Consider the following 60,948-nt stretch of genomic DNA (forward strand, 5'->3'; position numbering starts at 1 on the left):
ATTTCTGAAAACTGTCCATTTACACAGAAAGAGCAGAAGATGTGGTGGACAGACAAAGTTGAAGTGTGTGTGGTTGTCTGGCCCTCTGGCCCAGTTTACATGGCTCGTTTTTTTTCCAGTCTAACTGAAAACATTAGAGGCATCTACATTCATGGACTCCATAAAAAGTGATCCACGTTCAATCCTTGTATAGACGGACCCACCAATTCCAGTGAACATGCAAGCTGGGGAGCTGCGCAGAGTACAGAGTCATCGCAAAACAATTTGGCATCCACCAAAGCACGGTCGAGAAATTCGTGTATCTGTTTTGCAAGAGCATGGTGGACAGACCTATTACGCAGCTCATCAGAGCGCCAACTCAGGCTACCATTCTTCCTTTATCCTGTGCAGGCAATCCCACAAGTGGGCCTGAATATTTCACTCACTCATTAATTCATCCAGGCATTCATTCACTAAGAGTGCTGGAAAACAAATAAATTACTTGCAGTGGCTTCTGTTGTGCAAGCAATGACTATCATATCACTGTCACTGGCTATTTATAGTTTATGGAAGTAATGAAAGGAAGCAGTGAAACGTGCTCTTTTCAATGTTATTAATTTTCAATAGCTGTAATGTGGGAGTTTATAGCAGTTGTTTCCAGTTTCTGGAGCATCAGCTGTGAAATCCCAGGGACTGTGAACTATGCAAGAGTCCAACAACACTCAGAACTGTACTGCATTGCTCACCTGCTTCCAGAGGTAAGGAATGAATGCGTAGTGCACCATGACAGTGTTCACAACAAACAATTAAAGAAAGTTTCACTCATGTTATTTCTGTTGCTCTTTGAAGGAGTGAACATCCCTCCCCTGAATGTCAGTGATCTTGCAAAGCCCTTACTTAGCTAGCTTATTAAGGGATACTCAAACTCCCTTAAAATATATCCAGAAGAGGAGTCATTTAGTGTGTATCTGAGCTCAGCCGGGGTCGGTGTTGAGATGGCCTTTGGGATGCTGAAGGCGAGTTGGAGGGTTCTTTAGAAGAAGAGTGACTTTCACTTTACCTTTGCACCTAAGACGACGTGCTGTGCCTTCTACAACTCCTGCCTAAAGGAGAACGTCAGCAACAGAACCTGATTGGAGGAGGCTGCTGCTGCTGCAGAGCTTACCACTGAACACCGTCAGCCCAACCAGCCAGAGAATGATGGGGGCCATGGCTGCTGTGCAGATATATGGCCCCTCATGTGGGCACGAGATTGTTCACTGCTCTATGTTGTGTTTTTTGATAGATGCGTCACCAAAACCACCAATGCATTGTTTTTTGTGACCACAGTACAAACCATGTACAGGCATTCATGTTAGAACCTGTGAATTGTGCCGAACAGTGGTGTCATTTCATTGCTGAACACAAAACCAAGAAGAGCTAAATTTGTCGAGTCGAGAAATGATATTTACAACATGGAATTTATAGAAGTACGTTCTCTAGTGAAGGGATATTTACTACAAGCAATTAAAACACTGACAGTGTTGTGATTTGATGTTCTTTGATTATTCTACTATTAATTGTACTTTACCACCAACACCAATGGCTCTCAAATGGAGGCATCTGAACATATGCCAGGGAGTAGATGAAATTTAAAATAAAATGTTTCATAACTAGCAATAACTCAAAAATATTTTCTAAAATATATTGAATAATACTTCAGTATAATATGGACGTAAGTTCATCAATTGAATTTCATACCAGGTCAGTGTTTTCATTGCACTCAGTTTTCTCCATACCATGATGGTTTCAGCCTACTGGGCTTATTCTGTATGTTTATAATCAAGTTTGGGACTCCAAATGGTTCTGCCATCAGAGTGCAAGTTTTACATGCTGTCCAAAACTGTTTTGGTACTTTAAACATGACCCCAGCCTGATATTGTGACATTCCAATATGTAAAACCAACAAACTTTTGTTTTTATTGTTTTTTTTTTTTTTTTTTTTAGCACATTGCACACAACACAAAACAATTGTACAAAGCCAAATGTAGGTGGATGTAGAGGGAAGAGGGTGCTCAGACCAGCAAAGAGTTGACCAGCAATGAGTGATGCTCATCTGAGCGGGACAACAGCTCCATAATGCAGTCAAGTAAGCGATTGTCCTCAGCCTCACGCTGAGACTCCTGCATTGTGTGGTGGGTCTCTCTTTGCTCCACAGACCAAATCCACATTGCCTTTGCATAGACAGATGAGGTCTGGTGTGGCCTTGATCCTCAGGGAATGGGAGTATAACATTAGTAACAATGAATGCATTCTGCTGCTTGTAGTTATACAAGCGCAGGTTAAGCTCCACCTCTTGTATGAATTATCTTACACTGTGAACCTCCACCAGTGACGCCATCACCACTAGAAATGAAGAAAACCCCCGCCATATAGACTGAGTTGTTCAGTGCCATGTTCTCTCCACAGAGAGCAATATATTCAATATATAGCAATATATTCAACAGATATCATTCTACTGTTGTGATCAATATGATGTGGATGTATGTAAAAAGCAGAGTATAACCACCATCCTTATTGCTTAGTGAACGCTGCATGAATGAAGCACAGGTAGGATGTTTGTCATTCAAAGTTGTATCACTCACACACATTAACGAGTACAATACCACCCTTTATGCTACGACTCTCTTGTTTCTGTGCTTTGGCTTTGTCATGACATGTTTTCAGCGCCTGCCAACAGGTCCTAACTTGCTCCGTACTTCTCTCCACTCCGGCTGCCACTAGTGCATTGTGGGCCTGTCTGAAGAGCTCACCGATGTGACATTTCCTGCCATCTAGTCTTTCCATAATTTTCAGGGCCTTGAGAATGTCTTACAGTTCATAGACTCCAGTTTGTTCACCATGCTACTTCTTCTTTCGATTAGTCCACTTCCTGTTTCCATCCCATGTCACTCCGAATAAAGTGGCTTCTTTGGCACTGTATGTATTTCATGCGAAATTAAATAGATGTTCAGCTTAAAAAACAAAGATGTAAAAGCAACATTTGAAACATTGTGAAACTCACAACAAATCTAGGCTTGCATAAGAGAAAACTGGAAATAAAACAGCAATCCGATCTCCAGGGGGTTAAGGGGCTTGTCTCTTTGCCCCGGAAACATTTTTTTATACCCACAGGCATCAGCGAAATCAATATTGTTTACTTGCTCTTATTGAACGCCTGCTTGTCACCCACAAAATCGTGTAGCGATGTTGGCATCGTAACCCTGATGCCCTCTTTTTTTTATACTGAATGACGGAAATGATTTTACTTCAGTGGCAATGTGTGTGTGTGTGTGTTTTTGGCCGTTTCAGAAGTGGGGGAAAAAAAAGAAAAAACGAGACAGGCAAATCTGGTGGTCGGGCTCTGGGATGTTACAATATATATTAGTGAATAAAGATAGATAAACAAAGAAAGCTAAAAAGAGAAGAACATGCATGGTACATGTATAATGGAGTCTTTAATATTATAGCCTCAGGTATCAAGATGAATATGTAAAGTAGTACTTAAATAGTAAACTTGATTAAAAACAATTATGTGCGCAAAGTGCTGCGACAGTCAGCACTGAGTCACTATGACTGATTTTCAACAAGTGAAATGTCGTAATAACTTTAATTGTCAAAACAGCATGTCTAACATTGCAACGTCTCCCACCTGTAATCCACCCGCCTCCCCACCCCAACACAAGCACACCATTTATATCTGTGATTGAAGAACAGATTGCGCCTTCCATGACAGCAAGACACTGTAACCCTGAAAGAGTGATCTCACTCCGGTGGGAGTGTTTTGTGTCCCGGGAGAGGAACAACATGCCAGTTTGCTAAAAATGTCTATTCATCCTTCACTTACACCCCTCCAGACACCGAGAGTGCATGTAGGGAAATTATACTCTCAGGTCTTGCCTGCTCTGTCACACCAGTGAACGGGTTGCTCTGGCTTAGCTGCTGCTGATAAATAGCCTTGATAGCTCCAAAGAATCAGCTGTTAAGAAGGACGCAGGCTGAAGACAGCTCCAGGAGGGTTAACCTGAGGTGGGTAGTGATTTTGGTTTTTATCACATAACTTCTCTTCTCTTACAAAGTATCCTCAACATAAATCAACCTCCTGCAGCTGCACAGAGTATATAAAAGTAGAGTCAGGGCCGGCGTGCACCGACTAGTTAATGGCTATTACTTGTCTGATATGGCGTTGGAGCCATTGGTGGCTCCCTGATAGCACTCCAGATCCTGAGCTGATCCACTGATCCACACATTTGCAGTCATTGGGTGAAGCAGAGTGATAACCGGTGTGGCGGGAGCTCAGAGGGATCATCATGTGTGTGAGAGCATGCTGTATGTGTGTACACTCGTATGAGGGTGTGAGTTTATCAGCATGTGTAACCAGCCTCTGCCTCCTCCACGCCATCTGGTTAGCGCAGTAGTGTCGCTTCCAGCTCCCTGTAGGCCGTTTTAGCAAGTCCAGCCATGGCTCTGAATTAATATTGCCCAGAGTGCACACTGGGTGTTTGCTCATTGTGGCTCAGTGCAGAACTCGTTTACACATGAAGAGTTTATAGACATAGAAAGAGATCACATTAAACTCGACAGTAGTAGGTAAGTTTGAATAATCTTATTTATAGAAAAGATGGCATAGTTGTTAAAAAAATATAAAAATATAGTACAAAAAAAAACTTTAGCTGAACGAATAAATGAATTCGCACACGGTGTTTTACTTCATTACTAACACTGTTGACACACTAACAAAAATGCTGTATTCTGGGTTCCATACAACTCAGCGTATGTTGGTTTGTTGCATTGGAATTTTTGCAAGCTGAAAACTAAATGTGTGAAGGAATGAAATCACCTGCAGATTTGTTTGTAAAAGGTTTTTTTCAGTCTGACTTGAGCTGACTGACGCTCCGTTTTTCTACATTTTGATCAAAGTGTTGTATGAAACTGAGAATCTCACCAAATCTTGTCAAATGTGTTCAGCAACGAGGAGCTGAGAAAGTTTGGCGAAGTTGTGAATGAAGACAAGTCAGCGTGCAGATTGTTGTGATTCTGAATCGATCTGTTTGTTTGTCTCAGTAACCCAAGGATCATGGGAGGATTCCTGTTAGTGGGAAAATGTGCCTCGTGACGCCACACTGATAAATAAATAATATCCTACTCAGGAAACTGCCATTTGTGAAAAAATAAGGACACTTTTTTTTATAATTTATTTGTTTTGATCAAGCAGATTGTTCTTTGTTTAAAGTATTTCAGTGTTTTATATTTTGAACTAATATTTTTGACCTCAGTGCTGTATGTATTTGTGTAACATTTCTAACCTCAATTTGTATTGTTTACTACACTGATTCAATTAAGTTCCATTTACTTCTTCTCAGATTTTTTTTCTCAGCAAATCAATAAGAAACTGAAAGGTTTCCAGTTGTAATAGGAATATTAGCAATGTGTGGTTTGGCTGCCATCAGGTGGACAAAAGTAGGAGTGACACACAATGTTGATATTCAGACATGAGATAAGTGTTTGTGTGTTACATTGTACAGGAACTGGTTTTAAAAGTTGCACAGTTAAAGTCGCTTGTTTGTCTCGATGAATAAAAGCAGTTATACATTCTGAATGAGGAGCAGCACTGCGATGGCGAATAATTTAAAAATATTTTCACTGGAAAGAAATGAAAATGGCAAGAAAAAAAATTTGCAGAGGCACGTGGTTCACTAGAAATCCCCCAACAGCGTGTTGTTACCATATATGGTTAATATGAGGCATTCCTGAAGGTAATCCTGAGGGTGCACAAGCATGGTGATTAAGAAGAATAAGTGGGATTTATCAACGACCTTTTGTACACATCTTTGATAAATACGGACATTATTGTCTGTAAATTACCAATTCTAAATTTCATTTGCAAGACAGAATTTAGAACCTTTTCTATGCACGGTTGATAAGTGACTCCCCTGATCAGGACTCAGGATAATAAAGAACTCTATGGTGGAATAAAATCAGCCATATTTATCAGAGAACCGCACCACCCAAAGTGAGATGGATGCCATCTTTCCTCATCACACCAGGTTTTCTCAGTTCTGAAGTTCACGTTTTGGAGCATGAGGCTCCTGATAACCAGCGTTTTTCTCAGTGGGTGTGTCACCTGGTGGGGAAAAAGAAACATGAAGTACAGTTCCTTCACACAGTCACCCAGCCAGCCTGGTGTCCCGGCTACTCAGGGGCCTCATTTATAAATGTTGCTTACGCACAAAATGGGGCCTTTAAACGTGCTCACCGCTACGCCCGGGCTTACGGCCATTTTGGACACAAGAGAACCTGGCTGCACAGATGGTGAGGTGGAAAATTGAAGCCAGATTCATCTCATACATTTAATTTAATCACACATCAGATTTTCAAGGCTCTGAAGGTTTCAGCTTTGATATCAGACAACAGCACGTCTAATTTTTTAATAGCATCTTTGATGAAGCTGCATTTTCATCACACTTTACTCATCATGATGGTACGTTTGCGTCTGCAGCACAGTGTTGATCAGGACACTTCAGGTGCGCTGCGCGCTCTGAACGCACTGCTATGGAGAGCCGCAGTGACAGGACGCAACCTGCCGGTGTCGTGCCAAAGAAGTTTCCCCGATCAAGAGTATTTCCTTACTGCAGAGAGTCATTTTTTACATATCAGCTTTCCATCTAAATAAATGCTTCCATTATATTGTGGACATAACATGTTGTCCAAATTATATTGACAGTGCAGCCTGAAAATGTCTTCTCTTTCTCTTTATTTTAAAAAAGTGTCATGTTGCACAGCGATCACCCTGCTACCCTTATGAGTATTGCACTGCAATGGAAAATATCATACAGTATTGTACGCAATATATTCCCATATATAGGATATATTATTATATTTTCCAGTATATTGCAATATACAGACATCAGCAATTATTTGTTTGTGCTGCAATATATAGCAATACAATTCAAGTAATATATTAGAAAAAGTATATTTCTGAATCCCTTCGAATGGGTAATTATCCCTGTTGCATGATCAGAAATAAATGCAGAATAAGCCACATTAGTACCAGAATATAGGTAGAAATGTCACAGGTATATCTCAGTCTTTGTCTTTTCTGCCAAGATTGAGTGTAAAATTCCATTGATCAGCAGGCAAAATGTTCAAGAAATACTGTGCACTGATCATTTACATCAGTAAGTGGGCATATCAAGGGTGAGATTTCAGGTGAATCACCTGCCCAACTTTCCAAACTTTAATTTATCAAGGGAAAAGTGCGTATAGGTGTGCATGCACACTTTTTTTATGTCCGACGTTTCTTGGGGGCACGTCGTTTTTTGCTTTCGGGCCCACTGACAGTTTTAGTATATATCAAACATTTTATAAATGAGACGCCGGGACATGTTGGAGAACCGCAAACAGAAACACCTGCATCGAGACTCAGTGAGCCTCGCCTCCGAAGCTCCGCATCTGCTGCACTTAATACAGATTTAATTTTCACTGATGGAAGTTGAGGAGTAAGGAAACATCAAGCACACAGAGAAAGAGGGAGGAGGAGGAGGAGAGGGCAGAGGAGCCATCTCCAGTGCTTATGCTAAGCTAAAATACCAAATTAAGTCAAACGGTGAAAAAGACGTGAAGCTGGTGCTTGTGCGGAACAAGCCGTCATCGAGCTGCAGTCCACTTTTAGCTGCAAAGATTCCAGTAAATAAGGTAGCAGTGAGAAGAGCAGCTGCAAAAGCCACATGCTGCTATCATTTGAAACAGGAAGTGTGATTACCACTTCACACACACACACACACACACACACACACACACACTGCTTTTCATGCTGTTTGTTCCACTTTTCAGTGTTGTGCGGTAACAGCTGAGGTTAGCTGCTGAACCTTTACTTGTCATCCTGGTCGCTTCTGCAGACATAAGGCCTTTGAAATGCAACGAATACCCCGCCTTCATTTTGCAAAAATTAACGGACCCATTCACACTAAATGCTGAATTAACATATGATACTGTTGTAGGCCAGTCGAACATTACTTGTACTTCCTGTGTCATTGAGCCTGATCTATTGATGGTTTGTAAATATAAAAACAGGCACAAAAAATAGAATGCACAGAGGAAGCTGATCTACCAACAGGATGCACTAAAGATGTTGAGCCCTGGTCCTGGAGGGTCAGGGCCAGTCCTGCATGTTTTCACTGTTCCCCTGAATGACATTACATGAATGAGTGTAATAAAACACTGATTAAAACGGAATAGTCCTGAATTACTGTGAATATTAACAAAAATCATCATTGTGAATTGAATTTTCTGAAATATTAAATAAATAATGACAACAAACAGGATAAGATTTTTAAATTCCCTTAAAACATTTCTTCATTTCTGGAAGCGATGCATAAAAATGTATACTGCAGGAAGTTCATTTGTCAAAACTTAAGCTTTAATTCATAATGATTAAAATGAGAAAGTACATTGTTAAAAATTTATTTTCACACAGTCGTAATTCAAATAAAAAGAGAGAAATGAAATGTATGACAAATAAAGTATGTCTACTTTAAAAAAATACTCAGAACAGCAGAAGAAACCCAAATTACTACTTGATGATGGAATTTTGAGTTACTTACATCTTGCTAACTATACTGTAACTATATCAATCGTCATCAGTAAGAAAGAAAAAGAAAAAAACAAATCACATCACCATGATTGAGCAGATTGACAACATCAGTTATATTTCAGTGGTGAAAACGCACATCAGTGTAGAGCTTCTCTTTCTGAATCGAGTGTGTGTTTCCTCTTTCTGCTGTGGCGACGTTTCTCCTGCTGAAGGTCGGTGCAGCGTAGGCCAATGGAGCTTCATCTGTCTGAGAACAAATGAGAATTAGTGCAAATGTTTCAACTGTGTTGTTATTGCTGATAATAAAATAACTGAAATTTTCCTGTGATGGACTAGTGACCTGCCAATGGTGTGTTCCGCCCTCGCCCACGGTGAGCTGGGATTGGCTCCAGTGTCCCACGGCCCTGCACAGGATAAAGCAGCATAAAAGATAGATGGATAATTGACATCAACAACTTTTACAATCATTTCATTGTGAGACTTTACCTGACGATCACTGCTGTCCGGTGCAGCGCCTGTTTTCAAAGGAGACGTTTCACAAAAACAAAGTTGTTTTTTAATAAATTTCAAATTGCACTCAGAACTAGATATGCTGCTGTTTCTGAAAGCTGTATTACCACAGTTGCAGTCCTTCTTCTTGTTGGTCACAATGAGATAGACTGTAACAGCCACACTCACAGCCAAAGCAACACAGACAATACAAAGAGCTATTTCTGTCTGATTCCAACCTGAGAAAATAAAACATTTAATGGTTCTGATTATTTGCTTGTTGAAGTGAGCCAATTTTACCAGTAAAATATTCTGATCTTACCTTTAATGTCTACTTTTGCTCCATTTCCAAACATGACCTCTCCACATGCAGCCACAGCACAGTAATAAGTACCAGCATCAGAGACACTGACATTCTTAGAGAAGTTATAGAAACATTTCTGTGAAGAGTTTCCACACTCTGCATCGCCTTCATGAGTATAAATGAAACTGGGGTGAGATTGATGTGATCCTGCTCTGAACCAGTGAACTCTGTAATCTTCTGAACATGTTTTCTCCTCAGAGTCAGAGAGGACCGAACACTGCAGAGACACCGACTCTCCTGGATGGACCGCAGCAGACGGAGGAGCTTGAATGATGCCAGAGATGGAAGATCGGGGTCCTGGGAGGTAAAAATCCAGATGAAGGAAGAAATGTAATCAAATTAAAGAAGAAATGAAAACGAAAGAATTCGTTTCAGAAAAAGAAAGAGTTATTCAAGGAAAAGTAAATAAAGACGTAAGCAATTACACATAAATATGGTATATTTTCAAAACAAGCAATCAAGTGACAATGTGAACCAAAAGTAAATTGATTTATCATGAATTAAAAAAAAAAATACTTACACAAGAATCAGAAAAGTGAGTCATTACAATAAAATAAGCACAAAAAAGTGACAAAGGTAAGTTAATAACAGAGAAAGTATATATATAATACTTAATCATGTTAATATATAATAGTAATATATTGAACATGAGTGAAATTAGATACAAATATATGAACATAAGGGCTTAACTAAACACATTAAGCACATTTGAATAGAAACTCACTTTACCTCGAATTTCTAGGAAAACTACTCTCACAAAGCTCATGTTAAGGGTTTGAGTTCGGATGCAGTAGTAAAGTCCAGTGTCGTTGATCTGAGTCTGATGAATGTGCAGAATAAAAGTTCCAGGTCCTTGTTTGGCTGTAAAATGAGGAGTCTGAATATCTTTACTGAAATTAAAGTTATATGTTCCTCCCAAGAATTCAGGCTCCTGACCAGAGATGATTCTGATCCAAAATAATACTTCTATGCGCCCAACTGTACGAGGACACGTCAAAGTCACATCTTCTTGAGCAGCAACAGACTTATTCTCAAAGTTCTGATAATCTATGCAGCCTGAAAGAAACAAGCAAAATATTTTGTGAAATACAAAAACAGCAATATTCCTTCATCACTTCATGCATTTGCTCTGAAACGGAATTTTGTAGAAATACTCACGTCCCACTGCGATCGTCAAGAGAAAACCAAATAAGGCAAACATTCTCAGAGACATTAACTGGGACAATGAGAGTGTGTCTTATTGGTGGTCTTATGAACTGGAAGTGTGAAACTTCGTAACAATCTGATTGGTTTGTCGTCACACTGAAGAACGTGATGACAAGCACACACTGGAAATACTTTGTGGAACAAACGATCTTACCACATGAAACAACACTGACAGCAGTCTGTACCGTTTTATGTATGCAAAATTCACGAACTTCAACCACAGAGACATGGAATTGAGTAAAACAGATCAGGGGCCTACTGCATAAAACCAAGATCAGGGATTAAGCTGCGATATCTTGGTAATCCTGGATGAACTAATCCATGATCTGGTTGCACAAAAATTGAATCGGGCAAAGTGAGATACGTTTTGACATAAGTTACCACGGAGAGTTATACTGTGGAGCTGGCTTGCTCCAGAACAGGATAAGTTCCTGGATTTATTCAGTCTCATGCTTTTTTTCAGTCAGAACTTAAGTCTCACAAATGGAAACCAGTATTTATTCTGCTGCTCACTACACATTATGACATTCAACTAGGGTAAGGGGCTTGGAACTGCATGATGGCCTCTCACAACTACAGAAGTACAAATGAGTGTGTGTGGGGTAAAGGACGGGCTGCGGGCGCTGGGGGGGCAAGGGGGGCTCCTAAAAACACTCAACTCTCACCAGTGCTGCTGCCACAGGCCAGAGGTCTGGGAGTAGTTTGTGGATTCCCCTTCCTTCCTCTTCCCTCCATTTGGTTTGAAGGATTTTTTTTCATGTGTTTTTCAGTGTTTCATTAAATTCATAGCATTGCCAGAGTACCAAACTGCGGCAGTGCGACCACGAGTGACATGAGTGAGAGAAGCATACACAACCATCTGAGGCGTTGTGAATGTGTAGCATTAAAATGGAAACTTAAGAATCGATCTCATCACACGAGTATTGATCAATACCAATTCCAACATCGATATATCAATATATTAGATCAATTCGTACATCACTGACGCACACATTGATGCAAGAATGTTGTTTTCCTGGGTGCTTTTTTTTTTGACAGTGTTCCCTCGAGGTTGCAAAATGGAATCAGGATGCATTGGAATGTCCAGTCACTGAGGCCAAGTCTACAACCCTTCAAAAACCTCAACTCTCTCAGCACACAGCATGTATATATATATATGGCCCAAATATTATAAAATGTTTTAATACTTTAATACTCAATAAAGAACTGACCTGAACTGAAAATTGTCCTTACTAAGGATTAAGGCCTTACTTCTTCCTGTGTGTGAAGGAATCAAAAACCCTGCAGCGCTGTTTGTCGAAGGGCCTTTCAAACTGACTGAAGTTGACTGACACTCTGTTTTTCTACATTTTGCTGATGTATGAACAACTGAATAAAACTGAAAATGTCCCTTAAATCTTATGAACTGTGTTCAGTGTGGATAAATGAGCAGCATTTAGTTTGGGCAAAATCCTCCTTCAGCAATGTAGACCTGTGAAAGGTGGTAAAGTTGTGAATGAAGACTGGTGAACTTGTGCAGATTTAGATTGTTGTGACTCATAATCATATTCTGTTATTTCATTTGTACATCTCAGTGATCCAAGGAAACTCATCAAAATCATGAGCTGATTCCATATTACTGGAAAAATGTGCCACATGACACCATCTAAAAGAAACTGAAAGCAGCCAGGTTGCAATATGAAAATTGAAATATGTGGTTTTGCTGCCATCAGGTGGACAATAGGAGGAGCAACACAATGCAGACAGATCGTCTTTGTGTGTCATGTTGCACATTGTAGCACCGTTAAAGCCTCTTTCTTCATGATGAATAAAAACAGTTTCCAGGTACAAAAAAACCCCCCAAAAAATATACAGGATCTTTTCTGCATCGATCCAGTCAAAGTTGGATTTATATCAATGTTTCTTTATTCTTTCTTTCTTCTTTTTTATTTTAAATTGAAGTTCACCTCCGAGTTTTGACATTAGGCTGTTATGAATGTAAGCAGGTTGTGAAAGTGGTTAATGTTCTCCATTTGGGCAGGAAAGTTAAGTTTTTAAATTCTGTCTCACGCAGACTGTGACCAATAATCTAAGTTAAATATTTCCTTTACTCAGGCTTCATAAATATCCATATTTTCACATCTCCATAAAATAACTCTCCATGAAGAAGGTGGTGATTTATGCAAACAGTCACTCCTCCAGTGTATTTAGAGAGGAATTTAAGGTGGAGAGGTTAACACATGCAGACATTTCTCTGTTCAGTTTCTTAAAGTTTATTTCCATTTCACTGCATGTATGAGCTTTGTCAGTGGTGCAGAGTGACACTTTTTGTACAGGCCGGACGTTTCAGACAGAGTGGGAGCAGAGCAGGGAAGATAAAAGTCACCAGAACATGTTTGAGACAAACTGCTACTCTTACATCGAAAAAAAAAAACAAAAAACTCTCACATTACAATAATTCTTCAAACCTCAAAGAAAATAATTTAAGATAATTAAACACAATGGTACAGAGTGACAGCGAATACAGTATATTCAATACTTCATTCTGAATCCATTTTTTTATAACTTTAAAATCAAAAAGATGACAACAAATGTCGTTTGATATATTTTTAAATTTCTTGAAATGTTCTTGATTTAATTGATCGGAGTGTTAACAATGTGCAGCTGCCACAGTTCCATTGTCAAAATCAAGCACACCAAAAAAAAAAAAAAAAAAAAAAAAAAAAAAAAGTAAAACACAGGGCAGTCATCTGTTACATAGGAAAGAAATGTATTTTATATTGTGGAACTACAATAAACTATTGGTACATCAGAAATACCTCATTATGTCCAGAAATTTGAAGGTTTCCCAAACCCCCCCCCCCCCCATTTTTACCCCCGATAGCGATATTGGAAATGAGATGTGAAGAGCAAAAAATAAAAAATAAAATAAAATAACGACAAGGTAAGTTAACAAAAACAATACAATTAAAAATCCCAAAAATATTTAACAGATTGCCAGTATAAATATTATAATTATTATAATGATGATGATAATGACGATGATTGTTATTCTTGTTATTCTGGTGTTTTTACTGCTTCATTGTATTATTTTATATATTTCAATGTTTTATATTTTGTGTTTTTTTGGGGGGGTATGTCTGTCTAATATTCATGTACTTGCTGTTGCACGGGTCTCTCTTGTAAATGAGACCCTGGGTCTCAATGGGATAACCTGAATAAACAAAGGTAAAAAAAAAAAAAAATCTTCTTGTCAGTATTATCATTTACTTCGTTTGGACCACGGAAGAAGAAATGTTGAGCTTCCTTAAAGCTTGGAAATTAGAAGTGGTCCCCCCCCCCCCCCCCCTCCCCCCCCCCCCCCCCCCCCCCCCCCCCTCTCTCTCTCTCTCTCTCTCTAATAAAATAAAGAATAAACCAAATGCAGAACGTGAACCACAGAAGACAGAGTGCTTTGCATTAAAGAAGAAAGAAAATATGACGAGGATTGTTCAACACATACGGTACTTGACAAATGTAGCTATTACAGAAAATGAGCAACAAAATCGGAAAGCAAAAAAAAAAAAAAAATTCAAATAGATATTTGACATTTGTATATTTGTATTTGTTGATTGTGAAGTGTCGCAAAAAAAAGTTTTATCCTGTTGAATGCAAAATTTCTTCCAAGTATAACAAATTAACATATGTGACAGAAAGTCATTACTTTTGGACAGACCCAAAATAAGTGAAAGTATTTTTCTTCCTGAGCACCACAGTTCCTCCAGCTCCCACAAGAGCCTGGCAAGCGCTTTGAACAGGAGTCATAAAGACTTTTCCAGGCAAACGCCATCCCTCAGGTTGAGTGTATATTAATAATCAATGTTGAAAGCGCACATCACTGTAGACCGTCTCTTTCTGAGCCGAGTGTGTTTTTCCTCTTTCTGCTTTGGCCACTGTTCTCCTGCTGAAGGTCGGTGCAACATAAGTCAATGAAGCTTCATCTCTCTGAAGAAAAATTAGAAAATGTACAAATGTTACAACTTCATTTACATGAAAATAACTGACATTGATCAGCTTTTCCAAATATTTCATCCTAGGACTTCACCTGTTTGTCACTGCTGGCTGGTTCACCATCTGTTTTCAAAGAAGAAATTTGGAAGAAAAAAAAGAAGTTAATTTTAAATAATTGCAAACTTCACTCAGTGATACTGCTATTTCTGAAACCTATATTACCATAGTTCCAATTCCTCTTCTTGATGGTCCAAATGAGGTAAATTGAAACAGTCACACTTGCAGCCAAAGCAACACAGACAATACAAAGAGCTATTTCTGTGTGATTCAAAGTCCTCTTGTTGCGATCTGAGAAAATAAACATTCGGGAACAATGATAGTTATTTTTTGAAGTTTCAAAAAACAGTTTTATCGATAAAACTTTCTGAACTTACTTTGATTGTCCAGTTTTGCTCTATTTCCAAACATGACCTCTCCACATGCAGCCACAGCACAGTAATAAGTACCAGCATCAGAGACACTGACCTTCTTAGAGAAGTTATAGAAACATTTCTGTGAAGAGTTTCCACACTCTGCATTGCCTCCATGAGTATAAATGAAACTGGGGTGAGATTGATGTGATCCTGCTCTGAACCAGTGAACTCTGTAATCTTCTGAACATGTTTTCTCCTCAGAGTCAGAAAGGACCGAACACTGCAGAGACACCGACTCTCCTGGATGGACCGCAGCAGACGGAGGAGCTTGAATGACACTAGAGATGGAAGATTTGGGTCCTGGAGGACACAAAGTAAAACTACTATACCATTTTCACATTCAAAATTACAGAAGAAATGTCAACGGCAGTGATGCAAAGAACTGCAAATAATCAATATAAGCAAGTGATTATTGAGTTTTCAAAATGTTGATAGAATCTTAATTTTTCTTCATGCTTTGAAATAAGGCCAAAACCATGCATCAATAACCATTGCTTTTTATAGAAAGATTAGTTGTAAAAGGGAATGATAGCACCAAACCTCTTTGATAAAGACAACATACAGCTGTTTGAGATGTTGGTTGGTGAATAGGATTTGCTCAAAGGAAATGAATAGAACCTCTCCAGTCAATTCTTCTCTTTCATATCACAAAATAAGTTCTGAACAATTATGCAAATAAGTTGAAAGTAAGAAAGTAAATATGTAGGAAGAAACTAAGTAAGTACAAAATAAATAAGCAAATAACCTAAAAGGTCAATAACTGAAGTAGATACATAAGAAGTAATAAAAATGTCAGTTGACAAGTCAAAGAGTAAATGAATAACAAATCAAAAATATTTTGTGTTAAATTTTTAAACAGAGAGAAACAGACGTTCATTTTACCTTGAACTTTGAGAAATACCCCTTTCGAAAAACTCATGTTAGCCCAGCTTGTATGGATGCAGTAGTAAAGTCCAGTGTCGTTGATCTGAGTTTGATGAATGTGCAGAATAAAAGTTCCAGGTCCTTGTTTGGTTGTATAATGAGGAGTTTGATTAACTTCACTGGAATTAAAACCAATTGTTCCTCCCAGGAATTCAGGATTTTTTCCAGAAACAACTCTGATCCAATACATGTTTACTTTGGTACCAAATATACGAGGGCATGTAAAAGTCACATTTTGTTTGACATCTACGTACTGTATCTCAACGTTTTGATCATTTGTGCAGCCTGAAAGAAAACAAAGAATTTAATTTGGTAAATAGAAAAACAGAAATATTACATCATCTTTCAATGTATGTATGCTGAATCCGAATTTTTCTAGAAATACTTACAGTCAACTGCGATCATCAACAGAAAACCAAATATGACAAACATTTTCTGAGAAATCCTCCACTGACTGGTTCAGTGAGTGTCTCCTCTTCTTCTGTAATCTCATGAAGTGGGAGTGTTTAACTTCACAACAGCCTCATTGGTTTGTCGTCACACTGAAGGGTGTGACGATGAGCACACAATGGAAATACTTTGTAGTACAAACGATCTTACCACATGAAACAGCATCGACAGCAGACTGTACGGTTTATGGTTACAAAATTCACTTGAACTTTAAACAGGGATGGAATGGAGTAGAAGAGAATAAAAAAGAAGTTTGGTTTTGTTTGAAAGTGATACTGTTTGATAGATCCCTGATCGCAGTGCATTAACAGAATAAAATGCTTACATGGAATGATGATTTCTGCATCTCAATCTTGTGGAGGAGGTGGGTGAGTTTGAAAATTGCCCCACAAACTTCATTATGGCCTTGTATGGTGCACGTTGACCTGCCACAGGAATTTGGTTGTAGTAAATATCCATCTATCTATTATTTAGGGCTTATCCAGGGCCGGGACACGGGGGCATCAGTCTGAGGTTTGTTCCCCAGACTTTCCTGTCTCCAGACACTTCCTCTAGCTCTTTAGGGAGGATCCTCAGGCATTCCCTGGCCAGCTGAGAGACATAGTCCCACCAGCTTGTCCTAAAGGCCTCAGTATGCTCCCCCGTCGCAGCGACGTCGTTCATACGCTGGCAACCTTACGCCGCCACCGAACATACCTTGCTTCTGCGTCAAGGGAACGCCCTCCTCTGCAATTTCACCGCCAAGCCGCTAAGCGGGTGTCGCGGTGTCTTTGTTTCGCAATCGGCAGTCACAACAACAATGCGGCTTCCGTAGCTCCGGCTTTACCTAGACATATATCTATAGACATAGATATCTAGACATGTGTGTACTTACTGAACATATATCTGCATATATGACATATCTGGCGACACCGGGCTGTCGTGGAGGAGAGGCGTGAGCGGACCGTGATGAAATATTGGTGAAACTAATGAGTTTTTAGACGATTAAAGCCGTTTTAGGAGCGGCCATACACATAGCCCCATCTGCTAACAGTATAGGGATGTGCGCCGCTCAATTTTGGATCTAAATTTCTCCCAAAGCACTGTTCAGATCAGAAAAGCATTCGGGGTGAGTTCTACTTCATTCTATAAACAACGTGAAAGCGGACCAATCACAGCCCTCAACGTTCATGTCACCATGCATCGCCTCGACGCGAAGTCAGGATTTTTGGGAGGTGCACGTCAAGCCCTAGCATAGCCCAACACAGGGCTACGGCGTAGACGTCATAGGAACGACGTCGCGGTGACGGGGAAGCATACTGGGGCCTTAAGTCTTCCCAGGAACACCTCCCCAGGGAGATGTCCAGGAGGCATCCGAAACAGATGCCCGAGCCACCTCAGCTGGCTCCTCTCGATGTGGAGGAGTAGCGGCTCTACTCCGAGCTCCTCTCTGGTGACTGAGCTCCTCACCCTATCTCTAAGGGAGCGCCCAGCCACCCTACGGAGGAAGCTCATTTCAGCTGCTTGTATCCGGGATCTTATCCTTTCAGTCATGACCCAAAGCTCATGACCACAGGTGAGGGTGGGGAAGTAGATTGACCTTGAAATTGAGAGCTTCGTCTTTCAGCTCTGCTCCCTCTTCACCACAATGGACCGATAAAACCACCACATCACGACAGATGCTGCATCGATCCACCTGTCAATCTCCCATTCCATCCTTTCCATTCCTTCCTTCCCCCACTTATGAACTCCATGAGATATATGAACTCCTCCACCTGGGGCAGGGTCTCACGACAGAACACCTTCTTCCGTTCAAGGACCATGGTCTTGGATATGGAGGTGGTGATCTTCATCCACGATGCTATACATGTGTGATGGTTGCCTCAGTGGTGGAGGCACAGTGAGGGAAGAATATTCCTTCCCATGTTTTTATTGACAGTGCTCCCCAGGGGGTGGGTGTCCATCTTCGCCTCCAGCACAACCACGGTTCCCTCCCGCGGTACCCAACCTCTTAAGGAAGTGCTAGGTTGACCCCGGGTAGTGCTAAAAGAAGATGGTTGAGCTTTGGGCTAGCAACCCTATCTTTTAGAAAATCAACCTGCTACGGAAACAGCTAATCAAACTCAAATTAACCATCGGCAGAGAAGAGGAAGCTCCACACTCGATAATGTACGTATGACGGTGGCAGACAAAAACCGAGAGGAAATTTGTCACCCAAAGAACCAAGTTTTCAATGCCAAACAAATTGCAAGAATTGGTACATGGAATTTACGGACACTCTATCAGAGTGGTAAACTGGAGCAAGTGATAAAAGAAATGAATGATGTTCTTGGTATGAGTGAAATGCGCTGGACCGGACAAGTGAAAATTCAAAAGTGGCAGCGTAACCTTTTTGTACTCTGGGAAGGAGGCACATCATACCCAGGGAGTGGGAATCATTCTGAACAGACATGCAGACAGGGCTCTGATTGGATGGAAACCGATCGATCATCGACTCATCACTGCCCAGTTCCAAAACTCAGCTCTCCAAAGTCACTGTCCTCCAAGCATATGCGCCCACAGAGGTGACATCCGATGAAGAAAAGGATGCTTTCTATGACAAGCTGCAAGAAATGATAGATGAGATCCCTAATTATCATATGAAGATACTGTTAGGTGATTTCAATGCTCATTTAAACAGAGACCGCCAAGGCTATGAATCGGTCTTGGGTCCCTACAGAACTTCCAATGATAGAAATGATAATGGAGAACGACTGGCATCTCTATGTAGTCTGAATGGAATATGTTTGGGAAATACGTTCTTTAATCATAAATGAATCCACAAGAAGACGTGGAGATCCCCTGATGGAAACACAGAAAGTGAACTCATCCTGATGGCAGCTGGAAGTATGTTTACATCATTGAACCATTTTTTACATTGTGCAGTGATTCTCAGAATATCTGGGCACACGTCATTGGCAATATTACTAACTTCCTCCCAGGCTGTTGTAGCATCATCAGCCCGTGGAGGTCTGCTCACATGCTGCAAGTTTAGACCTTCCGGACCAGCACATCAGTTTTGTCCTGGGAGAAGTCTGGCCACCTGGAGCTGCTGCTGTCTTTGTCTGTGGTGGTGAGGTGAAATTGGCACTGCGCCTCGCCGGCAGGTCAAGATTATAGTTGGCTTTGTTAAACCCATTCACACCTTCTCCTCTGTCTTGTACCAGTGTACCAGTGTGAGGGATGGAGGTGGATGCAACGTGCGGTGCTGTGCTGCGTCGTGCACTGAAATTTCAAAATGCCCTGGATGGTGAGGTGCAGAATAGGTGGTCTACAAAAACTGAATCCAAGTATTAAACATTTTGGAAGCAAATGAACAATCTAAGAACAAATTCTCAGCAACAAGTTTATCCAATGTGCAGCTTTTTCAATGAATGTGAAAAAAAGACAATTTGTTTATTTGCAACGAGTTGATGAGTAAGTGGACATACTCGGCTAGCAGGCAGAAGTCAGTCAGTCAGTCAATCAACCAATCAATCTGTCTTTATCCATATTGCACCTTTCATGCAAAAAAAAAAAAAAAGAGCAACGCAAAGAGATTTACAATAGTTCAAAACATCACAAGGTAAAAACAGCAAAACAAGCAAATCCATCCCTCCCACCATTCATATGTACATACAGTATATACACACGGACTGCCCATACACACACACACACACACACACACACACACACACACACACACACACACACACACACACACACACACACACACACACACACACAATATCAACACTAACAGTCAAGAGACATGACATGGTGCTGATGTTCATGGAAAATGCCACCACTGGTGTCGTTTCATTTTCATTCAAGTCATAATTTTAAAAGAAATGTGCTTTTATTGTAAGATGAACTGAATTGAGGTGGCCAGAAGAAGAAGTCGCAGAAGTCTTTAAAAATAAACATATCTCAAGGAGTTTTCAAGGACAGAACAAAGACTTTACACTTTCACATGAGTGATGTAAACCATGCTTAAAATGCACAAAATTCATGAAATGCAAAAGTAGCTTATTTAAACGCACATCTTCAGTACTACTCTTTACAACTTCAAAAGTAAGCAACTGATGCTCACGACTTTCATGTCTTGACTGAAACAAAAAGAACTGAATTTCAAATTGATTGATCAAGAATTTAAATATTAAATAAACTGTTTTTATTATGGTGCTTTTGGCGTGATTTAAAAAGATTTGCATATGCATACCGGGCCGTGAACTATGTGCCAAATGTCCGTGAACGCCTTGTGAACTCGTCGGGACAATGCGGGAGGATGCGTGCCAGTCGTGGCCACCGGCAAGTACCCGGAAAAGGGCCCCGTGCGGGGGATTTTCGACACACTGTCGTTACACCATCAAGTGGAGCACCTTTAAAGGTGCTGTAGGCAGGATTCCGCATCTCTGCCATCTTGCTTAGGGTTACCTAAGCAAGATGGCGATTTGACCCATCTAAGATGGCGATTTGAAACCCAGCACAGCCAATCCTGTCCTGTTTTCTCTGACATTATGCCCTTATGCAAGTTAAGCCCCTCCCACAAGAACGTGCGACAAACGCCCCTCGACCAATCACGGTTAGAGCCTCAGGGGCTCTTCTGATTGGTCAAAGATACCTGGAGCTGTCGAGATTCCTTTTCAGCTCAGAACAGAGACAGATGGAAACGCTGCGCCCTCGTGGTAGTACAATTATGCTACACTCCTAAAGGATTATCAATGGATAGTCTAACATTTAATCCAAAGAAAATACAGAAAAATTAGCATTGACTAGCAAAATCCTGCCTACAGCACCTTTAATTTGTCATTGAAATTGACTGATGTCAGCCGTCCGTCGGGGCCCCCTTCAGCTCGGGGCCTTAAGCAGCACCTTTTCTGCTGCTCTTCAACACAGAGCAGTTGACAGGTACAGGCGTCTTCTCTTCTCCGCAGTGACGGTGTCTCTGGCATACAGCATGATGTCTGTTCCACAGCAAATCTCTCATGTGAGAGACGTCTGGTGCTTCCAGCCCAGCACGGCTCTAAATCTCTTGCCAGACTCTTCTCCTCTGTTGTTCCCAAATGGTGGAACGAACTACCTAACTCGGTGCGTTCCGCCGAGTCTATTTCTACTTTCAAGAGACAATTGAAGACTCAATTGTTCAGAGAACACCTAGGGTCTTAATCCGACCCCATGTTCGGGGAAGAATAGATCAGGTGTTCTAAAACCCAGCACTTATGTACTACTGACTAAGTTGACACACAAAAAAATTAAAAAAAAAAGGGGGGGGGGTAGTGGCTCCTCTTCTGCAACTTGATGGCAACTCCCTTGACCAATCGCACTTGAAGCAATTGAAGCATTTACTAATGGTTTCTTTCTTTCTTATGTCTATATTCTTGCTTGTGTTGTACGTCGCTTTGGACAAAAGCGTCTGCTAAATGAAATTGTAGAATTGTAGTAGCAAATCCAAAAATGACCTGGGGTTGGGGAAGCCCCCTTTTTATATGACGTGCGTAATTGCGTGCGCAACCACGCCGTGCCAATGCGGGAAGCTTGTAAACTATGCGCAATCTATGCGTGAATGCGCTGTGAATGCGTTGTGCCAGTTCGCGACGCAGATGGGCGCATTCGTGAACTGTCCGTGAACTGTGCGCCAACTGTCCGTGAAGTGTGCGTGAACTAGTCGTGAACAGTGCGGGAGCCTGCCGGTTCGTGACTCCAGATTGGCACGCCTTGCCACGACAGCATCGTGGCAAAAAGTCGTGCAAGTATAAACCTAGCTTTACTGTGAGGGTCCCGACATGACCTTCAGATATTGATCTGGCAAGCGTCATGTCTGAACTGGAACTAACATTTGTGAAATTTATCCATTTTCAAACCTCACGACTCAGCAAATTCATAATCAAAGACTGAATGAATACAAAAGTACAAACAGCATAGTAATTGAAATTTAAATGTGTGCATAAAATAGAAATGGTGATATTGTATTAAGCAATGCTTCAACATTTCCCCCTTTCACACCATTTTCACACTTATTTCCAATAAATGCAGACAGTATTGAATATCAGTTTATATTGCAGGTTTACTCCATCAGGACTTTGCTGAGTTTTTTTTCTTCTTTTTTTCTTTTTTTAGTCCTTGTAATTGCATTACGTCACACTATGTAATCAAGTTTGCAGGGAGTAACCCAACATACTATTTGATTACTACTTGTAAATGTTGTGTTGTTGGTTACATGCAGGGCCAGACTAACGACCAAATTCCACATCTTCCGTGTCCGGGTCCGGTCCGGTCTGCTCCGCTCCGTATTCTAAAAACCCACAGCGTACGCAATGCTCCACTGCGCCTCTGTTCCGCCCGGCCGGTGAAGCAGAGAAACGCATGCGCGAGGAGCACATTCAGGCCATTCAGAATAAAATGCATACATGGTCCTGAATATGTATTTTGTAGAAAACACGAAATTTATGGACAATAGCCTACAAATGGGCCATATATGCAGCTGTGTAAACATTCAGAAACGTTCAACTATCGCTTGATTACAGGCAAAACAGAAGTTTGTCATACAAAACTTGAAAGTATGTTTTAGTTTTTGTTTGCCCGCTTTTTAAAGTGTATATTTTAATCAATATGGTATGTTTATTCGTGATATATCTGAAAATTAATGTGAGGACAAATAAAACGTCTTTAAACAGTTTAAAGTTTTTAATAAAGACAAAATGATTTTATTTTGTATAAAGCCGGAGGTTGTTGGAGTTCTCTTACCTGTTTGGTTCATCTGAACTGTGGAAATTTATGCGTGCGAAACTGATCGGAACGAACCAGACAGAAAAATAGACCTTGGCTCTATTTTGGACTGACGGAGCGGAGCGGACAATGACAGAGCCGAACGTGGCAGAACGGAGGCTGTGGAATCAGCTACAGTCATTAAAATAGCAATGTATTTGTCGCGGGATTCGGACCGGACCGGACCAGACCGGACACGGAAGATCTGGAATTTAGGGGTGAGAGACTTTGTCAGGGCAGCAGGCCACCCTACCCACATGCACGTTCACACCGACACTTACATACAAGCGTGCACACACACATTTGGCTCATTAGAAGAAGCATGTATATTCTCCAATACAGACATAACAGTCACATGGACATGCCATATGAATCCAATAGTTGCAGCATTCGTCCATTTCACATGAGGGTAGAAATTACAAAATGAGTTATTAGCAGTCAACTCCAGTTCTTCCGTCTTTCGTCAATACCACATAAAAGTCTTACCAATATCTCAGCAACACCACCACTGAAATAATGCTATGGTGTTATGTTAAGTAAAAAACCAAATAATTAAGATGCCAACATTCTATTGCCAGTCAATATAATATGCCAAAATACCTTTTGCAACAGTCAATAATAAATATAGCCAAAGGCAACTTCAACCTATGTGAACTAAATCATACTTTAATAACATTGAACAGTCATGTCCTACATTACGCACCAGAACTGCTGATATCTCCACCTTTTCATAGAAAACATAGAGAAATATATTTTGATACTGATTTGGCAATGGCCAACTGCAAATTTAACAAGCAATGTTCAAGAATGAAAAAATAATAAATAAGTCCTCAACGAGCAAAGACTGCGAGGGTTAAACCTAAGAATTGTGACAATCTCGACTAGTGGTGGAGACAGCGAATGATGACTGAGTCTGCTCTTTAGTTTCACAAGTATCAGAGTTTTATTGTGACAAGAACTAAACCCCACACAACTGCGCCCTCCCCATTTGCGCGCAGGCCTTGTCCCTCCCCAAAAGGTCCCCCTGAGCCACGGTGCTCAAACAAAATGAAAATAAAAGAACACAAACGGTGGCAAACAGCAGACAACAATAAACCAAGACACATGCATAATAAATGGAACACAAACAACCCACACAGAACACATAAACCGGCCCGAAATAGCCCCCAAACACAGTCCCATTTCCCACAATGCCGTGTGGCACAACCCCCAGTTCCAGGAAAGCATCCTTAGCGACCCCCTCCAGTCGCGACAGTATTATTTGATAGAGGGACAGCCTGATCACACGTGGAACAGATGTGCACAGAACACATGCAAGGTGTATTACATGCATTACATTGCACACTGTATTTTTTTTTGCATTCCCACAACATATTTACAATATGTAAACCTGTACAAGGCATCTAAAAAGAACCAATATTTTTTTTTGTGTGGATAGATAGTCTCAAACTGCATGTGCAATCAAGTCTCCTTGAAAAGTAATTTAGGTCATCATCCATCAGATTGAGAAGATACATTTTTATTCAGCGGCAAAAATGTACATCATTGTAGATCTTCTCTTTCTGGGCCGACTGTCTTTTCTCTTTCTACTGGGGTGATTTGTTTTTTTTTTTTTTTTCAAATGGACAAAATTTATTACATGGTGTATAATACATTGAAGTATGAGCCCTTGACTCAGTAGTCCTACAAGCACAAGAAACTCAAATTACGACTTTATTAAAGAAATGTGAGTGAATGTAATCAGTTAATTCCACCCTCGGAAAGTATATATTAGTAGTTCAGTTGTCATCAGCAGGAAAAAAAAGTTACGTCACCATTATTTAGCAGATTGAGTTTTAATCAAGTTATTATTATATTATTATTAATACTGTTTTAAAGTTATCATCATTAGATCATGATTATCAAGTTATCAGTTGTGAACACGAACATCAGTGTAGATCGTGTCTTTCTGAGCCGAGTGTGTGTTTCTTTTGTTTTTGTTTTCTTTGGTGACTTTGCTCTTGCTGAAGGTTGGTGCAGCGTAGGTCAATGAAGCTTCATCCCTCTGAAGAAACAGAAAAATGAACGTTCAAATATGATGATATGTATAGAAGAAAACTGAAAAAGGTTTTACATCATTCTCAGATTTTACCTGCTGATCACTGCTGTCTGGTTCTGTTTTCAACCGAAAATATTAAAGTAAAACAGTTAATTCACAGCGGCACTTGGTGTTAAAACATAGTTATAAAAGAAACGTGTCTTACCACCACTACCGTCCTGCTTCTTTCTGGTCCAAATGAGATAAACTGAAACAGTCACACTGACGGCCAAAGCAACACAGACAATACAAAGAGCTATTTCTGTCTGATTCCAACCTGAGAAAATAAAACATTTAATGATACTGATTATTTGCTTGTTGAAGTGAACCAATTTTACCAGTAAAATATTCTGATCTTACCTTTAATGTCCAGTTTTGCTCCATTTCCAAACATGACCTCTCCACATGCAGCCACAGCACAGTAATAAGTACCAGCATCAGAGGCACTGACCTTCTTAGAGAAGTTATAGAAACATTTCTGTGAAGAGTTTCCACACTCTGCATTGTCTCCATGAGTATAAATGAAACTGGGGTGAGATTGATGTGATCCTGCTCTGAACCAGTGAACTCTGTAATCTTCTGAACATGTTTTGTTCTCAGAGTCAGAGAGGACCGAACACTGCAGAGACACCGACTCTCCTGGATGGACCGCAGCAGACGGAGGAGCTTGAAAGATGCCAGAGATGGAAGATTGGGGTCCTGGGAAGAACACGTGTTAGAAAAAAAATTCAGTAGCTAAATTACTGTGTGAAATAGGAAAATACAACCAAGTAATTGATAATTATCTGATTAAAAAAATATATATAAGTATTTATGGAAGAAAAGAATTACTCAAAAAAATAAATATGACAAGGTTTCAGGAGAAAAAGTAAATAATTCTGTAAATATATTACTGACATATCAATATGCAATCAAGTAAGAAAGTGAATTCAAAGGAAATAGATGTGAGTGAATGAATAATGAATATTTAAACAAGAAAGTATATTTAAGTGAGTCACGACAAACAAAAAAATGTGTAAAGAGAAATGTAATAATTGTAAAAAATCAATATTTAAATCATAGAGTAAATAGACACACTGAAAATAATTTTAACAGAGACAAATAAAACCTTACCTTTAACCATTAGAAACACTCTTCTCACAAAGGTCATTTCAAGGGTTTCAGTTCGGATGCAGTAGTAAAGTCCAGTGTCGCTGATCTGACTTTGATTAATGTAAAGAATAAAAGTTCCAGGTTCTTGTTTGGTTGTAAAATGACGAGTCTGATGAACTCCTTCATAATCAAAGCCATATGTTCCTCCCAAGAATTCCGGCTGGTGACCAGAAATTATTCTGATCCAAAATAAATTTGCTTTGTGTCCAATTTTACGAGGACACGTCAAAGTCACATGTTGTTGCGCAGCAACAGATTTCATCTCAAAGTTCTGATCAGTTGTGCAGCCTGAAAGAAACAAGCAAATTCATCAAGTAGAAAAACACAAATGTTCCTTTATTATTAAATGTTTGCACGATGAATCAGAGATTTACAGAAATACTCACAGCCCACTGCGATCATCAACAGAAAACCAAATATGACAAACATTTTCTGAGAAATCCTCCACTGACTGTGTTTCAATCAGAGCGTTTCCTCTTCTTTTGTAATCTCATAAAGTGGGAGGGTCAGACTTCTCAGCGATCTGATTGGTTTATCGTCACACTGAAGGATGTGATGAGAACAAATGATGGACGACCCCTTCATCAGAGAGCAGATGGAGGAGCTGCTGTACAACATGAGCCACAAGATCTTATCAAACTCATCTGATACATTTCTGACAAGTTAAACAGAGGCAGAGGGTTGAAGCTGTTTATAGAGTCTTTGATGAGGTTTTAAAAAGTCTCTCTCTGCTTTCTGAGTCAAGAAGGAAGAAGAGTTGCTCAGGATATTTCAACAAATTGTAGAATCCTCACAAATACCAGAAGCCCTCACCTTGATGCTTCACAGACAAATTTCCTCTATTCTCTGTCATTGGCTCATCAGTGTCAGCTTTCATAAAATAAGGAGAACTGTGGGAGCAGTGTGAAAGTCTCTGAGAGGAGGGAGTGGTCTGATGATGATGTCCTCAGCCATCCTCTCCACCTGCTGCAGGTCCTTCCTGGTTGGTTTCCACTGTACAGCTGGAGAAGCACACCGTGCAGGAGGAGGTCAGGAGGCTCTCCATAACTGACTCATAGAAATGAATCAGCAGGGGGTGAAGGAGACAAGTTTGTTTAGTCCAGTCTGAGGCTTTAACTGACTGGAGATGTTTGTCAGATATGATGTGGACCCCAAGAGATTTGAATCTTTCCTCCTTCTTCACTTCCTGATCATGCGAGACGAATGTCACAGTCTGATATGATTTCCTTGGTTTCTGTCTTGTTCACATCCTGGTTTTGTTTAAATATCATACTAAGTAATATCGATTGTTTTATTTGTGTGCTGTTCGGTCTTTCTTTCATATCTGCAGTACTATCAGCTGAAACATAAAACGCTTTGTCTTAGAATTTTGACTGTTTCAGCTGATGAGAACTCCCCAACTGTCATTTTTATTTAAAGTGTTTTATTAGCACAAGTCAGTTGATAAAACATTATAGCACATCACTGAATTTGTCTTATTTAACTTTCTCACTTCTTCAGTCTTGCAGACAGTCACTGAAAACTGTCCTGTTTGAAAATGACACCAAAGCGAAACCTTTTTAAAACTCTCACAACTTTTTGAAAATGCTCAAACTCTGTCTGCATGAAAATAGGAAAATGAATCTTTTCAAAAATGCTCCAACTCTGTCTTTGTGTAATTGGGGAAAACACACTTTTCAGAATCACTGCGACTGCTCAGCGGTGAAAAGCACAATGAAACACGGTGGTCAAAATGTGATGTCAGTGCTCTTGTACTTTCCATATAGCAACAGTAACACCAAGTCCTAAATATAAGTACCTTATTTTTGAAAAATGGCACATTACCAACTTCCTGGACTTCAAACAGGGTGTGACAGAAAGAAAAGTCCTCTGCACTTCTTGTTCAAATGCACAACCACAGCAGAGTTTCACTCTTCATTTGCAGAATCTGTTTTTTAACACCTCAGTTGTACATTTCTGTCTCGTAGAGATCGTAGATAATCAGTGATCATCACAGGTGTGCTTCTTTCTTTCTTTCTTTCTTTAATTTTTCCCCTTTTTAGTGACCATCACCAACTTGACAGTGTAGCAGTGTACTGAGTGGCTCTACCTTCAGTGGGTCCAGGAGGGCAGGATCACAGTGTGGCGGTGTGAGGGTGGGGGTTGGGTGACCTTGTTTCTGAGACATCATATCTACCATCACCACATGGATTGGCAGTGCTGACATAAAGCTTTCAAGACAGATACATAGATTAAAACCTTTGACTCAATTTGTAGAAAAGCCCACTGACAAGTCCCTCATTGCAATCACTTGTGCTGCAGCTGGGAGAAAGATGAATTCAAGATGAGATGGAGGTGTTCTGCTGCAGGGAGAGAAATAAGGAAGTAAGGTGGACACCCCTGGTTTAGACCACCGTGAGACAGGTTAGTTTCACTGATGACGTGTTGTTGATGTGTCACTTCAAGTCCACAGGTGTCACTGTCACAGAGCTGATTGAACAAGTCACTGAGATCTTAAGAAAGATTTTAGGTCTTCAAACAACAACACACACAACAGGGTTTATGTGGGACACACAACGGAACTGAAGGATCTTTGATGGGTTCTTTATTCTCTAAGCACGATACGTTAAGAGACCATTTCAGTGACTCCGACAAACGTCTCTGTGACAATGTCACAGTTTTCACTCGGGACGATCTCCAGTAAAAACAGCTTATATGATGAGTTTTACTTTTGAACCTTGAGTTGGATAAAAATTGTGTGTTAATTTGTTTCTTCTACTTGCTATATGTGTTCTTCTCTTCACTTTGTTGACTATGTCTGAAACTGAGTAATACTAAGGTCCAACTTTGTTGTGGTTGTGCTTTTAAACAAGAACATGAGTGCAGAGTTATTTTTCTTCCTGCCTCACCCTCTGGTTTCATTTCAGGAAGTACGTGTGCAGCCTTCTTTTAATGACAGGAGCAGAACTATGATTTAGATTTGGGTTGATTTTGAAGAAATTTAGGGAAACAGAAGTAATTCTACATGGAAGAACGACTGCACTGATAAACCTGCTCACTTTCTGATGTCTTTTCTTTTTAATCTCATGTTTGTCCTGTTTGGTGTTTAATGGCAGCTGTGAACACATGAGGGGAGGTGCTTAAATTAATGATGATGTATGGGACAACTGTTTAATATTTCGTTTGTGCTTACAGCACCCACTGTGTTTGTGTGTGAGCATGTGCCTCTGTGTGTGTGTGTGTGTGTGCGTGTAGGTGTGTGTGTGTGTGTGTGTTTATGACCTTGCTTGAACTGAAAACCCAGGGCAAAATTCTTGTGCAATCTTTCACCTGAACATGCTTCCTCTCCTTCTGAGCAGGTTGATCTTGAGTCTCAGTCGCTCTGTACGTCTCCTTCTGCTGATTTGGGCTCATTCAGTAAATGTAGCAGCAACAGTGATGTTTCGATGCATTTGAGCCTTTTCTTTACAAATAAACAAAGGAAACAAAGTCTAATTCATGACAAAAGTAAATTCCAGTTCTATATGTTCATTGTTAATTGAAATGTTTCATCCAGCAGAAGCTTTTGTTCGAAAAACCTTGTTTCAGATAAAAAAAAGTCAAACATTGAGGACACTGTCACAAACATCAAAGAAGAAAATATAATTGAATAAAAGACTGTAGTTTACAACAAGCAGAATAATATTTATAAGTTCCAGAGAAATTAAAGTTTCTTTTTTCTGTTTTTAGACAAAGCATCAAAACCATCATGATAACAACCTTTTTTTTTTTTGTGTGTAAATTGTCACTCAGTGGTTAAAAAGCCAATCACACTTCTCTCTTTCTGATCGGAGTGTGTTTCCTCTTTCCGCTTTGGTAACTTTTCTCCTGCTGAAGGTTGGTGCAGAATAGATCAATGAAGCTTCATCTGTCTGAGAAAACACAGGAACAAATGTCAAGACAACATGTGATTTCTTTGATTACTTTAAAATCATTTCATTCTGTGACTTTACCTGCTGATCACTGCTGTCTGGTTTTGCTCGAGGTTTTAGACATTCTGCTGTACATGACGACTGTCTTCACGTCGTTATAATCCTTTTTGTCATTCGTCCAAATGAGACAGACTGAAACAATCATAGTTGCAACAAAAGCTGCACCAAGACTGTAAAGGGCTGTGTTGGCTTCTGAACAACAACAAAAAAACAAACATATAACCATCAATTCATGGTGTTCTAAACCAATAAGATACAATAAGCTTTAAAAACTGATGATTGAACTGACCTTTAATGTCCAGTTTTGCTCCATTTCCAAACATGACCTCTCCACATGCAGCCACAGCACAGTAATAAGTACCAGCATCAGAGACACTGACCTTCTTAGAGAAGCTATAGAAACATTTCTGGGAAGAGTTTCCACACTCTGCATTGCCTCCATGAGTATAAATGAAATCGGGGTGAGATTGATGTGATCCTGCTCTGAACCAGTGAACTCTGTAATCTTCTGAACATGTTTTCTTCTCAGAGTCAGAGAGGACCGAACACTGCAGAGACACCGACTCTCCTGGATGGACCGCAGCAGACGGAGGAGCTTGAAAGATGCCAGAGATGGAAGATTGGGGCCCTGGAGGAGCACGTGTTAGAAAAAAAATTCAGGAGCTAAATTACTGAGTGAAACAGAAAAAAATACACCAAGTAATTGATAATTATCTGACTAAAAATTATATAAGAAAATATTTATAGAAGTAAAGAATTACGCAACAAAATAAATATGACAAGGTTTCAGGAGAAAAAGTTAATATTTTTGTGAATATATTACTGATATATAAAGAAGCAATGAAGTAATAAAGTGAATTTAAAGGAAATAGTTGTGAGTAAATGAATAATGAATATTTAAACAACAAACTACATTTAAAAAATGAGTCATGACAAACAAAAATGCGTGTAAAGAAAAATGTAATAATTGTAGAAATCAATATTTAAATCATAGAGTAAATAAACACACTGATAATAATTTTAACAGACAAATAAAACCTTACTTTTAACCTTTAGAAACACTCCTCTCACAAAGGTCATTTCAAGGGTTTCAGTTCCGATGCAGTAGTAAAGTCCAGTGTCGCTGATCTGACTTTGATTAATGTAAAGAATAAAAGTTCCAGGTTCTTGTTTGGTTGTAAAATGACGAGTCTGATGAACTCCTTCATAATCAAAGCCATATGTTCCTCCCAAGAATTCCGGCTGGTGACCAGAAATTATTCTGATCCAAAATAAATTTGCTTTGTGTGGAAATGTACGAGGACACGTCAAAGTCACATTTTGTTGCGCAGCAACAGATTTCATCTCAAAGTTCTGATCAGTTGTGCAGCCTGAAAGAAACAAGCAAATTCATCAAGTTGAAAAACACAAATATTACTTCATTATTAAATGTTTGCACGATGAATCAGAGATTTGTAGAAATACTCACAGCCCACTGCGATCATCAACAGAAAAACAAATATGACAAACATTTTCTGAGAAATCCTCCACTGACTGTGTTTCAATCAGAGCGTCTCCTCTTCTTTTGTAATCTCATAAAGTGGGAGGGTCAGACTTCTCAGCGATCTGATTGGTTTATCGTCACACTGAAGGATGTGATGAGAACAAATCATATCAACATGTTGGACGACCCCTTCATCAGAGCAGATGGAGGAGCTGCTGTACAACATGAGCCACAAGATCTTATCAAACTCATATGATACATTTCTGACAAGTTAAACAGAGGCAGAGGGTTGAAGCTGTTGATAGAGTCTTTGATGAGGTTTTAAAAAGTCTTTCTCTGCTTTCTGAGTCCAGAAGGAAGAAGAGTTGCTCAGGATATTTCAACAGATTGTAGAATCTTCACAAATACCAGAAGCCCTCACCTTGATGCTTCACAGACATATTTCCTTAATTCTCTGTCATTGGCTCATCAGTATTAGCTGTTATAAAATAAGGAGAACTGTGGGAGCAGTGTGAAAGTCTCTGAGAGGAGAGAGTGGTCTGATGATGATGTCCTCAGCCATCCTCTCCACCTGATGCAGGTCCTTCCTGATTGGTTTCCACTGTACAGCTGGAGAAGCACACCGTGCAGGAGGAGGTCAGGAGGCTCTCAATGACTGACTCATAGAAATGAATCAGCAGGGGGTGAAGGAGACAAGTTTGTTTAGTCCAGTCTGAGTCTTTAACTGACTGGAGATGTTTATCAGATATGATGTAGACACCAAGGGATTTGAATCTCTCCACCTTCTTCACTTCCTGATCATGTATTCAGATTGTCAGTCTAATGTGATTTCCTTGGTTTCTGTCTTGTTCACATTCTAGTTTTGTTTAAAGGTGCATTAAGGAGTTTTACAACGTTAAAAAGACTTATTTTCCACCATATATATGTTACACATTTTTAATGATGTGTACAATATGCCCTGACATATTCGTTACAAGTACATCTGACAGCGCTAAATTGTCACTTGAAAGTTGCAGTGCCGGTCTGGCACCAGAATTTTTTGGGGGAGAATTTGAAAGGAATGACGTAATGCGCGCTCCGGCTCCTTGAGTTTTGTTTTGTCCGCCATTACTCCGCCAGATGCTTAGTGAGCAACAACTGAGCAGGAGCTTCCAGAAAGTAAGAAAAGACTGGCTTCTAGCACTGCCACAACTCCAGCACAGACTCCACCAGGTAAAAGAAACTTAAAGGAGCACAGTGCAGTTTGCTCATTTTATGCGAAACACCGACCCCTGCAGGCCTTAGGCGTAACTGTAGCTCAGTGAAAAGCTTGTGTCTGTGGCTTGTGCCCATGTACGTGCACAGAAGAGGGGAACTTCTTCCTCGCTCTTTTAGCAGCGCTCGAGTAAAATGTAAGTTTCTTTTGCCTGGTGGAGTCTGTGCTGGAGTTGTGTCAGTGCTAGAAGCCGGTCTTTTCTTACTTTCTGGAAGCTCCATCCTCAGTACAGTTCAGTTGTTGCTCGCTAAGCATCTGGCAGAGTAATGGCGGACAAAACAAAACTTAAGAATATCAGGCCAGCGGGAGCGCGCATTACGTCAGGCTCAGAGCGATTCGTACCCGAATCACTCATGTTGCTGTGCCTTCAATGCCCTGCACAGGAGAATAGGAGCGACTGCGATCTTGCAAAAATAGCTCTTGCTGCCCATCAGGCAAAGGTGAAAACATGTGTGGGTGTGAATAATTGATAATTTAATATTTAAAACTGCACTGTGCCCCTTTAAATTTTACTTGAGCGCTACTAAATGAGCGAGGAAGGAGTTCCCCTCTTCCGTGCACGTGAGCCACAGGGATGAGTTTTTCACTAAGCTGCATTACGCCCAAGGCCTGCAGGGGGCGCTGTTTCGCATGAAACGTGCAAACTCCTTCATGCACCTTTAAATATCATATTATGAAATATTGATTGTTTTATTTGTGTGCTGTTCAGTTGTTTCAGATCTGTAGTACGATCAGCAAATGTGACGCTGAAACATAAAACACTTTGTCTTCTTAGAAATTTGACAGTTTCAGCTGATGAGAACTCACCAACTGTCATTTTTATTTAAAGTGTTTTATTAGCACAAGTCAGCTGGTAAAACATTACAGCACATCACTGAATTTGTCTTATTTAACTTTCTCACTTTCCAGTCTTGCAGACAGTCACTGAAAACTGTCCTGTTTGAAAATGACACCAAAGCGAAACCTTTTTAAAACTCTCACAACTTTTTGAAAATGCTCAAACTCTGTCTGCATGAAAATAGGAAAATGAATCTTTTCAAAAATGCTCCAACTCTGTCTTTGTGTAAGTGGGGAAAACACACTTTTCAGAATCACTGCGACTGCTCAGCGGTGAAAAGCACAATGAAACACGGTGGTCAAAATGTGATGTCAGTGCTCTTGTACTTTCCATATAGCAACTGTAACACCAAGTCCTAAATATAAGTATCTTATTTTTGAAAAATGGCACATTACCAACTTCCTGGACTTCAAACAGGGTGAGACAGGAAGAAAAGTCCTCTGCACTTCTTGTTCAAATGCACAACCACAGCAGAGTTTCACTCTTCATTTGCAGAATCTGGTTTTTAACACCTCAGTTGTACATTTCCATCTCGTAGAGATCGTAGACAATCAGTGATCATCACAGGTGTGCTTCTTTCTTTAATTTTTCCCCTTTTTAGTGACCATCACCAACTTGACAGTGTAGCAGTGTACTGAGTGGCTCTACCTTCAGTGGGTCCAGGAGGGCAGGATCACAGTGTGGCGGTGTGAGGGTGGGGGTTGGGTGACCTTGTTTCTGAGACATCATATCTACCATCACCACATGGATTGGCAGTGCTGACATAAAGCTTTCAAGACAGATACATAGATTAAAACCTTTGACTCAATTTGTAGAAAAGCCCACTGACAAGTCCCTCATTGCAATCACTTGTGCTGCAGCTGGGAGAAAGATGAATTCAAGATGAGATGGAGGTGTTCTGCTGCAGGGAGAGAAATAAGGAAGTAAGGTGGACACCCCTGGTTTAGACCATCGTGAGACAGGTTAGTTTCACTGATGACGTGTTGTTGATGTGTCACTTCAAGTCCACAGGTGTCACTGTCACAGAGCTGATTGAACAAGTCACTGAGATCTTAAGAAAGATTTTAGGTCTTCAAACAACAACACACACAACAGGGTTTATGTGGGACACACAACGGAACTGAAGGATCTTTGATGGGTTCTTTATTCTCTAAGCACGATACGTTAAGAGACCATTTCAGTGACTCCGACAAACGTCTCTGTGACAATGTCACAGTTTTCACTCGGGACGATCTCCAGTAAAAACAGCTTATATGATGAGTTTTACTTTTGAACCTTGAGTTGGATAAAAATTGTGTGTTAATTTGTTTCTTCTACTTGCTATATGTGTTCTTCTCTTCACTTTGTTGACTATGTCTGAAACTGAGTAATACTAAGGTCCAACTTTGTTGTGGTTGTGCTTTTAAACAAGAACATGAGTGCAGAGTTATTTTTCTTCCTGCCTCACCCTCTGGTTTCATTTCAGGAAGTACGTGTGCAGCCTTCTTTTAATGACAGGAGCAGAACTATGATTTAGATTTGGGTTGATTTTGAAGAAATTTAGGGAAACAGAAGTAATTCTACATGGAAGAACGACTGCACTGATAAACCTGCTCACTTTCTGATGTCTTTTCTTTTTAATCTCATGTTTGTCCTGTTTGGTGTTTAATGGCAGCTGTGAACACATGAGGGGAGGTGCTTAAATTAATGATGATGTATGGGACAACTGTTTAATATTTCGTTTGTGCTTACAGCACCCACTGTGTTTGTGTGTGAGCATGTGCCTCTGTGTGTGTGTGTGTGTGTGCGTGTAGGTGTGTGTGTGTGTGTGTTTATGACCTTGCTTGAACTGAAAACCCAGGTCAAAATTCTTGTGCAATCTTTCATCTGAACATGCTTCCTCTCCTTCTGAGCAGGTTGATCTTGAGTCTCAGTCGCTCTGTACGTCTCCTTCTGCTGATTTGGGCTCATTCAGTAAATGTAGCAGCAACAGTGATGTTTCGATGCATTTGAGCCTTTTCTTTACAAATAAACAAAGGAAACAAAGTCTAATTCATGACAAAAGTAAATTCCAGTTCTATATGTTCATTGTTAATTGAAATGTTTCATCCAGCAGAAGCTTTTGTTCGAAAAACCTTGTTTCAGATAAAAAAAAGTCAAACATTGAGGACACTGTCACAAACATCAAAGAAGAAAATATAATTGAATAAAAGACTGTAGTTTACAACAAGCAGAATAATATTTATAAGTTCCAGAGAAATTAAAGTTTCTTTTTTCTGTTTTTAGACAAAGCATCAAAACCATCATGATAACAACCTTTTTTTTTTTTTTGTGTAAATTGTCACTCAGTGGTTAAAAAGCCAATCACACTTCTCTCTTTCTGATCGGAGTGTGTTTCCTCTTTCCGCTTTGGTAACTTTTCTCCTGCTGAAGGTTGGTGCAGAATAGATCAATGAAGCTTCATCTGTCTGAGAAAACACAGGAACAAATGTCAAGACAACATGTGATTTCTTTGATTACTTTAAAATCATTTCATTCTGTGACTTTACCTGCTGATCACTGCTGTCTGGTTTTGCTCGCAGTTTTAGGCATTCTGCTGTACATGACGACTGTCTTCACGTCGTTACAATCCTTTTTCTCATTCGTCCAAATGAGACAGACTGAAACAATCATAGTTGCAACATAAGCTGCACCAAGACTGTAAAGGGCTGTGTTGGCTTCTGAACAACAACAAAAAAACAAACATATAACCATCAATTCATGGTGTTCTAAACCAATAAGATACAATAAGCTTTAAAAACTGATGATTGAACTGACCTTTAATGTCCAGTTTTGCTCCATTTCCAAACATGACCTCTCCACATGCAGCCACAGCACAGTAATAAGTACCAGCATCAGAGACACTGACCTTCTTAGAGAAGCTATAGAAACATTTCTGGGAAGAGTTTCCACACTCTGCATTGCCTCCATGAGTATAAATGAAATCGGGGTGAGATTGATGTGATCCTGCTCTGAACCAGTGAACTCTGTAATCTTCTGAACATGTTTTCTTCTCAGAGTCAGAGAGGACCGAACACTGCAGAGACACCGACTCTCCTGGATGGACCGCAGCAGACGGAGGAGCTTGAAAGATGCCAGAGATGGAAGATTGGGGCCCTGGAGGAGCACGTGTTAGAAAAAAAATTCAGGAGCTAAATTACTGAGTGAAACAGAAAAAAATACACCAAGTAATTGATAATTATCTGACTAAAAATTATATAAGAAAATATTTATAGAAGTAAAGAATTACGCAACAAAATAAATATGACAAGGTTTCAGGAGAAAAAGTTAATATTTTTGTGAATATATTACTGATATATAAAGAAGCAATGAAGTAATAAAGTGAATTTAAAGGAAATAGTTGTGAGTAAATGAATAATGAATATTTAAACAACAAACTACATTTAAAAAATGAGTCATGACAAACAAAAATGCGTGTAAAGAAAAATGTAATAATTGTAGAAATCAATATTTAAATCATAGAGTAAATAAACACACTGATAATAATTTTAACAGACAAATAAAACCTTACTTTTAACCTTTAGAAACACTCCTCTCACAAAGGTCATTTCAAGGGTTTCAGTTCCGATGCAGTAGTAAAGTCCAGTGTCGCTGATCTGACTTTGATTAATGTAAAGAATAAAAGTTCCAGGTTCTTGTTTGGTTGTAAAATGACGAGTCTGATGAACTCCTTCATAATCAAAGCCATATGTTCCTCCCAAGAATTCCGGCTGGTGACCAGAAATTATTCTGATCCAAAATAAATTTGCTTTGTGTGGAAATGTACGAGGACACGTCAAAGTCACATTTTGTTGCGCAGCAACAGATTTCATCTCAAAGTTCTGATCAGTTGTGCAGCCTGAAAGAAACAAGCAAATTCATCAAGTTGAAAAACACAAATATTACTTCATTATTAAATGTTTGCACGATGAATCAGAGATTTGTAGAAATACTCACAGCCCACTGCGATCATCAACAGAAAAACAAATATGACAAACATTTTCTGAGAAATCCTCCACTGACTGTGTTTCAATCAGAGCGTCTCCTCTTCTTTTGTAATCTCATAAAGTGGGAGGGTCAGACTTCTCAGCGATCTGATTGGTTTATCGTCACACTGAAGGATGTGATGAGAACAAATCATATCAACATGTTGGACGACCCCTTCATCAGAGCAGATGGAGGAGCTGCTGTACAACATGAGCCACAAGATCTTATCAAACTCATATGATACATTTCTGACAAGTTAAACAGAGGCAGAGGGTTGAAGCTGTTGATAGAGTCTTTGATGAGGTTTTAAAAAGTCTTTCTCTGCTTTCTGAGTCCAGAAGGAAGAAGAGTTGCTCAGGATATTTCAACAGATTGTAGAATCTTCACAAATACCAGAAGCCCTCACCTTGATGCTTCACAGACATATTTCCTTAATTCTCTGTCATTGGCTCATCAGTATTAGCTGTTATAAAATAAGGAGAACTGTGGGAGCAGTGTGAAAGTCTCTGAGAGGAGAGAGTGGTCTGATGATGATGTCCTCAGCCATCCTCTCCACCTGATGCAGGTCCTTCCTGATTGGTTTCCACTGTACAGCTGGAGAAGCACACCGTGCAGGAGGAGGTCAGGAGGCTCTCAATGACTGACTCATAGAAATGAATCAGCAGGGGGTGAAGGAGACAAGTTTGTTTAGTCCAGTCTGAGTCTTTAACTGACTGGAGATGTTTATCAGATATGATGTAGACACCAAGGGATTTGAATCTCTCCACCTTCTTCACTTCCTGATCATGTATTCAGATTGTCAGTCTAATGTGATTTCCTTGGTTTCTGTCTTGTTCACATTCTAGTTTTGTTTAAAGGTGCATTAAGGAGTTTTACAACGTTAAAAAGACTTATTTTCCACCATATATATGTTACACATTTTTAATGATGTGTACAATATGCCCTGACATATTCGTTACAAGTACATCTGACAGCGCTAAATTGTCACTTGAAAGTTGCAGTGCCGGTCTGGCACCAGAATTTTTTGGGGGAGAATTTGAAAGGAATGACGTAATGCGCGCTCCGGCTCCTTGAGTTTTGTTTTGTCCGCCATTACTCCGCCAGATGCTTAGTGAGCAACAACTGAGCAGGAGCTTCCAGAAAGTAAGAAAAGACTGGCTTCTAGCACTGCCACAACTCCAGCACAGACTCCACCAGGTAAAAGAAACTTAAAGGAGCACAGTGCAGTTTGCTCATTTTATGCGAAACACCGACCCCTGCAGGCCTTAGGCGTAACTGTAGCTCAGTGAAAAGCTTGTGTCTGTGGCTTGTGCCCATGTACGTGCACAGAAGAGGGGAACTTCTTCCTCGCTCTTTTAGCAGCGCTCGAGTAAAATGTAAGTTTCTTTTGCCTGGTGGAGTCTGTCCTGGAGTTGTGTCAGTGCTAGAAGCCGGTCTTTTCTTACTTTCTGGAAGCTCCATCCTCAGTACAGTTCAGTTGTTGCTCGCTAAGCATCTGGCAGAGTAATGGCGGACAAAACAAAACTTAAGAATATCAGGCCAGCGGGAGCGCGCATTACGTCAGGCTCAGAGCGATTCGTACCCGAATCACTCATGTTGCTGTGCCTTCAGTGCCCTGCACAGGAGAATAGGAGCGACTGCGATCTTGCAAAAATAGCTCTTGCTGCCCATCAGGCAAAGGTGAAAACATGTGTGGGTGTGAATAATTGATAATTTAATATTTAAAACTGCACTGTGCCCCTTTAAATTTTACTTGAGCGCTACTAAATGAGCGAGGAAGGAGTTCCCCTCTTCCGTGCACGTGAGCCACAGGGATGAGTTTTTCACTAAGCTGCATTACGCCCAAGGCCTGCAGGGGGCGCTGTTTCGCATGAAACGTGCAAACTCCTTCATGCACCTTTAAATATCATATTATGAAATATTGATTGTTTTATTTGTGTGCTGTTCAGTTGTTTCAGATCTGTAGTACGATCAGCAAATGTGACGCTGAAACATAAAACACTTTGTCTTCTTAGAAATTTGACAGTTTCAGCTGATGAGAACTCACCAACTGTCATTTTTATTTAAAGTGTTTTATTAGCACAAGTCAGCTGGTAAAACATTACAGCACATCACTGAATTTGTCTTATTTAACTTTCTCACTTCTTCAGTCTTGCAGACAGTCACTGAAAACTGTCCTGTTTGAAAATGACACCAAAGCGAAACCTTTTTAAAACTCTCACAACTTTTTGAAAATGCTCAAACTCTGTCTGCATGAAAATAGGAAAATGAATCTTTTCAAAAATGCTCCAACTCTGTCTTTGTGTAAGTGGGGAAAACACACTTTTCAGAATCACTGCGTCTGCTCAGCGGTGAAAAGCACAATGAACCAAGGCCGTCAAAATGTGATGTCAGTGCTCTTGTACTTTCCATATAGCAACTGTAACACCAAGTCCTAAATATAAGTATCTTATTTTTGAAAAATGGCACATTACCAACTTCCTGGACTTCAAACAGGGTATGACAGAAAGAAAAGTCCTCTGCACTTCTTGTTCAAATGCACAACCACAGCAGAGTTTCACTCTTCATTTGCAGAATCTGGTTTTTAACACCTCAGTTGTACATTTCCATCTCGTAGAGATCGTAGACAATCAGTGATCATCACAGGTGTGCTTCTTTCTTTAATTTTTCCCCTTTTTAGTGACCATCACCAACTTGACAGTGTAGCAGTGTACTGAGTGGCTCTACCTTCAGTGGGTCCAGGAGGGCAGGATCACAGTGTGGCGGTGTGAGGGTGGGGGTTAGGTGACCTTGTTTCTGAGACATCACATCGACCATCACCACATGGATTGGCAGTGCTGACATAAAGCTTTCAAGACAGATACATAGATTAAAACCTTTGACTCAATTTGTAGAAAAGCCCACTGACAAGTCCCTCATTGCAATCACTTGTGCTGCAGCTGGGAGAAAGATGAATTCAAGATGAGATGGAGGTGTTCTGCTGCAGGGAGAGAAATAAGGAAGTAAGGTGGACACCCCTGGTTTAGACCACCGTGAGACAGGTTAGTTTCACTGATGACGTGTTGTTGATGTGTCACTTCAAGTCCACAGGTGTCACTGTCACAGAGCTGATTGAACAAGTCACTGAGATCTTAAGAAAGATTTTAGGTCCTCAAACAGCAACACACACAACAGGGTTTATGTGGGACACACAACGGAACTGATGGATCTTTGATGGGTTCTTTATTCTCTAAGCACGATACGTTAAGAGACCATTTCAGTGACTCCGACAAACATCTCTGTGACAATGTCACAGTTTTCACTCGGGACGATCTCCAGTAAAAACAGCTTATACGATGAGTTTTACTTTTGAATCTTGAGTTGGATAAAAATTGTGTGTTAATTTGTTTCTTCTACTTGCTATATGTGTTCTTCTCTTCACATTGTTGACTATGTCTGAAACTGAGTAATACTAAGGTCCAACTTTGTTGTGGTTGTGCTTTTAAACAAGAACATGAGTGCAGAGTTATTTTTCTTCCTGCCTCACCCTTTGGTTTCATTTTGTTGTGGAATTTTTGGTGCATCAGAGCCAAAGATGACGAGTCAAGGTGTTGACGCTGCACAAGGAGGATTTATTGAGGATTGCAGAGGAAGCACACACAAATCAGCTGATTGAGAGCAAGGCTGTTGCTCCGAGGAGAATCCAACCCAACTCTGGCATGACTTCCGGCCATGCCATCTCATATAGCTAGATCTCACGAGACTAGCAGACGCTGTTTCCAAGTGACTTCAGACAAAACAGAGCAGCCTTCACACTGTGTTCCTGAGAACTTTGAAAACAAAGCATTATTCCACATCAATCCCTCCTGTTGTTAAATTTCAATTTAAACAAAACCAGACACAAAATAAATTCGAATTTTAACAATAATCTAACTCACTATCGGAAACAGTAAAGCCAGACAAAGTAAAACCACTTTTCATTTGTGTCACACGTCAATATTAATGTTTCCCATAAACATCAATAAGATCAGTTCCTCCAAGTGCATCGTCATTTTTATTTTATATGTCCTAAGTTACCTATGTTTCAACGACCATTTCCAACTGATCCACTGTCACAGAAACACCAAGCAGCACTCAGTCATGGATGCACAATTTAAACAAATCAGCATACCATGGGACAGTGACAGCTGGAAATACCTTCATGCCAAACAACAATCCTGGTCCAGGCCGATCAACCAGGAAGGCAAAAGACAATCAGTGGCCGCGATGTGTCCAATCAAGCTAAACTAAGAAAAGAAAGAAAAACCATTAAAATCAGCAAAAACATTGAACACCACCATAAAACACTGAACATCTGGTCGTTCTCAAAGTCAGTCATCAATGTCAATGTTAGTTTGTTAGTAAGTTAGTTTGTCAGCCGTAACACAGTCATAGTCACATTCACACATATTCAATTGAGCAGATATTTCAAAGGTAAATTAAAACCACAGAACATGGCTTCACACCCCGACCCCCCTGCTGACAGGCACTCTGTGCTTTATTCACCAGCAGCAGAATGTGACGCATGTACTACGCATCCGTCGCCCCGAACCAAAACCTGCTGCAGTGATAATCTCTGCTGGAGCATCAGCTGCTCACAGACTATTTAGGAGCCCAGGAACCCAGTCAGGAGTCTGCAAGAGAAATTAGCATCAGGGTAAAACCGTGATCCATGTGTCCAAACCAGAATACCTGTAGAGAACCGTCCCTTCTCTTGGAATAGAGATGACAGGGCGGTCCGTAGCCAGGTAATCCCAGACCAGAGGCTGATGTTTAGTCTTCTTCCAGATGTTAACCCTCACGTGACATTGTCTCTGTTCACTCCAGTCCTGCAGAAACATCCTTGTGTGGTTGTTTCGAACACAGAGTCTACAGCTGAAACCAAAAATCCAGTGACGACAGCATTCTGCCAGACCTAGAAAAGACAACGTCTCTTCTTTTAGTCTGTAGCGGCAGATTAGACCACAGTTCAGGTCTTCCCGAAGACCAGGACCGGTTCTTCTCCTCCAGATCCTCTCCTCCAGAACGTGTCCAAGGAACGTCACTTTCAGCTGCAGCTGGGCTCAGGATGCTCGGTGGCCTCCCTCAGGGAGACGGTTCAGGAGTAGAACAGTGTCAGGCTCTTCAAGCTTCCTTCAACCTTTTGGTGTGAAAACATCAACCTCATACTGTATCAGAGTTCCACCTGACAGGTCCAGATCCAGATCCCCTCACTGCCGATGCACAAACTCCCAGACTAGAGACAAAGTCCTGGGCCAAATGTGAAGCACTATTTACGTCTTTAGGTGAATGCAGGTAAATATTGCCTTTCAGGATCCAATCTGAGTGAAAATAATGCAGCAGACAGGTCAGACAGGTCAACGACTGGACAGCAGCATGAGTCAGAGGTCCAAAAGACAAAATGATTTTAAAATCAGTAGATTTTGAAGTAGTAGATAGTACAGTTCAGTTGATTTCTATAAAATCTTGGAAAAATGTCCACCCATCAGGTCCTCTTCATCTTGGTGTAAAAAGAGTCGATACTAAACATCACTGAATCATTCAATGACTTCATAAAATATTCAATACCTCCCATGACTTCTGGACAAACATTCTATTGTCTATCTCTAGCAGTTAGACATTTAGCTCCAGTGTGATTCTGTGAGATTTAGTCGATGCTAAATCTGAGTAATCTCTTTATAGTTAGTCCACAAATTCTCCAATTAAATCAAATAAAGGTGCAAATGTAATTCATTTCAGTAGATTTCAAAGTTAGGAATGTAGATTCATAGACAGTAACAAATTCTTGTAGCACAGTCATGTAAAAACATTGTCATGCTAGTTTTGTTATGTCGAAGGGGAAGGTCGAGATAAACCTCTCGCTTCTGTCTCCCCCTCCACTCAGTTTGAAAACCCGGAATGTGACCTCCAAGTTATTTCATTGAAACTGTATTGGAACAAATTCATTTAATTAATTCACTTCAATTCTTCACCCAATTGAGCAATTGGTTGATAATTAAACCCACTAAAACTAGAAGCTCCACACCCTGTGTTCAGGTTACAGTGATGTGGGGGAGAAGTGACCATCATGGAGGCTTCCTGCTGCCTGTGGTTCAGTCTGATCAGGACTGTTCAGCCCGTCGACCCACTGATATCTTCCTAGTGACTTATAAAACAAACAAAACACATAATTCATTCAAAAGCTAAAAAAGTAAGGAATTTAAAACTTTTTAAAGTCTAATCTCTCTTCCCCCCAGTGTGTGTGTGTTCATGGCCTGACCTTGTCGCGGTCATGCTGCCTCATATTTTTCATCACGTTGCGGTACGCCGTTATCACGTCCGATGTTTTCACGTCGTAATCAAACCCACCGCCTCCACAGCCTCCTCCCAGCCAGCCACCCAGCCACCAGGAGCAGCCGTCTCCAAGAATGTGTCCACTGCTTTCGCAGTCACAACATCTCCCCTCCTGTATGGAAAGTCTCAGCAGAACAGAAGAACAGAGAATCACCACACATGTCATCATCATAGAAAAACCAATTTTCTCGCTAAAATCTGAGTTTCGTCACTCCTGTGTGTGTGTGTGTGTGTGTGTGTGTGTGTGTGTGTGTGTGTGTGTGTGTGTGTGTGTGTGTGTGTGTGTGTGTGTGTGTGTGTGTGTGTGTGTGTGTGTGTGTGTGTGTGTGTGTGTGTGTGTGTGTGTATGTCTGCACTTCCCGCTGCTGACCGAGCTTCTCCCTCCCGGTTGGCTGGTGCAGTGCAGCTGGCCGTGAGGATCGGGGCTGTGGATCGGAGCGGCGAGTGCCTGTACAGGACTTTATAACAAAACAAACACTCAAGAGAGAAAAACATATTAGTATATTATCATATTTGTCTATCAAACAATGTGACTGGTGGACCTTCGTCCTCATTCTCTCACTAGTGCTGATATTTTCTCTGGATTGTTTTCTGTTCAGGGTCCTTGGCTCCTCAGCAGTCTGATAAGAACCACTGAAAGAACTGCTTTCTTCAGCTCACTTTGGAGGGTTTAAAATAGTGTGGAAATTTTGTCAAAGAAAATAGACTGCCTCTCAAATTCAGCAAATTCAGGTTGTCTTTTCTCTTTAACACAATCATGAATAATCATCCTGAGAGTTTGACCTCAGGGAACCATCCTCAAACCTGTCAATGGCTCAAGCAGTGACCTCTGACCCTGCACACAGCTGGCAGTCTTGGAGAAATCAGTTTTCTCTCAAACAGGCCTGAATCACATGCTCTACAGCATTATCCAGGAAACGGTTCACAGGTGGAACTTCTGGCCTCTGCCCACCTACTGAAGATGGAAAAGAAAAGAAACTTATTTTGACAAACTTCCAGAGGCAGAGGTTTCTGAAATTTTAGCACTCAAGTACAAATACTGCTACATTGATTAATGCTCAATGACCCGTAAAAGTACCAGTATCAGAAAATACTTATGAGTGCAAAGCATGTCTCTAGACAAACTGCTCAAAGTATTGTTACTTTTAACCAATGGATGTTTTGTGTTGTCAGTAGCAGATATCTTATTTGATTCATCTGATAAAATACTGCATTCAAAGTTTATTCCTCAGAGGAATAATGAAAAACTATGCCAAGACAGCTTGTCTTGTGACCAAATGTAGATATAAGCAGGAATCTATTTCTATTGTATTCCCTCTCTTTAGGAAAAAGTTACTGTTTTTCCTTTATTTTGGTTTAATCTGCAGTTGAATTTGATTTTTAGATAAATCAATTTTTAAGATTGCAGAGTGAATCTCTCTCAGAGAACCAATCATCAATCACATAATAGATTAATCAACCCCGTCGTGATCAGACAGGCTGTTAGATTGAAAAATTTGAATATAAATTCAAATCTTGGGTGTCCACGGTAGACTTGAGGTTAAAAATAGTGGAGTAGATTACATGTTCAACAAGCAAATTTGTTGACTCATTGATGGATTCCTTATTTTAAACATGTAAAAAACAGGAAACAAAACAAACAGGTTGAAAACCTTCCCTTTGGTTAAAACCCTGCTTATTTTTCTTAACTTCCTGTTCTTCCTCCCTGTTCATCAAACCCTTCATCTCTTCACTTCACTCTGCCGCTCTCTCTATCTCTCTCTCTGCCTGTCTTTCTCTCTGCCCTGTCTCTCTCTCTGTCTCTCTCTCTCTCTCTCTCTGTTGTCTCTCTCTCTCTCTGTCTCTCTCACCCTGCCTGTCTCTCTCTCTGTCTCTCTGTTCTGTCTCTCTCTCCCTGCCTGTCTCTCTGTTCTGTCTCTCTCTACCTGCTCTGCCTCTCTCCCTCTCTGTCTCTCTCTCTGTCTCTCTCTACCTGCTCTGCCTCTCTCTCTCTGCCTCTCTCTCTCTGTCTCTCTCACCCTGCCTGTCTCTCTCTCTTCAGCATTTCTATCCTCACACTTCTCTTCAACAACCGGTTTTGTGGCACGAGTGACGAGTCGCAATCCGTGTTTTACACAGAACCAGCAAATCAAAACCACCATGCATTAAAGTAAACTTTAATTCTCTCGGTGTTCTCAGATCACTCGGTTGTCTGCGTAACCAGCCAGAAATCATCGCTCGGGCCGGAGATTGTGACTCTTCTAAACATTCCAATATCTTGGTCCTGCCGACCACCCCGACCGGTGTGAACTTATCGAATAGTTGCTGAAAACTTTCAATGGGATCAGACCACGCCGTGCTGTTCTACTTCCTGTCTCTTCTTTTCCTATGTTTAACACTTTGGTGTTTACCAAACGTTTAGCACAAACAATAACTGCACACAAAACAGCAACACAAACAACAACACATGTCCTCTACAAACCTAAACAACCTCCCAGCATCATGACCTTCTTCTTTATTTACCCCCTTTTCTTTTAACGTGAAAGAGAGAGTCAGAGTCGTGAGGTGTGACCTGCAGAATCACACTCACCCAGTTTTCAAAAAGTTTCACCAGTAGAAACTTCCACACGCGACGCCACCCACAGTTGCAACAGTGCAGGTCAGCCCGTTAGGGAAATCATCAACCCTTCTGTTACATGCACCAGGCCCGCCCTGGTGAAGAGGCTATATTAAGATACCCCCCAAGCTCTGCGGTGCGTCAATCTCGGATCGGATCCAATCCGAGTGAAAACAAAGTCGCTTCAGGGACTCAGCCCTTCCACGCCAGTGGCCCCCAGGGCCGTCCAGACTCCAAGTCTAGAAACTCTTCCTAAGCTCTCTCAGCCACAGTTCCAAGTTAGAATTAAATTATTATTACAACACAATTGTTACTAATCATTAGCAATTGATTGAGAAGAATCAATCAAAAATTTAGGGACATCTTTGGCTCTTTATGTTTAGAAATTTGCTTTTACAATTCCAATCAACTATGAAATAGTTCTTTTATCTAGTCAAACATCCCCACAGGTAAGGCATTACTTCCTGAGTTAAATATTTAACAGAGGAAACATTTGCACTTACCTCGTTTATGTTGTATTTAGATCCCGGACGAGCCCCCAAACTGTTGTGGAATTTTTGGTGCATCAGAGCCAAAGATGACGAGTCAAGGTGTTGACGCTGCACAAGGAGGATTTATTGAGGATTGCAGAGGAAGCACACACAAATCAGCTGATTGAGAGCAAGGCTGTTGCTCCGAGGAGAATCCAACCCAACTCTGGCATGACTTCCGGCCATGCCAGGTCATATAGCTAGATCTCACGAGACTAGCAGACGCTGTTTCCAAGTGACTTCAGACAAAACAGAGCGGCCTTCACACTGTGTTCCTGAGAACTTTGAAAACAAAGCATTATTCCACATCACATTTCAGGAAGTACGTGTGCAGCCTTCTTTTAATGACAGGAGCAGAACTATGATTTAATTTTGGGTTGATTTTGAAGCAATTTAGGGAAACAGAAGTAATTCTACATGGAAGAACGACTGCACTGATAAACCTGCTCACTTTCTGATGTCTTTTATTTTTAATCTCATGTTTGTCCTGTTTGGTGTTTAATGGTAGCTGTGAACACATGAGGGGAGGTGCTTAAACTAATGATGATGTATGGGACAACTGTTTAATATTTCGTTTGTGCTTACAGCACCCACTGTGTTTGTGTGTGAGCATGTGCCTCTGTGTGTGTGTGTGTGTGTGTGCGTGTAGGTGTGTGTGTGTGTGTGTTTATGACCTTGCTTGAACTGAAAACCCAGGTCAAAATTCTTGTGCAATCTTTCATCTGAACATGCTTCCTCTCCTTCTGAGCAGGTTGATCTTGAGTCTCAGTCGCTCTGTACGTCTCCTTCTGCTGATTTGGGCTCATTCAGTAAATGTAGCAGCAACAGTGATGTTTCGATGCATTTGAGCCTTTTCTTTACAAATAAACAAAGGAAACAAAGTCTAATTCATGACAAAAGTAAATTCCAGTTCTATATGTTCATTGTTAATTGAAATGTTTCATCCAGCAGAAGCTTTTGTTCGAAAAACCTTGTTTCAGATAAAAAATAGTCGAACATTGAGGACACTGTCACAAACATCAAAGAAGAAAATATAATTGAATAAAAGACTGTAGTTTACAACAAGCAGAATAATATTTACAAGTTCCAGAGAAATTAAATTTTCTTTTTTCTGTTTTTAGACAAAGCATCAAAACCATCATGATAACAACCTTTTTTTTTTTTTTTTTTTTTTTTTTTTGGTAAATTGTCACTCAGTGGTTAAAAAGCCAATCACACTCCTCTCTTTCTGATCGAGTGTGTTTCCTCTTTCCGCTTTGGTAACTTTTCTCCTGCTGAAGGTTGGTGCAGAATAGATCAATGAAGCTTCATCTGTCTGAGAAAACACAGGAACAAATGTCAAGACAACATGTGATTTCTTTGATTACTTAAAAATAATGTCATTCTGTGACTTTACCTGCTGATCACTGCTGTCTGGTTTTGCTCGCAGTTTTAGACATTCTGCTGTACATGACGACCGTCTTCACGTCGTTACAATCCTTTTTCTCATTCGTCCAAATGAGACAGACTGAAACAATCATAGTTGCAACAAAAGCTGCACCAAGACTGTAAAGGGCTGTGTTGGCTTCTAAACAACAGCAAAAATCAAACATATAACCATCAATTCATGGTGTTCTAAACCAATAAGATACAATAAGCTTTAAAAACTGATGATGGAACTGACCTTTAATGTCCAGTTTTGCTCCATCTGGGGAAAAGAAAACATTCAGTATTCATGATTATTTATTTTTTGAAGTTTAGAAACCATTTTATCAGAAAAAAAATATTGTGAACTGACCTTTAATGTCCAGTTTTGCTCCATTTCCAAACATGACCTCTCCACATGCAGCCACAGCACAGTAATAAGTACCAGCATCAGAGACACTGACCTTCTTAGAGAAGCTATAGAAACATTTATGTGAAGAGTGTCCACACTCTGCATTGGCTCCATGAGTATAAATGAAATCGGGGTGAGATTGATGTGATCCTGCTCTGAACCAGTGAACTCTGTAATCTTCTGAACATGTTTTCTTCTCAGAGTCAGAGAGGACCGAACACTGCAGAGACACCGACTCTCCTGGATGGACCGCAGCAGACGGAGGAGCTTGAACGATGCCAGAGATGGAAGATTGGGGTCCTGGAGGACACAAAGTAAAACTACTATACCATTTTCGCATTCAAAATGACTGAAGAAATGTCAACGGCAGTGATACAAGGAACTACAAGTAGTCACTATAAGAAAGTAATTACTGAGTTTTCAAAATGTTAATAGCCATGAACTTTAATTCTTCTTTATGCTTTTGAAGTAAGGCAAAACCATGCATCAATAACCATTGCTTTATGGAAAGATTAGTTGTAAAAGGGAATGATAGCACCAAACCTCTTTGATAAAGACAACATAAAGCTGTTTGAGATGTTGGTTGGTGAATAGGATTTGCTCAAAGGAAATGAATAGAACCTCTCCAGTCAATTCTTCTCTTTCATATCACAAAATAAGTTCTGAACAATTATGCAAATAAGTTGAAAAGTAAGAAAGTAAATATGTAGGAAGAAACTAAGTAAGTACAAAATAAATAAGCAAATAACCTAAAAGATCAATAACTGAAGTAGATACATAAGAAGTAATAAAAATGTCAGTTGACAAGTCAAAGAGTAAATTAATAACAAATCAAAAAAATTTTGTGTTCAATTTTTGAACAGAGAGAAACAGACGTTCATTTTACCTTGAACTTTGAGAAATACCCCTTTCGAAAAACTCATGTTAGCCCAGCTTGTATGGATGCATTAGTAAAGTCCAGTGTCGTTGATCTGAGTTTGATGAATGTGCAGAATAAAAGTTCCAGGTCCTTGTTTGGTTGTATAATGAGGAGTTTGATTAACTTCACTGGAATTAAAACCAATTGTTCCTCCCAGGAATTCAGGATTTTTTCCAGAAACGAGTCTGATCCAATACATTTTTACTTTGCTACCAAATATACGAGGGCATGTAAAAGTCACATTTTGTTTGACATCTATGTACTTTATCTCAACATTTTGATCATTTGTGCAGCCTGAAAGAAAACAAAGAATTTATTTTGGTAAATAGAAAAACAGAAATATTACATCATCTTTCAGCGTATGTACGCTGAATCCGAATTTTCTAGAAATACTTACAGCCCACTGCGATCATCAACAGAAAACCAAATATGACAAACATTTTCTGAGAAATCCTCCACTGACTGGTTCAGTGAGTGTCTCCTCTTCTTCTGTAATCTCATGAAGTGGGAGTGTTTAACTTCACAACAGCCTCATTGGTTTGTCGTCACACTGAAGGGTGTGACGATGAGCACACAATGGAAATACTTTGTAGTACAAATGATCTCACCACATGAAACAGCATCGACAGCAGGCTGTACGGTTTATGGTTACAAAATTCACTTGAACTTTAAACAAAGATTGAATGGAGTCAAAGAGAATAAAAAAAATGTATTTGGTTTTGTTTGAAAGCGATACTGTTTGATAGATCCTTGGTCGCAGTGCATTAACAGAATAAAATGCTTGCATGGAATGATGATTTCTGCATCTCAATCTTGTGGAGGAGGTGGGTGAGTTTGAAAATTGCCCCACAAACTTCATTATGGCCTTGTATGGTGCACGTTGACCTGCCACAGGAATTTGGTTGTAGTAAATATCCATCTATCTATTATTTAGGGCTTATCCAGGGCCGGGACACGGGGGCATCAGTCTAAGGTTTGTTCCCCAGACTTTCCTGTCTCCAGACACTTCCTCCAGCTCTTCAGGGAGGATCCCCAGGCATTCCCTGGCCAGCTGAGAGACGTAGTCCCACGAGTTTGTCCTAAGCCTTCCCAGGAACACCTCCCCAGGGAGGCGTCCAGGAGGCATCCGAAACAGATGCCTGAGCCACCTCAGCTGGCTCCTCTCGATGTGGAGGAGTAGCGGCTCTACTCCGAGCTCCTCTGGTGACTGAGCTCCTCACTCGATCTCTAAGGGAGCGCCCAGCCACCCTACGGAGGAAACTCATTTCAGCTGCTTGAATCCGGGGTCTTATCCTTTCAGTTGTGACCCAAAGCTCATGACCACAGGTGAGAGTGGGGATGTAGACTGACCATGAAATTGAGAGTTTCATGTTTCGGCTCAGCTCCCTCTTCACCACAACGGACCGATAAAACAAAACACCACATCACTGCAGATGCTGCATTGATCCACCTGTCAATCTCCCATTCCATCCTTCCTCCACTTATGAACTCCATGAGACATGTGAACTCCTCCACCTGGGGCAGGGTCTCACGACAGACCACCTTCTTCCGTTCGAGGACCATGGTCTTGGATTCGGAGGAGGTGATCTTCATCCACGACGCTTCACATGTGGCTGTAAACTGACCAGTACATGCTGTAGGTCCAGGTTCGATGAAGCCAACAGGACAAAAGGAGAGGCAAAATTCTCTGGTCCCTGAACCAAACCCCCTCCAGCCCCTCGCTGCACCTCGAAATTGGATCCGTAACAATTATCCACAGAATTGCTGACAATGGGCAGCCCTGCAGGAGTCCAACATGCACCAAGGAACAAGTCCAATTTACTGCCGGCAGTGTGGAGCAGACTCCTACTTTAGTCAGAGATAAACGTACTAAAAAAAAAAAAAAAAAAAAAAAAAAGACCCGTGGATCCTTTTGATCACCTGTTTCGAAACTCCTTACCATTGAAATGACACTACAAGAATACAAATCCTTTCAATTCCAAGCATGTTTGTGATGGTTGGCTGAGTGGTGGAGAAGTACACAGTGACCAAGAATATTCTTTCCCATGTTTATAATGACAGTGCTCCACAGAGGTTGGAAAAATAAATTGAGTTTGTGTTGTGTGATGAAAAGAATTTCTCTTGATTATTTTTCAGTAATGACAACTACTAAGAAAAGATCTAAAGGAAACTCAGCCCCGTACAACAGCCAGTAACTGAGGTCAAGTCCACGGCTCCTAAATAAATTGAGCTCTCTCACCTCTCTACTGGCAGGCAGCACCAGCACCATCACTCTCCCACAGGAGCATCTACTGTAGGCCTTAAATTACTGTAGCCCCGACCGTGTGACCAAACCATCAACAGGATTCTTCTATTTTACCCTCAGGTGCTACATGTTGTGGAATTTCTGGTGAATCAGAGCCAAAGATGATGAGTCAAGGTGTTGACGCTGCACAAGGAGGATTTATTGAGGATTGCAGAGGAAGCACACACAAATCAGCTGATTGAGAGCAAGGCTGTTGCTCCGGGAGAATCCAGCCTGACTCTGGCATGACTTCCGGCCATGCCAGGTCATATAGCCAGATCTCACGAGACGCTGTTTCCAAGTGACTTCAGACAAAACAGAGCGGCCTTCACACTGTGTTCCTGAGAACTTTGAAAACAAAGCATTATTCCATATCACTACATATACATTCACCTGCAAAATTCACCCTCAGCAGCTATTCATCACCATATTTCAGTCCTAAAATAACAGAAATCATGGGAAATAAGTGTTTCCCATTATCAACTCAAGTATGCCACCCCTAATCCCCACTGAATTTCCCAAAAAAGGATAAAGGACTTCCTTCTTCCTATTTGTCAGTCCACCCTAAAACCTGCTGATGAGCTGAGTGAATACACATGACTCTAATTTCATGGTGCAGTGCACAGTGATGGTGCATGGTGCACCCCACGCAGTGAAAATTTTCTGGTATACTGCTGTACACAGACAATTTGTCAAATTGGTAGGCCGGGCTGCACTGGAACACCAGGTGGAGGTGTCAACAGATTCATTGACAATTTCGTGCCAAAATGCTTTGCAGAAGGTGCGCTGAAACCCCGCCAGCTCCAACCTGGCCTATTCTGGGAGCAGGCGAAGCACAACCGCTGTAGTGGTAATCTGCTTCGTGATCGGCTTGTGAGACCTCACAGTTTACAGGTTTTTGAAGAATTACAAGAAGCAAAAGTTTAAAAAAAAAAAAGAAAAGTATTTCCTTCCCACTTTCAAGGATTGAGGATGAGTTGTCCTGTAGGCAAAATTTGGGAACTCTGACATCCACCAAAGGTAAAGACAAGTGTTTGTTATGCTCTTCTCACTTTTTTCAATGAAATGCGAGAACCGGCTCTGTTGTTAGCTGCTGCTAGCTGTTAGCTTTGCAGGGTTTCATGTCTTTTCACGGAGTCATGTTAGCATGAGGCACTTTTACATGGGCCCCGTATAATGGATTGTGAGACGGAGCGGATTGTAAATGTGTCATGTGAACGCACGAGTGGATTCGCTTCACTTGGAGCAGATTGTATTTCGGAGCCGATGGTTCAAGGTGGTGTACACCAATCGATAATCCGCTCCGTGTCTCATATAAACACCGCCTGACAGCGGAGTGGATTAAACGGGGGATTATTTGTTCCGCGCATACTTTCCCTCGTACGTAGTGGAGTGATGACGTGCGCAGTAAACTGGAAGCAGGACGGTCAAAAACAAGCAGAACAACTCCACGGTGACAAAAACGGTGAAAAAAAAAAAACAACACTTTTTAAATAAGAATCCCGAGAGAACAAACACTGGAGAAGTGAGATGGCTGCAAATTGCTCAACAGCGAGTTGTTCAAAGAGCTCCGTAGGAGAGGACAAGCGGCCGCCCGGCCGGTGTTATGGATTAACTGGTTCCCTCCTTAATGAGTGATGCATTTCTGTGTAAACATGCTGGTAACAGCAGATGTTAAAGTAAGACTCTTAAATTGATAAATTTACTGTAACTGTAGATAACTGACGTTCAATTAAATTCAGCTTTATTTATGAAGTGCCAATTACAACATAGTCGTTTCTAGAGGAGGTTCGTTTGTTCGCTAGAACGATCACAAGTTTCAGTCGGTATTTCAACATCTGTTGGTCACAAGTTCACATGGACTCCAGTTAATTTGAAACATCGGCATGCGGAGCAGAGCCCATGTGCCGACGGGGTGATGCTCTGACTGGGGGAGCACCCGCTCATCGAGCAGCGCATCATGGAGATGTTGGAACATTATTTGAGCAGATATCCAGCAGACAAAAACACTCTGCTCGGCGCTGAGGACTGCTGGCTGCAAAGCTAAAGACCTGAAAGTTCCGTGAGAGACTTTGTGCTCATGTCACAGACGCTGTATAATGCACGTCATCCAGGTCTGCCTCTCCTCCATCCCCTCCTTGCCCCTCCTTGCTCCTCCTCTTCTGTTCTAGTCTCCTCTGGAGGATCTGGTCCAGGTTTCTCTGCTCTGCCTCTCTGGCTCATTGCAGCAGCTCCTCTACTGCTTGAAGCTGTCCTTCAGCCACGCCTCCTCCTGCAGCCCAGCTTCCAGAGCTTTGTTTCTGCGCCTCCATTCATCATTTTTCTTTTTAAGCTGGAATTAAAATAGTGAAAATGGTCATTGAGGGTCTAAATGGCTCACGGTAACCTGGAACTCATGCTTCTGAACCTGTTCATATCCAAACCACATAACAGAGCTGAGGTTGATGGAATGTTGTCAATAAAATGGGTCTGTACCTTGATGAGCTGGGCCTGATTCTTCCGGTTGGCCTCCGTCAGAGCCAGCTTCTCCAGCCGGTGCTGCTCTTTGAGAGAAGCCACCTCTGCTGCTGCCTTCTCCTCTCGAAGCCTCCAGCGGTGCTTCCAGTCTGCCACGGTCTCCTGGCTGTCCTGGGCTGCCTGGAGCTTTCTGGAGAGCGCCTCCTTCTGGGCTCTCAGCTGGGCCACCTGCTCCTCATGCTGTCTGATCAGAACCGCCTCCTTCTCAGCAGTCCTCTCCTTCATCATGCCCCACCGTAACTCCCAGTGTCTATTACTGTCAGCCCTCATCTTCTCGCTGATGGCCTTCAGGTGCTGGTACTTCCTCTCGCCCTGGTCTTTGGCTCTGAGGGCTTCTTGAAGGAGGCGGTCTTTCTCCTGCAGCTCAGAGACCTGTTGGTTGGCCTCCCTCTTGTGGGCCTGCAGAGCCTCCTTCATGGTGGTCATTTGGGCCTCCAGCTGGGCGACCTGCTGCTGGTGTTTCTTGGTGAGAGCCTCCTCCCTCTCAGCATTCTTCTCTTTGAGCATGTTCCAGCGGACCTGCCAGTGGAGGTTGCTGTCGGCCCGCATCTTCTCTTGCAGGAGCTTCATCTGAGAGTACTTCCTGTCCTTCTGGCTGCTGGCTGCCAGAGCTTCTTTCAGCTGGCGGTCTTTCTCTGCCAGCTGGGAGACCATCAGCTGGTTTTGGGCCTCCAAAGCTCTCATCTGTCGTTGTAACAGAAAAACAAAGAAAAAAAAATCAGTTTTGTAAAAACAAAAACGGATGTATAAGCTACTAGTGTTTTGGTTTAACATAACATTTGATCCTAAACAGAAAGAGCCTATGGAGTGAACTTTCTTGTCTTTACAGGGTTAACTCTGGTTTTTAACGGGTTGACCTTTGACACCTGTAGAGACGGCTGCCATGCAAGGTACTCAATCCATCGGCTGGATTCAGAGTTCAGTGTCTTGCCCAAGGACACTTTGACATGCAGATAGGGAGAGACAGGAATCGAACTATACATCCTCCCGATTGTGGGACGTCCGCTCTCCCCCACTGAACCACAGCCGCTCCCTAATTCACAATTCACAATTCACTAATGGCACAATAGTACTCCTTGTTGCCATCAAACACTTTTTTCCCCCATATTACAATGAAACATCAACAAAAATGTTTTTTTCTTTATAAACAAGAATTCAATTACAAATATAATTGTGAATTGAGAACCATTTATCTTTAAATATGTCAGTTTTCATTTGCAGTCTTGCACTTATCTGCTCCATGTGATACACTTCCTTCAGTTTGTTCTTCCACTGTGTAATGTTGGGGGTTTGAGGTTTAAGCCAGGAGGTAGTAATGTTTATTTTTTGCAATCAAAAGTAATATTTTTAATTGAATTTTGTTACAGTGTGGTATAAAATTATTTGGGAAAATTCCCAGAATTATAAAATTTGGTTCTCATGGAATTTTGACACCCAAGCAGTTTATAATTTCACCCTGAATGTCTTTTCAATAGTTTGTTAATTTGGGACAATCCCAAAATATATGAGTGGGATGGTGGGACGTTTGCGTGTCGGAATATTTTATATTTTATATTTATTTTGGAATGGTGATACGTCTAAATGGTGGTATGTCGGAATGTGGGACTGGCGCAATGGCGGAATGTCATAGTGGCAGCATGTAACCACTCAAGAGGGCACTTATGCATGCGCCAGAGTGCCACAGCAAAGAAAACGTGATAGTAAAAGTGACGGCAGACGGACCTGATGGCTCCACACAGAGACACCCAGAGAGTGAAAAACTGGTGGACGGAGAGAGCAGACTCTGTCTGGAGGGAGGAGGTCTGCCGACAGAAGTGAAAGTATGTAATCGCTCCGGCGCTGCCCCCACAATTCAGAAACAGAATAAAAAGTCTAAATAAACTTTAATACTAAATGATAATGTACTGACAATGTATGTGCTTAAAGGGGACGTTGATCGGCCGGTTTTGCTCATTCGTATTTAATTTCCAGCCCCCCTAGAAGACCTATACAGGATAAACGGCACTGAAAGCTTCTTAGATCTGTGTCTTTTACTGCGCCGCTTCCTTGCTTTTCCTCCTTCCTCCGAAAACGCTCTGTTCAGTTGACTCCATCCCAGTCTCATCCATGTGCACATCCCACTCGCTGTGATTGGTCACACCCACTTTGCCGGTATGGAAGTCGAGATAACTGACAAGCGTTGCCATATCAGCTGTTTGTGAAATGGCGCATTCCTCAGAAATCCAGCCTTAACTTTAGAACGTATTGTGCCTCTTTTGTGTAATCACTTCCATTTAATTTCGCGTTGCATTCAAGGACCTCCTCGGTGGTGTGGCGCATTCAAAGACAGTTGGTGACGACTGCTGGCTCTCCTCTGTGACTCAGACGTGTAAACAGCTGATTGTAAAAATATTTATTTGCGCCTACAGTGTTTCCTGCAGGATAAAAGTTTAGCCAGGGGGGAACGTGCGTTGCCGAGCGGGGGGGAGCGATGCCGAGCAGCGCGCTGCTCACACGGAGGAGGAGGGAGCAGGGACACCATCCACTCAGACTGCATCTCCCCCCGAAGAGGACGTCATGTCCTTGGCGGTGTCGGTGACCGGGGCTCTGTGGTGTCGGGTCAGGAGTCTGCCCGGTCAGTCTATTCTGCGAGCTGCTCTGAATGAATGAATGAATGAATGAATGAATGAATGAATGAATATGATTATATTTTATTGTCATTGTACTCGTGTTACAATGAAATTATGCAGACCCCCCCCCCCCCCCCCCCAAGTGCAATCCAGCATAAACAAGATAAAAACATAATAACATTAAGACTTAAAAGTTATAATAAAGAGATATACAAATAGAATCTTAAGAGCTGAAACATTTCAAAGCATAACCCAAGTTTATTTATTTAAAAGCCTTTTTGCCCAGGGATAAAAAGTGTCTCTAAGCCGGTTTACATGGTGACCTTTGTTCTCTGAGTGAAGACACTATCTCTCCAGGCAGTCACATTTGGAAAATGTAACTGTGTGTGGAGACATTTGTAATCAAGTCTCCTTGAAAAGCAATTCAGATCATAATCCATCAGATTGAGAAGATACTGTACACTTTTATTCAGTGGCGAAAATGCTCGTCATTGTAGATCGTCTCCTTCTGAGCCGACTATGTCTTTTCTCTTTCTGCTGAGGTGATTTTTTTTTTCAAATGGCCAAAGTTAATTACATGGTGTATAATGTATTGAAGTGTGAGCCCTTGACTCAATACTCCTCACCGCACAAGAATCTCAAATTACTACTTGATTACAGAAATATTTGTGAATATAAAACAGTTAATTCCACCCCTGGAAAATATATATGTTAGTAGTTCAGTTGTCATCAGCAGAATATTTTTTTTTTACATCACCATTAAATAGCAGATTAACAGTTTCAATCAAGTTATTATTATTATTTCAAAGTTATCATCATTAGGTTTTCATCATCAAGTTATCGGTTGTGAAGACGAACATCAGTGTAGATGGTCTCTTTCTGAGCCGAGTGTGTGTTTCTTTTTTCTGCTTTGGGGACTTTTCTCTTGTTGAAGGTTGGTGCAGCATAGGCCAATGAAGCTTCATCTCTCTGAAGAAACGTATAAAAATGGAGAATCAGATATGATGACATGTGCAAATGAAAATTGAAAAAGCTTTTAAATCATTCTCAGATTTTACCTGCTGATCACTGCTGTCTGGTTCTGTTGTCAACCGAAAATATTAAAATAAAAACAGTTAATTCACAGCGGCACTTGGTGTTAAAACATAGTTATATAAGAAACGTGTCTCACCACCGCTACCGTCCTGCTTCTTTCTGGTCCAAATGAGATAAACTGAAACAGTCACACTGATGGCCAAAGCAACACAGACAATACAAAGAGCTATTTCTGTGTTACTCAAAGTTCTTGTGTTGCGATCTGGGAAAAGAAAACATTCAGTATCCATGACTATTTATTTGTCGAAGTTTAGAAACCATTTTACCAGAAAACAATATTCTGAACTTACATTTAATGTCCAGTTTTACTCCATTTCCAAACATGACCTCTCCACATGCAGCCACAGCACAGTACAGCACACATGTTTTCTTCTCAGAGTCAGAGAGGACCGAACACTGCAGAGACACCGACTCTCCTGGATGGACCGGATCAGACGGAGGATTTTGAATGATGCCAGAGATGGAAGATTGGGGTCCTGGAGGAGCACGTGTTAGAAAAAATGTCAGTAGCAAAATTACTGAGTGAAACAGGAAAATACAACCAAGTAATTGATAATTATCTGACTAAAAAATATATAAGAAAGTATTTATAGAAGTAGGGAATTACACAACAAAATTAATATCACAAGGTTTCAGGAGAAAAAGTTAATATTTCTGTAAATATATTACTGATATATAAAGAAGCAATCAAGTATTAAAGTGAATTTAAAAGGAAATAGTTGTGAGTGAATGAATAATAAATATGACAAACAAAAATGCGTGTATAGAAAAATGTAATAATTGTAGAAATTAATATTTAAATCACAGAGTAAATAAACACACTCAGAATAATTTTAACGGATAAATAAAACCTTACCTTTAACCATAAGAAACACTCCTCTCACAAAGGACATTTCAAGGGTTTCAGTTCCGATGCAGTAGTAAAGTCCAGTGTCGCTGATCTGACTTTGATGAATGTTCAGAATAAAAGTTTCAGGTTCTTGTTTGGTTGTAAAATGAGGAGTTTGATGAACTCCGTCATAATCAAAGCCATATGTTCCTCCCAGGAATTCAGGCTGGTGACCAGAAATGATTCTGATCCAAAATAAATTTTCTTTGTGTCCAATTTTACGAGGACACGTCAAAGTCACATTTTGTTGTGCAGCAACAGATTTCATCTCAAAGTTCTGATCATTTGTGCAGCCTGAAAGAAACAAGCAAATTCATCAAGTAGAAAAACACAAATGTTCCTTCATTATTAAATGTTTGCACGATGAATCAGAGATTTGTAGAAATACTCACAGCCCACTGCGATCATCAACAGAAAACCAAATATGACAAACATTTTCTGAGAAATCCTCCACTGACTGTGTTTCAATCAGAGCGTTTCCTCTTCTTTTGTAATCTCATAAAGTGGGAGGGTCAGACTTCTCAATGATCTGATTGGCTTCTCATCACACTGAAGGATGTGATGAAAACAAATCGTGTCAACATGATGGACGACCCCTTCATCAGAGCAGATGGAGGAGCCGCTGTACAACATGAACCACAAGATGTTATCAAACTCATATGACACATTTCTGACAAGTTAAACAGAGGCGGAGGATTGAAACTGTTTATAGAGTCTTTGATGAGGTTTTAAAAAGTCTCTCTCTGCTTTCTGAGTCCAGAAGGAAGAAGAGTTGCTCAGGATATTTCAACAGATTCTAGAATCTTCACAAATACCAGAAGCCCTCACGTTGATGCTTAACAGACAAATTTCCTCTATTCTCTGTCATTGGCTCATCAGTGTTAGCTTTCATAAAATAGGGAGAACTGTGGGAGCAGTGTGAAAGTCTCTGAGAGGAGGGAGTGGTCTGATGATGATGTCCTCAGCCATCCTCTCCACTTGCTGCAGGTCCTTCCTCATTGGTTTCCACTCTACAGCTGGAGAAGCACACCGTGCAGGACGAGGTCAGGAGGCTCTCGATGACTGACTTAGAGAAATGAATCAGCAGGAGGTGAAGGAGACAAGTTTGTTTAGTCCAGTCTGAGTCTTTAACTGACTGGAGATGTTTGTCAGACATGATGTGGACACCAAGGGATTTGAATCTTTCCTCCTTCTTCACTTCCTGATCATGCGTGAAGAATGTCACAGTCTGATATGATTTCCTTGGTTTCTGTCTTGTTCACATCCTGGTTTTGTTTAAACACCATATTAAGAAATATTGTTTTGTGTGCTGTTCGGTTGTTATTTCAGATCTGTAGTACCATCAGCAAAAG

The 60,948-nt window shown here is 40.8% G+C and overlaps 4 protein-coding genes across 4 annotated transcripts; all 4 read right to left on the bottom strand.

The window, feature by feature from the left end:
• Positions 1–8,922: 8,922 nt before the first annotated feature.
• Positions 8,923–18,297, bottom strand: LOC115396607 (uncharacterized). Its single transcript, XM_030102566.1, has 7 exons — positions 18,186–18,297; positions 15,053–15,271; positions 14,841–14,966; positions 9,402–9,740; positions 9,208–9,318; positions 9,077–9,105; positions 8,923–8,994 (listed from the first exon to the last, which is right to left on the bottom strand). The coding sequence occupies exons 1-7, from the start codon at positions 18,295–18,297 to the stop codon at positions 8,923–8,925; spliced, it is 1,008 nt and encodes a 335-aa protein (XP_029958426.1).
• A 5,939-nt stretch (positions 18,298–24,236) lies between these two features.
• On the bottom strand, positions 24,237–26,896 carry LOC115400309 (uncharacterized). The gene is made up of 6 exons (XM_030108107.1): positions 26,846–26,896; positions 26,421–26,747; positions 25,668–26,006; positions 25,474–25,584; positions 25,362–25,384; positions 24,237–25,274 (listed from the first exon to the last, which is right to left on the bottom strand). Exons 1-6 carry the CDS (start codon positions 26,886–26,888, stop codon positions 25,140–25,142), a joined length of 978 nt encoding a protein of 325 aa, XP_029963967.1. The 5' UTR covers positions 26,889–26,896; the 3' UTR covers positions 24,237–25,139.
• Positions 26,897–30,183: 3,287 nt separating this feature from the next.
• Positions 30,184–31,926, bottom strand: LOC115400325 (uncharacterized). The gene is made up of 5 exons (XM_030108132.1): positions 31,878–31,926; positions 31,453–31,779; positions 30,699–31,037; positions 30,431–30,601; positions 30,184–30,349 (listed from the first exon to the last, which is right to left on the bottom strand). Exons 1-4 carry the CDS (start codon positions 31,918–31,920, stop codon positions 30,438–30,440), a joined length of 873 nt encoding a protein of 290 aa, XP_029963992.1. The 5' UTR covers positions 31,921–31,926; the 3' UTR covers positions 30,184–30,349; positions 30,431–30,437.
• A 16,801-nt stretch (positions 31,927–48,727) lies between these two features.
• LOC115400316 (uncharacterized) lies at positions 48,728–60,044 on the bottom strand. The gene is made up of 5 exons (XM_030108119.1): positions 59,989–60,044; positions 59,564–59,890; positions 49,245–49,583; positions 48,864–49,034; positions 48,728–48,782 (listed from the first exon to the last, which is right to left on the bottom strand). Exons 1-4 carry the CDS (start codon positions 60,029–60,031, stop codon positions 48,871–48,873), a joined length of 873 nt encoding a protein of 290 aa, XP_029963979.1. The 5' UTR covers positions 60,032–60,044; the 3' UTR covers positions 48,728–48,782; positions 48,864–48,870.
• Between the last annotated feature and the right edge of the window lie 904 nt (positions 60,045–60,948).

The sequence above is a fragment of the Salarias fasciatus genome, chromosome 2 (genome assembly GCF_902148845.1).
Source record: "Salarias fasciatus chromosome 2, fSalaFa1.1, whole genome shotgun sequence".
Classification (NCBI taxonomy): Eukaryota; Metazoa; Chordata; class Actinopteri; order Blenniiformes; family Blenniidae; genus Salarias; species Salarias fasciatus.

Bases quoted from the DNA above. Each gene is read 5' to 3' on its own strand.
- LOC115396607 (XM_030102566.1), bottom strand. From the start codon at position 18,297: ATGAAGATCACCACCTCCATATCCAAGACCATGGTCCTTGAACGGAAG. The intron at 9,106-9,207 runs GTAATACAGCTT...CTTTGAAAACAG, and splicing joins GAAGAAGGACTGCAACTGTG to GCGCTGCACCGGACAGCAGT. The intron at 8,995-9,076 runs GTAAAGTCTCAC...TATCCTGTGCAG, and splicing joins CGGACAGCAGTGATCGTCAG to GGCCGTGGGACACTGGAGCC.
- LOC115400309 (XM_030108107.1), bottom strand. From the start codon at position 26,888: ATGTTTGTCATATTTGGTTTTCTGTTGATGATCGCAGTGGGCT. The intron at 25,385-25,473 runs GTAAGACACGTT...GGTTGAAAACAG, and splicing joins GAAGCAGGACGGTAGTGGTG to AACCAGACAGCAGTGATCAG. The intron at 25,275-25,361 runs GTAAAATCTGAG...CTGTTTCTTCAG, and splicing joins CAGACAGCAGTGATCAGCAG to AGGGATGAAGCTTCATTGAC.
- LOC115400316 (XM_030108119.1), bottom strand. From the start codon at position 60,031: ATGTTTGTCATATTTGGTTTTCTGTTGATGATCGCAGTGGGCT. The intron at 49,584-59,563 runs GTAAGGTTTTAT...TGTGTCCTCCAG, and splicing joins AGTGTTTCTTATGGTTAAAG to GACCCCAATCTTCCATCTCT. The intron at 49,035-49,244 runs GTCAGTTCACAA...GCTGTTGTTTAG, and splicing joins AGCAAAACTGGACATTAAAG to AAGCCAACACAGCCCTTTAC.
- LOC115400325 (XM_030108132.1), bottom strand. From the start codon at position 31,920: ATGTTTGTCATATTTGTTTTTCTGTTGATGATCGCAGTGGGCT. The intron at 31,780-31,877 runs GTGAGTATTTCT...TGTTTCTTTCAG, and splicing joins GTTGATGATCGCAGTGGGCT to GCTGCACAACTGATCAGAAC. The intron at 30,602-30,698 runs GTCAGTTCAATC...GTTGTTGTTCAG, and splicing joins AGCAAAACTGGACATTAAAG to AAGCCAACACAGCCCTTTAC.